General features: G+C 35.0%; 2 protein-coding genes and 1 long non-coding RNA gene across 8 annotated transcripts in view; 2 read left to right on the forward strand and 1 right to left on the reverse strand.

The window, feature by feature from the left end:
* The window catches only part of LOC113328895, a 6,417-nt gene extending 1,304 nt beyond the window's left edge, over positions 1-5,113 (forward strand). Inside the window, exons 6-17 of the mRNA XM_026575886.1 lie at positions 4-51; positions 192-239; positions 820-855; positions 971-1,048; positions 1,151-1,195; positions 1,322-1,369; positions 2,120-2,146; positions 2,332-2,406; positions 2,501-2,548; positions 3,513-3,574; positions 3,700-3,738; positions 4,061-5,113. Of these exons, the coding sequence (XP_026431671.1) occupies positions 4-51; positions 192-239; positions 820-855; positions 971-1,048; positions 1,151-1,195; positions 1,322-1,369; positions 2,120-2,146; positions 2,332-2,406; positions 2,501-2,548; positions 3,513-3,574; positions 3,700-3,738; positions 4,061-4,805 (1,299 nt within the window). The 3' untranslated portion in view covers positions 4,806-5,113. The remainder of the gene's footprint in view (positions 1-3; positions 52-191; positions 240-819; positions 856-970; positions 1,049-1,150; positions 1,196-1,321; positions 1,370-2,119; positions 2,147-2,331; positions 2,407-2,500; positions 2,549-3,512; positions 3,575-3,699; positions 3,739-4,060) is intronic.
* A 33,744-nt stretch (positions 5,114-38,857) lies between these two features.
* On the reverse strand, positions 38,858-40,903 carry LOC113328665. Of its 2 annotated transcripts, XR_003349515.1 has the most exons (6): positions 40,393-40,903; positions 40,171-40,289; positions 39,888-40,081; positions 39,516-39,775; positions 39,320-39,420; positions 38,858-39,242 (listed from the first exon to the last, which is right to left on the reverse strand). It is a non-coding gene; the product is annotated as an uncharacterized LOC113328665 (long non-coding RNA). The 2 variants fall into 2 exon arrangements; XR_003349514.1 differs by having other exon boundaries at positions 40,171-40,903.
* A 12,244-nt stretch (positions 40,904-53,147) lies between these two features.
* Positions 53,148-59,546, forward strand: LOC113328902. Of its 5 annotated transcripts, none has more exons than XM_026575892.1 (13): positions 53,148-53,289; positions 53,405-53,486; positions 53,689-53,736; positions 54,317-54,352; positions 54,462-54,533; positions 54,636-54,680; positions 54,807-54,854; positions 56,554-56,580; positions 56,766-56,840; positions 56,935-56,982; positions 57,947-58,008; positions 58,133-58,171; positions 58,494-59,546. In XM_026575892.1, exons 2-13 carry the CDS (start codon positions 53,466-53,468, stop codon positions 59,236-59,238), a joined length of 1,266 nt encoding a protein of 421 aa, XP_026431677.1. In that variant the 5' UTR covers positions 53,148-53,289; positions 53,405-53,465; the 3' UTR covers positions 59,239-59,546. The 5 variants fall into 5 exon arrangements, with proteins under 5 accessions (XP_026431677.1, XP_026431675.1, XP_026431676.1 ...); XM_026575895.1 differs by having other exon boundaries at positions 53,233-53,289; positions 53,405-53,494; XM_026575890.1 differs by having other exon boundaries at positions 53,215-53,289; positions 53,405-53,736.
* The last annotated feature ends 8,600 nt before the right edge of the window (positions 59,547-68,146 follow it).

Genomic DNA, 68,146 nt, shown 5'->3' on the forward strand with positions numbered 1-68,146 from the left:
CAGAAACAAGAAGAGATAACCTCAACAACAATCCACAAGGATACTCATCCAGTAAGCTACTGTTTTTGCTCCTGATATGATCTTCCCAGTTATTTCGTATAGGAGCTATTGCTGTCTTTTAATTCATGTCGAGTGATCATCAATTTCAGCTGCTATTTTTGATTCTTTTACCTGGCTTCAAACTTTGCCAGGAACAACCAGAGGTTACCTCCACAACAGTCGATGCTGGAACAAATTCAGTAAGTCACAATTAATCACCTATTTTGCTTTTGTTGTTATGAGTTCCTCAATTTGATGCCTGGTCTTGGTGTGCACTTCACAAACTTCATGCTTTCTGTTGGTTTTTTAACCCTACTCTTCAGAACATGCATGAGATGGACGAATTGCGCTTTGCCTCATATGCATTATTTCTGGTCATCTAGAAGGATACTTATTGAAATATTATTACCCTTATAATTCCTTTTCCACTGTTGCCAAACCAGTAGTATCTCCTGGGGTTTCTGACCATCAAGTGTATTACTGATGGCTTGATATTTTGTGTCATTCAGAAATATGGTAGTATACTGCTCAACTGGTTTATAATCAGAGTTGTCTGAATGATGAAGTAATTTGGAAGTAGGCACGTCGCAGAATCACAGCGATTCTATGTGTTCTTGTTTGATTTCTCCATTGTCTTTTATTGTTTCTGATACAAAAGTCTTGGGGTTTTTGTGAAGTACCTAATCATAAGCACAACGTCATCAAAGCGATGTTGCAGCATGCTCAATTTTGTAATTGCCTTTGATTTTCGAACACCAACACTTCAAACATCTTTTGCAGGAAAAATCTGTCGCGGGACAGCATAGAAAGGCTAGTGTAAGTTTCTATCTATCATCTGTTTCTGTTTCTGTTTTATGTTAAGATTGTGAAAAATTAGATTTTACAGGTTTTGTATTTTTATTCTTATATGTACCTTGGAACCACCTTTCAGAAACGTAGACAGAAGAGGAAGAAGAAGAAGAAGAGTCTGGAAAGTACCATGAGTACGGATCATTCCCAAGCTCATCCAGTAAGCTCCTGTTCTATCTTTTGATTTAGTTTTATGTGTATGGTGAGCACTCGTAAGATCTGTTTCTGTTTTTGTTTCTTATATGTCTGAACAAATTTGCAGGAACAACAAGAGTCTACAATAATAATTAAGAAAACAGATCACCCTGTAAGCTACTACCTATCTTCTGTTTTTTCTATCATTTAGTAAGCTACTATTTATTATCTGTTTTGCTTCTAATTATCAATTTCAGGTTCTTTTTCTTATTCTTTTACTTCGGTTCAAACATTGCAGAAACAAGAAGAGCTAACCTCAACAACAGTCGCTGGCGGAACTAATTCAGTAAGCTGCAATTAACCATCTATTTTGCTTTTAATTTGTTATTGTGAGTTCCTCGATTTGATGCTTGGTTTTGGTTTACTCTTCACAACATGCATGAGATGATGGGATTATTCCGCCTTGCCTCATATTCAATATAACCTGGTCATATCTTTAAATATTCCTCCAAAGGAGGCGTTTTATTTTTTGGAAATGGAATGAGAAGCTGTCTAGGGCGATAGTTATTGTTCTTGCAAGTTGAGGTCTAGGCCCCAAGGCTTAACCCATAGTTTTTTTATTCTTTTACTGCGCGGTTATTTAGCAGGAACAACAAAAACCAACAGAAACAATCTTGCGCACTGTTTCTGTAAGTTTATCCTTTAGATGTTGGCTCGGTTTTAGGAAACATCAAACTGATTCCCTAAATCAATTTCTGACACCAGCTCAAGTTCGTTTAGGAATCTTATTTCTAGCAATTTCTAGCTGTATTAGGAATCTTGTTTCCAGTTCTATTCCTAGGCGGATTCTTGTAATCATCTAAGCCTATAAAAAGGAGTCATGACCCTTAAGCTTTAGCATCGTGTGAATTCTTTGAGGTCTGAGAGGAACTTTAAAGTTGTGTACTTCTTCTTGTTAAATTTCCTCATTGTTTTTCTTGTTTCTGATACAATTGTAAGCCTCTGTGTTTGTTATCTGGTTTTGTTTCTTCAAAACAAGAGCACAAGAGGAATCAATTTCTGTTTTTGACTCAATACAATGGCAACAAATTTGCAGGAACAGCAGCAGCAGCAAAAGCCTCATGTAAGCCTCTATATTTGTTATCCGGTTTTGTTTTGAAGATAGGGTTGTGAAAAATTAATTTCAACCGGTTATGTTTTTTGATTCCTCTTATGCTTTTGTTTGAGCCTTCTGTATTTACCCTTTCATTTGTTTTAATACTTTTGTATGACCTTATTTGATTTCTATGCTTGCAACCACTTTTACAGAACCGTGAGGAGCTTGGGAATACTTATTCTGAGAAAGTGATTCGGGCAGAAACACAAAGGCTCTTAACTGAATTTGTAAGCTTTTTTTTGTTTGTTTTTAATTTAGCTCGAGCAATCATCGATTTCAGTTCCTAATTTTGATTCTTTTAATCTGCTTCAAACTTCGTAGGAACAACTAGATCTAACCTCAACAACAGTCGATGGAGAAACTCATTCCGTAAGTTACAACTATCATCTAATTTATATTTTAGAGTAGTGTTGTGAGTTTCTCAATTTGACGCCTTACTTTGGTTTACACTTCACAAACTTCATGATCGGTTTTGGATTTTCAACCCTAGCTACTAGTTTTGGATTTTCAACCCTAGCTACTAGATTTGGATTTTCAACCCTGTAGTTTACAACATGCATGAGATGGACGGACTGCTGTTTAACCTTATAATTCCTTCTCTAGTGTTGTGAAACCAGTAAACTTTTTTGGGGTTTCTGACCATCCAAACCTAAAGGGCATTAACGATGGATTGATATTCTGTGTTATACAGAAATATTATAGTAGAGTAGACTTGTTTGGTAGACGAAGTAATTTAGTCGTTTCTACATATATATCATCTATCTTGCTTTTAGTTTATGTTGTGAGTTCCGCAATTTGATGCTTGGTTTTCGGTGCACACTTCACAACTTTCATGCTTGGTTTTAAATTTTCAACCCCGTACTTCAGAACCACGTATGAGGCAGAATGAAAAAGTTTGCTCTTTGGATCAGGGTGTTAGCATCAGTTGTACTGACAGGCCGTACTTTGTCAATCATATCCAGTCCCCTGTTTTACCTTACAGATTTAACTAGTTTTTAGGTTTTGGACTGTTGTAGTCTCTTTTTTTGTTATTTCTCTGTACTTATGGTTCCGTCTTAATACAATTTTGACTTGTCAAAAAGTCCTTCTCAACTGTTACAAATCCAGTACAAATTTTGGGCTTTCTGACCATCAAAACCTAAGTGCATTAGTGATGGCTTGATATTTCGTGTCATTTAGAAACACGATATGATACTGCTCGACTGCTTAATTAGTAGACCTGTTTGGACTATGAAAGATCACCCTGTAGGCTACTACATATTATCTGTTTATTTTTAGACTTGATGCTGTAAGAATTTCAATTTTGTTGTCTAATTCCATTACTTTACCTCAGAAGGAAGTCTCAACTGTAGAACCAAGGAAAACAAGGGAGCAACGGGAGGCTATATACAAAAGGTAGCTCTCTCATCATTCTCATTATTTAAGAATCTATATTTAATTTGACCTGTTCATAGTAAGTTTTTCTATCAGTTTCCCACTCTTTATCATTGGCATCCCTGTCATGTTTTTTTTTTCAACAGGGAGTTTTCTCAAAATTGTGTCAAGGCTGCCAGATTGAGGTATTGTCTCCAAACATGTTACAAACCTTTCTTATCCTTTTAATTTCTTCCAAAGATAACCTAGTGTGCCATGTCATCTGAGATTTGTGGAACATACCAGACAACGTATAATTTACAAAATTGTTTTATTGCCAAGTTTATGCATATCATGTTGAAATTGAAGTTATTGAACTAAGATAATCTTTTATGCATATCACGTGTCTCTGTTATCTGTTCATATACAGTATGCAATATAACTTATATTCTTGTATTGTATGAGTTTCTCGATAAACCTGATATAAACTGAAGTTGATATTGCTTATAACTAATTTATCTTTAACAGTGAACGTGGTACTGTAATCTACCGTTATATACCAACGCGGTCTTTTTGGATGAGAATGTGTCGTGAGGAATGGGGAGTAACACTTGAAGAAACTACAACTTTAATTAAAGATAATCGTTCTCATCATTTTTATATTGACATCTGCGGTTCATATATGGGATATGGGGTTATTCTACGTGATAGTATGAAGAACCCAATAGTTGCTCTTTCTAGCATTTTGGATCATCATATTTCACAGTTTTATTCTGATTTGCAAGGGGTATCCGAGGGTTTGAAACTTGCAATAAAGTATAACATTCGTCACTTTGTTATGGTTTGTAGTTCTCACTATATTCCTCAATATGTTATGCGAAGTTGGGGAAAAAAAGATGAATGTTCTTGTCCAGCAAGAGATGATCCTGACAATCCCGAAAAGAAAAAAAGTTATTGCGTTGATTGTTCAAGGAGTTTGTTACATGAGATTGGTGAAAAGGGGAACGCAGGCAAAATATTACCACTCATTGATGAAATTTTTTACGATGCTTTGGAGTTTAAAGGCTTTATATATTTTAATATGCATACTGATGAATTGTCAAGACTTAAAGCTGTTTGTCATCTAGCAAATTCGGGAATGGAGCAGGAGCTGAGATTACCTGAAATTGAAGAGGATGAAAAACTAGCAGAGATTCTATATAAGGATGTTTACCGTCACATATCTGAGGAGGAGGTGGTGCAGTATCAACAGCTGATGTTGCAGAAACATTGACAAAAGGATGAAAAAATGGTACTCTCTATGAGGATGATTACAGTCACTTATCTGAGGAGGAGGTGTTGCAGTATCAACAGCTGATGTTGCAGAAACATTGACAAAAGATGAAAAAATGGTACTCTCTAAAGATGTTTAGCTCTTAGTATTGTTAATTCGATAATTTCTTGTTATTAGTCATACTGACATATGCTTATGAATGCATTGCTTAAGTTAAACCTGCATTCTCCTAACATTCTAGATTGAGTTTTGAATGCTCTTATAGTACATCTTGAGCATCTTTCTTGAAATTACTTCTCTTTTGTCCATATTCAGTATTCTCTTTGACTGTTTCTTGTAAGGCAAAGGCACTCACAATATTTTGCTTCGTTAGAATGGTTGCATCTGGTTCTGCATCGTTACCAGCAACCAATTAGGGAAAAACCGTTCCACACATTGAACACTTTAGAGCAGTTTTTAGGACAGTTGTCTATTCCTTTTTAAATTAGTTTCCTCAGATCTGTTTGGCGTTAGGATATATACTATATTTGTCTGGATCCCTTTCAAGCAGAAATGGATTTGGAATTTTGGACCAACTTCCATTGGTTGTTAGAGACTCCACCACATCATTCGCTCCCTTGATAAAGTTAGTTGCTATTCTGTATATGGTTCTTCATGCTTGAATGTTACCTTCAGTCCAGTTATGCAGTTCAGTTTGTCTTTAAGATGAGTGGATTTTGAGTGGATTGCTGAAGCAGTTGTTAAAGAAACATTTGTTTACCAAGTGTAGCTCAAGGATATCACAAATTTATCTGATTTGAGGATCATTATTCTTGGCCCTGATCCTCAAGCTTTTGTGATCTATTAGCAGTCTCTCATTTTTGTAAGCTACCCTGAAGTACAAATCTGCGGTGCAGCTTTCCGTGTTTGTACTGAGCATATTGTTTCTTCTTCGCAGAAGAATTTTCCATTGGGATAGGTTTATGGTTCTAAGGATGTAAAGCATTTAAACTGAATAATTAGACCCCAGCAAAATTCTCAATCCATGGTATTTAAACTTAATTATTGTCCAGTTACCCAATCCATCAAATGTCATTCCCACTATCAATCTGATTAAGATGTTATCAGTTCTTGTGTATATATATATCTAGTTGTATCAATATATGGTATTGGAGATACTGAAAAAAATGATATTTATATAAATTGGATTACCAATTCAAAAAGGTGGAAAACATATGAAGTGCTTCCCATCAAAGAAATATAACCAAGGAAATTCACTGAAGAAATAACCGGGTGAAGAAAACATTTTTTTCTCGTCTTTATTATATTAATCTAAATCTAGTATGTAACCCGTGCAACACACTGGGTACGATACGAATTGGTTCTCATTTGGTGAGGTGAGGCTTCAAAAGAGATTCCAATTAACCACTGCAGTGCATAATAACACTTGAAACTAAATTTACCTGTTATATATTGCTTAAAGTTTTGGAGATTAAGGAATCCTATTAAAATTATACTTCCTGATAATCGGAAATCAGTTCATGACATTGCCAACATCAGTTGAGGTCTAAAAATAATAATTGTTGAGGCTAGATTTGAAGTCTCTATTCAAAGTAGCACTACAACTACCCCTATACATGGTTATACTCGAAGGTTTCAGAAGCACTAATAAGTTAATGAATCGAACCAGAAGAAACTCATCTGCAAAATCATCAAGACAAAATGAAAAAAACATTAGAAAAAAACTACTCCCAAAAATATAAAAAACAAACCTAAAATTAAGTAAAAATTAAAATAAACAATTTAGTTGCTTCAGAATATTAACGAACTCGTATCACGTGAAAATCAACACGCACGTGACAAAAATTAAGTAACTTTATGGATAAACTTTATAACAAGAGACAGATTCCTCAAACCTTGAAATTGTAAAACATTGTGCTTCAGTTAAATATACAGTAAAATTAACATAAAGAATAGGGCTTACACACCAAAATTAAAGAAGAAATGAAGGATATTTCTCCTCCACTATCCTTCTTGTATTCTTCATTAAAAAATTAGAACTAGGTATGATCCAGGGGTTGATGCTATATCAAATTTCATTGAGGACCTATTGGAATGTGTTAGATTTGTAGAATTTTATGGAAAATAAGAAGGATTTCAAGATTTTTTTCACCGTTAAGAAAATAAGGAGAGATTAAAAATGCGATAAGGAAGAGAGGCGGGGATGAGAATTAAAATTAGGACTTTTTCTCTCTCTTATTTTTTCTTTATATAATACATATATTTTAGGGAATCATCTAAACGATATTTGGGACCAGTCCATGTACTACGTAATAAAATAAGAGAGAAAAAATGACATAATTCTAATCCTAATCTCCACCTCTCTTTCTCCTCTCATTTTGTAACACCCGTACTTTTACTATCACGTATGCTTAAAGGCGCGTCATGGCCTTGGATAAACCTTCATCTAAAGCTTTTGTTGCATGTTTTTCCTAAGACCAAAATGGCTCAATGCGTAGGTATATTGCTCAAGGGCTAATATTGCACCAAGTGGGTACAAGTTTCAATTGTCCTAGATCCAATATTGCGCCATCATGTCGCATTTCGTAGGCTATATTGGCTAAGAGACAATGTCGCAGTGCATCACGCCATTTAGGTAGCTGGCCTAGAGAGAAGTATTGCCACCATGGTACATCACATAAGGTAAATTGTCCAGGTGCCAATATCATGCCACTATGGGAATTATTAAGGATACATTGGCCAAGGGACAATATTGCACCACTACGGTGCACCAGGCCAGAGCATGGTTGCCAAGGGAACGTGGTGCCATCATGGGGCAATATTCGAGTTGGCTTACAGGCCAAAAACGGAAATACACTCGTCATGGCGCTTTATTTAGAGATACATGATAACAATCGTGAATGATGAAGTGAGCACGTCAAAATATCCCCCAATATTGATTTGTAGAAATGTTTATAAAACATATGTAGGGAGGGCTAGCTTCATAACTTAGCGTATATGATTCTGAAACATCATTCTGGCACGTGGCTTGGTCAAGAGAAATTTATGATTCTTAAGCATAAATTTATGATTCTTAAGCATCTAATTTTTGCAGTGTTGTGTATTATCGATGCACCACCAGGATGCGACAAATGAATAATGATGCATTATGCTTCGGATGCAAAGGACACCATGACTTATACAGAGTAGACCTATTGCTTGACTTTACCCTTGCAATTCGAGTTGGATTTAGTTATCTGTCCTTTTGAGATAAACTACGATCTATGCTTGATCCATTCTCCATAGGGTACGTAGACATCGGCAATGACTTGCAGTATTGAAAATCCAGCATTTTGACGTTCATACCATTTAATTGCCTGCTGATATCGACTGCGACACTATGGTAACTTATATCATCTGGCTCGATAAGAAGATGCTAGAGATAATTGTTATCGTACTTGATAAGGCAAGTTTTATTTTATTTGCAAAATAAGAATAATTTGGAACGGTAAGGAAACTAAGTTCAAGAAAACATGCTTGCTAATCATGCTTATAAAATAAAATGGACTTGCATTTGCGCGGCGCAATGGGAAGATCGAAATTCATGTAAGTAGCGTCAATCGAAATTCATGTAAGTAGCGTCAGAGTGATGCAATGGGTAGTTGTGAAGCGGGTCCTGACGCGTTAGGCATAACTTTACGATCCTTCACAGATTTTCTACCTTTCCTAAAAATTCTTAAGTTAAAATCTTTCTCATTTTCCTCAAAACTATACAGATCTAACATACATCTTTAAGTCATCATCAATGAAATTTGCTGTAGCAGCAACCTAGATAATAAAGATAAGAAAGATATGAAAGAGTATCTACTTGTAATCTCAAGTATCATCATTTAATAAATGGTTTCATTGCTTCAATATACCAGAATCATTCTCATATGGAAACCTAGAATCTAAAGATTGATGGATTATCTCGAGGTGAACCTGTATTCCAATAGTGCATGCAACAACAAATAATGCATATCAGTAATTCCACTGTACATGGATACATTAAATTAACCCACAATTCTATTGTACCGTAGCTGTTAGACTTCCTATTAATCTCAAAAACTATACATAAATTATTTCGTTTACAACGAATCTTGCGAAATTGTGCATTAAATCGGACTCTCCCTTTAAACTTTACAAAATTTCTACCAAACTAGTTACAAAATTTCTATCAAACTAGAATCCCCGTTTTAAACTATAAGACTACCTCCCTATGATTCTCTCCCTTTAAACTTTACAAAAATTCTACCAAACTAGTTACAAAATTTCTACCAAATTAGAATCCCCGTTTTAAAGTGTAAGACTACTTCCCTATGATTCTGCCTTCGCAGAATGCATCTTATATTCAAAATTAAAACCGAACTAGTTTTATGTAAAAACCACCATCTTAAAATTTATTTATCATGAATGAGGCAAAATTAGGAAGATAATCATACGAACCCAAAAAGATCACAAGTACTGGAAATTTTCATCCTAATTCTGAAATAATATTGAACTCAAGAACCCAATTACGAAATAAGACTGAACCCAAAAACATATCTCCTTGACTAGTTTTTTACGGGGCTATGATTTCATGGCGACCAACATGCCGAAAACTGTTTGCATTTATTTATCATTCTTGGTCCAATTTTTATCCTACCAAAACTTTTGGCAATCACGACCAATATGCTGAAAACTGTTTGCATTTATTTATCATCCATGGTCCAACTTTTATCCTACCAATTTTTTTTGGTAAAGTCACGAGATAATATAAAATTGGATGACCATCATCTAAGGAAGAGTGTTGTGTTGCTTGTTGGTTAACTCAAGTGTGGCTGACCCACCGTTATTTGACTAAGTCGAGTAATTGTGAGCCATCCACACTTTAATTAGCTTACTACTTACACAACATTTACGAAGAATGACATCTTGATTAAAAGTTCAATTGTGGCTGACCCACCATTATTTGACTAACTCGAGTAATTGTGAGTCATCCACATTTAGTTAGCTTACTAATTATACAACATTTATGAAGAATCACATCTTCATTGAATGTTTAGTTTAAAACCTCTCCCTTTTCAAGGGCCGGAATTAAGATTTTATTTTAACTAACTCCTTCATAGGCTGGTCCTTTCTTTATAAGATGTGATCGAAAGACCTCATGTTGATCGGATATCGTCTTTTCATATCGGCCTTCAACAACACATGACATACACATTAAAGAATTAATATCTATTTTATGCATAAATATTTCAAAATATATGTCATGTAACAGTGGCACCTGATATTAAAAGTTGATAGTCTTTATAATAAAAATATTTAACTTATCAGGTTGTATCTTATTCTTCTTTCTTAATCCATAATGATATTAATCTTTTTGAAGAGAATTAAAAGCATAATTTTTTATGTGGGGAGTTTTCTTCATCATGTAGATTGTCCTCGTATAATAATAAAATTATTTTAATTCTTTACTTTCGGTCAGGATGATCTACATGACGAGTAAAACACCCTTACTAACAATTAGATATGCTTCATAACTCTTCAAAGAAACTCAGTTTATTACGCCACTGAGCCAAGCAGTAAATTTTTATGCAAGATTGACCTAGAGATTTTTCGAGAAAAATATTGAGTGGGAGAATTTGGGACCCACTTTACCCATTACTTATCCCAATAACAAATGAGAAATTTTGCAAGCCACTATTAAATTTCAGGAACTGCTTGAGAGAACATCCTAAAAAAATACTCATGGGAAAATTTTAATGATAGCATGCGATGCAGTTCATCATTGAGATAGGTGCTGGATAAAGTAAAACCCAACCACTCTGACATAAAATTTACTGTGGGATTTCCCCTAGGCTGATCTAACGTACTTGTTAAATTTTCACTCAGAATATCATTTTACTCATACTAGAAGGGGGCTATATTAAAGAAGTAAATTTGCAACTTAGTACTCCATGACTACGAGATATATAAGCGGAGGGAGTCAATTTTTTAAGATTACGAAAATTACTTGTAGCTTATAATTTTTTTCTCCCTTCATACTTATTTTATAGGAGGAATTTTAAATGTTGGTTATTCCATTAGATAAGTGGAATACTATTTCCAAAAAGAACATTTTTAGACGTAACTAATTTGTGTTATATAGATAATTATGTTATCAATAGGAAAAACATGAATTAACATTAAAATTAAAAATTCAATGTACTTTTATTAATCTAAGAGAATTAAGAGAATTTATCCCCTCCGCCAATATATATGATAGGAAAGGAGCATTTTTTTTCCCTCTTGTTTTACCCTTTTTCTTATTCCCAAGACAATTATCCATGCACTATTAATAAGGGTACTGCAAGAAAATTTATCTTGGTAACAGGATTCCACCTATATAATGGGACAAATGAAATCCAAAATTCCGCCTATATAATATATAGGGAGTAAACATATACATAGATACTGCAACCAATTTGTAAGCTGACATGGTTAGGGATGAAAATCGTCTACCCAAAAACTTGGGTATACCCTCTGTACATTGTATCCACCAATATAATTGTGACATTTGTAATATCAAATAATCTTAATTAGTTTTTATATGGATTGTGAAAATGATTTATATCACGCACGTTGAATCCCACAGATTATCCTGATATAAATAACGAGTTGAGCCTCACACTAAGGCTTAGTTTAGTAATGATGCGGCTTTTGTAAAAGCGGTTTTCTACTGCGTTGTACTGTGTGAAAAAAAACAGTTAAGTGTTTGGTAAACTATACATTAAAAGCTAAAGTTGATTAAGAAAATGATCAAATTGCTTCTGGAAAAATATAAATTCACTTATTGCAGGTGTAATAAATGACAAAAACATACATAATAATTTAATGGGATTTATACATATTTTGACTATTTCTCATTATAGATATAGTTTGAAATAATAAAACCAAACATTTATTTAATATTGACTCTTTATTTTTTTTAATTTTTAAAATGGTATATAAAATATAATTCGAAATTAAAAACTAATACCGACTCTTATTTTTTATTTATTTATTATTAAAATATTATGTAAAATATATTTGAAATTAAAAATAATAATATTTAAGGAATGTGATATAAGGAGATTGGATAATAAGAAATTTATTATCAAATATTTAAGGACAATTTTAATCATTTATAAAATAAATGGGATATAAAAGAAAAATCATGTATTAAATTAAGGTGGGACCAAAACTTCTGTTTTTATAGTTTTCAGAAGCTCTTCTCCCTATTTTGAAAATATTTTACCAAACACTAATATGAAAAATAATTACCATACATACATTTTGAAAGTGTGTTTTTGGAAAAATAAAAACATCACCAAATGAGGCCTAAGTCAACCTTCTATTTATCTAACGGGTTGGAGGGATCTCACCGATAACCCGCGGGATTCAACCCGCAGGAGGTCTAGGCTTATGTGTTTACTATTTTTTACTCTGACTCAAAAAGAATGAAAGATCTTCCGTGTTTTTCTTTTATATCAAAACCTTCGAAATTTATGATTTAAGTCACTTATTATACCAGACTTGCATCTGCGTACGCTGAATTCTGATCTTGTAATTAAGACGAACTTTAAGATCTCATCCAAATAATAAACAAGAAATGAGTGAATCTTGTGATTGATTTCCAATTTGATCTTAGCTTGATTTTCATTTTTGTTAAAGGATCCAACTTACTAGCAGCAGATCGTAAATGGTAAGAATACAAGTGGCTTCTCATTTTCAATCTATTTTTGAATTTGATAACGATGAAAAGATAAAATTAGTATGTAGAGTTAATATAAGAAGTCAGAACTCACATTTACATCCGCAGATAGAGAGGGCGCATCCAAGTTTTGGCATAGGTGATCTTCCCCGCCTGAAAAGTACTAAAATATAAACCACCACCAAATTTTATTTTCCTATATGATCAAGCCAGAACTAAAACCCGCAGCTTTTAATGAATAAAACTATATCAGGCAAGTATCATGCGGCCATAAATCAAACCACAACAGGAAGTTCTGCTTCTCCAAAGAGACATAAGAAAAACATCCCACAATGTTTTACGGTAGCAACCAATAATATGAGATACCAATTTCAACAACGAACGTAAAAATAGGTACCTAAGTATTTAACAAGGGAACAAGAAGGGAGACGCATCTCTCTAAAGCTGGCTCATTTTCCCTTCGCAAACTCCCAAGAGATAATTAACTTCAATGCAAACAACATCTCTACTACGGAGTTCGACTTTTACTGAATGTTTCTCTCTCTTGCGAAAAGTCAAACACCTAGTCAAAATTAGTCAACCCAAATTCGTTCTCAATTATTTTGATCTGATCTGTTTTTAATTTGTTCAATCATCAGCCTTTAATTCTTGTCTGAATCTTTCTGTATGATATCTCGTTTTGGTTTTTGAATTTATTGTAAAATTCTCTCTGTTTTTGATACCCTAGTTTTTATTTTTCTTTTTCTCCCTTTCTTCGTGTCGATCTCTGGTTCTAATTGATATGTTTTTCCCTTTAGTGGCAGATTAATCTTCTCCTTTATCTGTTGCCACGCATGGTGTTGCAGTATTGTCCCATCAATTATCTGGGTTTCTCAATGGTTGGCAGTATCAAAGTTGGCATCTTCAAAAGTTGGCCTTATCTAACAGTGGTGTGTACCTTATTCATCTTTATCTTGTCGATCCATCGTTATCTGTTTGGGAATCATTGTTTTGGTGTTAACAAGCTGCTACCTTTATCGACCTCCGCTTCTGATGTTATCTTAATTTTTTTAGAAGCTTTGATTCCTACAACTTTTTATCTGTTCTTCCAATTTCTTAAACCTTTAACCCATACTTATCCCTTTTACCTCTTGCCACCTCCTTCATGTTTTGTTTATAAAGCCCACCTCACAACCTTCTTCTTTCTTCATACCCTCTTCTGTTTTGTTATCATCTTCTTTCTCTTTATTTTCATGGCTCGTCCTTTTTTGAATAATATTGCTCACCAAATGGAAAATGTTTCTATCAGTGAAGAGCCTATTAGGAGAAGAGTGATTATGCATTCTAACACTACTATCTTAGCTGGAATTAGGGATTGGCAGTTTAGTCTTGCTGGTAAGCTTTATGCTCCGGGAGTTATGTCTTGGCAGGATGCTGAACGTGCAGCTAAATTTATTTTGCCTCATCTTCGAAGACACAATCAATGGTTTGTCCAGGTGCGTGGTTTAGAACCAAATATTTTTGTTATCAAGTTTAAAATTTCAGAAGATAAAGATGCAATTTTATTTGGTGGAGCTTGGAACCTTGATGGTCATTTGATTGTTTTAAAGGATTGGAATCCCACTATGGATTATCATCTACTGGATTTTACGGTTTCTCCTTTTTGGTTAGAGTATAAATATCTTTTACCTGAATTCACCTATGCTGATATTCTTCGAATGTTTGGTAATATTGTTGGGGAAGTTAGAGTTATAGAACCAGATGGTGTGAACCCTCCTACATCCTCTAAGTATAGAGCTCTTGTTCTCATTAATGTTAACACTCCCCTTATTACTGGTATACTACTGCTAATGCTGCTGGTGTAACTAGGTGGATTGTTTTTTTTTATGAGAAACAACCATATCATCTTTGTCCTGAATGTAAAGTTCCTAATCATGAAGAGATTGATTGTGCTAATACGACTCATACCCGTCATGAGATGGAAGAAATTGTTCGTGGTTTTGGTTTTGTAGAGCCCATTTTGCCTCCTCAAAGGAATCCTGAGCAAGAAGCACAACTCTTTCTACAACATGGATCTCATAGGCGTGATAGACTACGACAACCTATTGAACAACAGCCTAAACCCTTTGATGGTATGCGCCTTTCAATCTTCTCGGCCACTGATTCAGGTTCTGGTGCTTCCTCTTCATATCACAATCAAGCTCAGCCCTCTTCTTCTTTGAGACCATCTTATACTATGACTAGTGACGGTGCTAGTACTAGTGGTGTTAAGAAAATATATCGTCGTACACCTATTTTGGTTATAACTTCTGAGCCACATATTCCTGATGCTGATTTGGATGACAATGTGGTTACTTCTAAAGTGGATGATACTGTCTCTGTTGAAGATGATACCACTGCTTCAGCCATAGATAATGTTTGGGACATTGCTGCAGCCTCTGCTTATAATGCACAGAATCATACTGATGCATGGCAACAGGTGATTGTCAAAACTTATCCTTCTTTATTCATTTTTGCTTTGTTTTTTCTTTTGTTGTTTTCTTGCAGTCTTTTTTTGAATTTCTCTGTTATTACCGTCATGAAAATTCTTTCCTGGAACTGTCAAGGTATAGGTAACCCTCATACCCGTGATTATCTTCATTTCTGTTTGACCAACAATGACCCAGATATTTTTTTCTTGTGTGAAACCAAAGCTCAGTCTAATAATATGAGATTTTATCTTTCTAAAACTAATTATCCTCATTACTGGTTTCATCCCTCTTTGGGTCTCTCTGGAGGTATCTATCTTGGCTGGAAAAATGGAATTGATATTGAAATCATACATACAACCTCTAAAACTATCCATGCTATTGTCCATACTCATGATAATAATATGGATTTCTTGATAACCTTCATGTATGGTGCTCATGATGATACAGAAAATGCTAACCAGTGGCAATATCTTATTAATATGCATTTTTTTGTTGATCTTCCTTGGGTTCTTCTAGGTGATTTAAACTTCACCATGCATGACCCCGAAACACATAGCTCTAGTGTCACTCATCCTCATCATGCTAGACATGTTAGAAATTTTGTTCAGCAACTAGGTCTCATTGACTTAGGTTACTCAGGAGCTGACACCACTTGGTCAAATCATCATAGTGGAGATGATCATGTCTCTGCTCGTCTAGATAGAGCTTTAGTGAATAATCGCTGGATCAACCACTACACAAATGCACATCTTCAACATTTAGTACCTGTTGCTTCGGATCACATCCGGATTTTGCTACATACAGTTCCTTATGCTACAAAACATTCTCCTTTTAAACTCTACAAGTGTTGGTTTAAAATGGATTCTTGTACTGATACTATTGTACGCAGCTGGCAGCAACGATTTTCGGGGTCTCCTTCGTTTCAGTTTTCTAGTAAATTAGAACTAACCAGAACTCAGCTGCAGATATGGAAACAACTTTCTTTTGGCAACATCGAGAATAACCTTCAAAATATTTAGAAGCAGCTACAATTTTGCTATGACCGCAATTTGCCTTCTTCTCATCCTCAAGTTAAGCATCTAAGCTCTTCCTTGCAACAATGGCTTTTGATTCAAAAAGAGTTCTTCATGCAAAAAACAGGTGATAAATTTCCTGAAGCAGAGAGAAACACTTCTTATTTTCACTCGATAGTCAATTACAATAAGAGAAGGTCAACTATCAATTCTATCCAGGGTCCCTTGGGCATTTGGTTTGATAGCAGAAGTGATATTGAAGCTATATTTACTAACCATTTTAAGAATATTGCTACTTCTTCTAAGCCTCAGATTAATAACAAGATTCTGCAGCTTTTTCAACCTTGTGTTTCAGAAATACAGAACAATTGCCTTATCCAGGTGTCTCATGCTCAAGAAATAAAGGATGTGGTATTTCAAATCAAGCCTTGGGCTTCTCCGGGTAATGATGGGTTGCAAGCTGGATTTTATCAACATTGTTGGGATGTTGTTGGCACTGAGGTAATCTCCATGGTTCAATACTTTTTCACTCATAAACATATGATCAAAGCCATCAATCATACATATCAGGTTTTAATCCCTAAAATTTCAAACCCAAAAACACCTGCTGATTATTTCTAAAATTTTAGCTAACCGTCTTAAACCCTTTCTTCCTGATATTATCTCCCCTACTCAAACTGCCTTTGTTGCAGAAAGACATATCCATGAAAATATCATTATTGCTCATGAGATTTTGTTTAGTATGAAACGTAAAAATATTAAGAAGGCTTTGGTTGGTTTCAAATTAGACATGTCGAAAGCTTTCGACAGGGTTGAATGGTCATTTCTGCTTTCCATCTTTCGGCAATTGGGTTTTCATAATGATTGGATTAGATTAATAGAGCAGTGTATTTCTACTTCAAATATTTCCATTCTTATCAATGGCAGTCCTTCTTCAACTTTTTCTCCGACTCTGGGTATTCGTCAAGGAGACCTGGTGTCTCCTTTTTTACTTCTTTTTGTCATGGAAGCTTTTTCTAGACTTTTGCAGCTTAATGTGGACTCTGGTTGTCTTTCAGGGATTAGAATTAATCATCACTGCCCTTTAATCAATCATCTGTTCTTCGCGGATGATTGTTTGTTATTTTTTGAAGCTGATTCTACTCAAATGCAGCAGCTTCAACACTTGTTTCATATATTTGGACAAGCTTCAGGTCAGGTGATAAATATGCAGAAATCAACCTTATTTTTTTGCAAGCACACTTCTAATGCTCATAAGTCTAATATCACTGGTATTCTTGCTATGAAAGTTATGGGACTTGGCGAAAAATACTTGAGTATACCTCTTCTGTTGCATAGTTCCAGACATAAGAACTGTCAGGGTGTTATTGATAACATGAATAATAGATTGCAGGGATGCAGAGCAAAATTGTGAATCAAGCAGGAAGAACTACTCAGGTTAATTCTGTTCTAAGCTCTATGGGTATGTATCAAATGCAGGTTTTCAAACTACCTGAAGCAACTCTTCAACAAATGGAAAGAATTCAGAGAAGCTATTGGTGGAACAGTTACATCAAGCCACGTTCTCAAAAGTACATTTCTTGGAGAAAGGTATGTTTACCTAAAAGGCTAGGTGGTTTAGGACTTAAAAATTTATGCAACTATAACTTAGATTTTCTTGCGAAACTAGCTTGGCAATTGTTACATAACCAAGATGCTTTATGGGCGAAGTTGTTGAAAGGTAAACATTTTCCTCATCATGACCTGCGTTTCTTCCCTCCACCGGTTAACTTAAATTCAAGTTGGATTTGGCAAAGTATCTCTATTGGGCTCGATATTGTGTTGAAAAATGCTAAATGGAAAGTTGGTAATGGAGCTCATATCAACATCTGGACTTCTAACTGGATTCCTTCTCTGAATTTTGCTTTACAGGACTGGGTGATTTGAATACTTCTAACTATCAGTTGGTTTCTGATCTTATAGATACTGATACTAAACAGTGGAATGTGTCGCTTCTTCGCCTTCTCTTTACAGCTGATCAGGTGAACTCCATTTTAACCATTCCCATTCAGTTAGATCAAGAGGATAAATTAATCTGGCCCTTTATAACCACTGGTATTTTTACTACTGCCTCAACTTATAAGATGTTGTGTGATAAAGATATCCTAACAGATAACTCCATGGGTTTATCTCAACATTTTTGGTTATCTTTTTGGAAGTTGAAAGTACCTTACAAGTTTCAGATTTTCCTGTGGATAGCTATTCACAATGCTGTTCCAGTCAAAGCAAGAATTTTCACCCATGTGCATAATGCTGATTTACACAGTGTACTTTGCAACCACAATCAAATGGAAGATCTGGACCATCTATTACTTCATTTCCCTTTCTCTAGGGCAATATGGCAGGATTTTTTACCTCATCAGTTTCACTTTATTTTGCAGCACTCTTCTATCTTATCTTGGATTCAGACTTGGCAACTCAAAGACTCCATCATCAACATCCAGAAGTCCCCTGAGATTGTTCACTTAGCTATGTGCATCATGCATTTCATATGGAAGCTTCGATGTAGTGTTGTTTTTAACAATACCACTCCCAACCATAACTCTGTAGTCCATCAGGTCACTTCATACATTCTCCAGCATCATCTAGGAAACACTCCTGCTAACTACAATCATCCTAATGTTCATAATAAGCTTTTACATCATAAATGGGAACATCCTCCTTTGCAGTACCTAAAAATTAATATCGATGCTTCTTATAATTCTAGTTCTTTGTTAGCTGGTATTGGAATTATAATTCGGAACTCTACAGGGGCATATGTCATGGGAAGGGGAGACTTGAGAAGAGCTAGTAATGCTCAACAGGCCGAAGCATGGGCAATGTTGGAGGCTATGCAACTGGCAGATTCAAATGGTTGGTCTCATGTGATTTTTGAATCTGATAATCTGGGAATTTGTTCTTTTCTTCAACAACAATCTTCTCTTTGTCACTGGCAGAGTATGCCTCTTCTGCGAAAATGTGTAAACATTGGAATCAAATCATTTCCAACGCGTACAAAAAATATTTTTTTTCGAGGTATGAGAATCACTTTGAGACTCAACCCATGTGAAGCAAGAAAACAAAAGTTCGTAAAAGAATGAAAATAAAACGCAAAGCTTTCCTCGCTGACATGCTGCTTGCTATCCCACAGCTGTTGTCGTCCCTCAATTATTTTATCAATGATATTTGTTGGACCGGAAATTTAATTCACTTTTAATGGTTAAAACCCAAGCTTGCACTAGCTAATGGAAATTTGTATTCGCGGTCTGGAAATTGGACTCTGATCACGGCTTAATCTCGAGGACCAGTCTTGAGAACAGGTCCACGAAAGTTGACTTAGGGACATACGAACAAGGAGCAGTAGAATTAGTTGTTTTTTGTTGTTCTTTTTTGTCTAGGGTGGTTTTGTGTTAAAAGCAAAATTAAAGGATTAAATCATGATTACAAATGTAAAGAAGACATATTCTTAAAAAATCTAAGGCATATTAGGCATATTGTAAATATTTAGCACTTTAATGTTTAGTGCTAAATATATAAAAAGATCCATTTATATCCTGGCTTGATTACGGTATAGCCAAATTAACTGGGGTATAAATGAGATAAAATAAGGTCATTTTGAAATAAAACCATTTAGCACTTTAATGGTGTAGAGATGGATATCTAGCCGATCCTGTAACTGCTAATTTCAGAGATAAAAAATCGGCATGGTATTCAACCTTATACCTTGATTAGTCGGCAAGGTCGACGAAAAATACCCTGTCGACTTTTGGTTCGTTTTGATTCTTCGTGTTTTTTTTTTCTTTTTTTGTATGATTTCGTATGTATATTTAGAGTGTAGAAGAAAGATTTTGATTTTTTTTTAATATAGACTACAATAAAATATGGTTTTTCCAATGAACAATATCGTTACAAATATTTGATTTTACGTCATAAATATATTTTTTTGACGTTTTTCTACTGTCAGTCAATGCGTTATAAAAAGAGGTGTTGCAAATAATCCGACCGACGCTAAAAACGTCACTTATGTTGAGAGGATTTTTTAGCACATTGTTTTATCGCAATTAAATTTTTTTCGTTGCAAATAATTTATGCGCCACATCATATTATTTTAATTAGTATTTTCCATTTTGGTATAAATTATTTATTTATTTAATTATTAATAAAATTTGAATGAAAATTATTTATATATAATATTTATTGCTTTTTTATTGCTGCTAGGATAAATAAATTTGTGTAATCAATAACAGACAATAGGCCATTGAACACAATTAAGTAACAATTATCTTATTTCCAATAATTCAAAATTACAATAATCAAAATTATGTAGAGAGGTAAAAGCGGCTGATTCATGTCGCTGGGGTTTAGAATTAGGAAAGAGAGAAAAGATATTTTTTTTGAAGGAAGAGAGAAGAAGATGGTGATGGGATTTTTTTTTTTAGGTTTACCATGATAGCTGAAATATTTATCACAACATAATATATACTACAATATATATTTTTTTCTTTAAAGCATTAACCATATATGGAAACAAGACTTTTATAGGTGGTTATTTTTATTTTACGAAAATATTTATCTCAACATAATATATACAGTATATATTTTTCTTTAAAGAATTAACCATATATATGCAAATAACACTTTTACAGGCGGTTATTTTTATTTAATCAATTATGTATATTTGTACTTCTCTCCTTCCCACGATAAACTTGGTGGTGGCCTGGTATATTTGTTGACCAAGATTTTAGGAAACCATAAACGGAAAGAGAAGTTGTTATTTATAAGAAATAACTACAAAATTGAGTTTCATATTTGTTTGGAAAATGCTTTCCTCACGTTGGAAAAATGTTGAAAAAATGATTTATTTATTTTTTAATTTTATTTAATTCGAAATTTATTTATGATGCTTACACAAGTGTTATAAATTAATACGCCGACACAATTTTTGTACTAGCTAACGCAATATATTTGTGACGTACAATGCGTCACAGATGCATGTCTTTTTTGACGCTTTTTCTAACATTGCAAACATAATGTTACAAATGCACCTATTTGTTGTAGTGATATTTTGGTCGGCATGGATTTTTAGTATGGGAAATTTGGTCTTTTAACACCTTTTAGACATCCCTTAGCACACTAATTTGGATAGGAATAAAATGGGTATACCCCAATTAATCTGGGTATACCCCAATCTTGCCAGGATTTTTATCTTAGAGACCCACCTTCTTTTCTTCAATTCTCTAGAAAATTCGTCCCCTTCTTCCTACTCACTTTTCAGTTTCTTAACCGACACATTTGACTTGAACAACCATTCCCACGGTAAGTAAAATTAAACCCTAAGTCAATCATAAGAATAGATTATCGTTTATATTCTATGATTGATTTTGAATCCAATCTTTTAATTTTTATTTAGTATTACTTAATTGGATTTTTAGGACAAAAAGTCTTGAGCCCGCAATTCAATCATAAGAACATATTATCATGTGTATGATTGATTTTGAGTCTGATTTTTTGATTTTAGTTAGTATCATTTAAAATTAATGTTTGATTTTTATTGTATATTTGGGCATATGATTTGTAGGATTGAAAGCCAGGGAAGGGAATTCTACAACCACATTAACTATTAGTAGAATTTGAAACAAGAATAACATGAAGCACAAGAAGCTGCCAATAGTGTATTTGGTGATTTTTTACGATATGCTTAGGTGAAGTTTTGATGATTAACGGTGGGTGGAACGATTCATTGGAGCTTTGAGTTATTGATTTTGGTTATACCATGTTCAATTTATAAGAAACGATTGTTTTACCTTCATGGATTGCACTTGACGTCCATCCAAGGCCTGTTTTTTAGGAATACATAGGCGTCAATGTGCACGAGTTAAACCTTTAGCTTAGTTACCATTTTATTAAAAAAAATTACCTAAAAATTCCTAATCCAAATACGACAAACATCGCTTTTCTAAAAAATGTTCCTTCGATCCTAACTTCTATAACTAATATCAAGATGACATACTATGGTTTTGAGAAGATATCCTCTGCGTTAACCTTTAGCTTAGTTATCATGTTATTAAATATAATTAAATAACCTAAAAAGATATAAAATATCAATTAATAGATGACTAATACATAAATATAAAAAAATCACAAAAACCTAGGTTGGAGTTTGAAATTTTATACTCCACCTAAGGGTAGGAGTTTGAAATTTTATACTCCTTGTGTTTGGGAATTTTCTCCCCTAATAAATATCAAGAGGATATTTTGAAGGTGGTGTTGCCTTTGAAACAGACGCACTTACCATTGGGGAAGCTCTCGTAACTATAAAAATTGTGTCTGCTTGATTCAAAAGAAAATTAAGTGTCTTTAGACCAAATTTCCAATTGTCAACAACAACAACCTGGTTCACCTAGTCAAGTATAAAACTACAGCGTTAAAAATAATAATGTAAAACTATTTTCCTAAGATTCAAATCTAAAACCGAACAAGGTTAAAGTTCACTTTTCTGAAACAAGGTTAGATTTGGAAGATAATCAATTGACCTCATATCATGAATACTGTAAATTCCCATTATTCTAATTCCGAAATCAGACTTCAGATCACAAGTATTGAAAATATCCATTATTCAAATTCTGAAATCAGGTTGAACCCAAGAGCTTAGCTCCTTAACTAGTTTTTAATGGGCTATGATTTTATGACGACCAACATCCTGAGAATCTATGTATACTGTATTGATTCTCCTTGGTCCAATTTTTATCACGACGAACCTTTTTAGGAAAGTCAAAAAACAATATACAATTAGATGGTGTGGTGTTGGTTGTTGGCTAAATCAAGTATGACTGGTCCACCTTTATTTGACTAAGTCGATTAGTGGTGAGTCATCCATACTTTAGTTAACCGACTACCTATAAAATAGTTATCAAGAATGGGATTTTAATTAAAAGCTCATTTTAAAACCTCTTCCTTTTAACAATGACGGAACTAGGATTTCATATTAGCTAGATCCTTCATAGGCTCGTACCACCTTTTAGGATGCGATCGACAAACCTTATTTTGAATGGTTATCGTCTTTTTAATGCATTATTTTTTTTAAAATGAATGTCTTGTACTAGTGGTACCCGATTTTAAGAATTGATACTCATTATAATAACAATATAAAACAATTTAATTTACCATGTCATATCATGTTCTTCTTAATTCATAATAATAATAATATTTAATTTCTTAAAGAGAATTAAGAGCATAATTTATATGCGGAGGAGTTCTCTTCGTCAGGTAGATTTTACTCATAGAATATTGGAAGTTACTTCAAATATTATTTTCAATAAGGATGATTTACATGATGAATAAAACACCCTTGCAAATGATTTAGACGTGCTTCACATCTTTTAAAAAAAATACCCAAACTATACCATTATGCTAAGTAGTGAACATTAATGCTAGATTGGTCAAGATTTTCCGGAGGAAAATCCCGAGTCAGAGAATTTAAACCCATTTACTCATCCTAATACTAAAAAAAAGACTTTCCAAGCGACTATTAAATTCTCGGAGCTGTTAGGCTAACTGAGACAACTTCATAGTAAAATTTCTTGGAAAGATCCAACGATAGCCTGGACATCCTCTGTCATTAAGACGATAACCTGGGCCGTCATTTATCATTATGATAGGTGCGAGTAAAGTGAAGCCTAACCAATTTATCATACAAAATTTACTGCCCCTGATCTTCTAGGAAGTTTTATTTTGCTCTGATTATGCAGTAAATTTGAAACTTATCATATATATATATGTGTATATATATATATATATATACAAATATTGCAACCATGTTTGTTTAAGATTTGGTTGGTGGTGTAGATCGTATGTCTAAAAACTTGGATATGGCCCACGTACCCGCCAATATAATTATGACATATGTATTGAATAATCTTAATTAATTTTCATTTTCATTGTTACTCGGTTTAGACGAAAAAGTTTAAAATCTCTTTACATCGCTTTACTCTCAACGAGAAAGAATAATCTTTTATTTTTTCGTTAAAACCAAAACTGAATGAAACTTTTATAGTTTCTTATTAGACCACAGCTGGCTAAGGGCTCATGGAGTGATAACTCACCTGGCCAAAGTCTAAGAAGCCGTATGAAATCTTCTAGGGGAGCTGGCGTTGGCTGGCTTAGGAGGACTGGGCATAGCATGTGAGCTACGGTCTTGGCCAAATTTTGACCAACTTATAAGAGCGTGGAGCTGAAATTAGTATAACAGTATGTGCTACATACTTTCCCAAGGTCAGGCCATGTTGTCTTTGGGGTGGAAAGCTATGCTACAAAGCTGGCCAATGGCTAGGCTAATCTAAGGTTTGCATCATGTCCCCAATTCGCGACTTGTAAGCGCGGTATTGGTTATGCCACAATTCCTGGTCGTAGTTTTCCAAGTTGTAATTAGTTATCCCATGGACTTGGACGATTGCTTTGGGATGATTCCATCTAAGCATTAGTCCATTCTCCTCTCAACCGGAGCGTTATGAGTTGCAGTTGTATATTATGGCCTTAGTTATATCTAGATAACATGTCATGGGATATGTAGCATATGTTACAGGCTTGGATATCCCTAGACAATGTGCCGAATTGTTATTCCATTAGTAATGATTTAATCATCATATTTCTATAATTTAGGTTTTGAGTACATCAACTTGCCATGCCTAGATTTAATGTATAATGTTACTCTACTACCAATTTAAATAAATTAGCGTCGGTATATCATGTTCAACGAACTCGGACGTGGGAATTTGCAACTTGAGATGATACTCGATACAACAATATATTAAATATAATACTTTCAGTAGCAAATTAATTCAAGAACATCATCAAATTCTATTATGAATATAAATAATGCCATAAAAGGTGCATATATTGGCGCACCCAAAATAGTGAGGTTTCTGCTGGGGAATGCCCTGAAATTTAGAATCCTCATATACATTTATAATAGATACAAGACTGATGTATCCTTTAATTGAATGTGCATCACTGATTCTCTTGCGGAATAAAAAATTGTTTACTACACACTCTTTAATCCTGATTCATCTTCATGTTTTTAGGTTTATTTGTTTAAATGCTGAAAAATTGTTTGGAAGATGTTATTTGAAGTATTAATCTTTATGGTTTCATATATTGCAATTTTTATGAGATTTATGTGTCTACGTTCGAGAACTTGATTATCCCATACCTTGTCAAAAGTAAAGTCGTTCATGAGTTGGTATGCATGTATTGATGAGAGAATGAATAGACTTTTGACGAATACAAAAGTTAAGCTTATTATGTCAATTATTAATAAAAGATAGGTTAAAATCTTTTGTTTGCAAGGATTATGTCTATTGTATGTCGTTATGCAAATAGTGATGAAAAATAGAATGAATCCTTGTGTATTCCGCAATATTGATCTTCCATGATCCATGTTTTATGTATTACTGTGAGGCTCCGTAACGTGTCTTATGTTGAGCACTAAAACGACCAATTTGATTGTTTTTATGATTAGCTATGTTGTTGTTCCGTAAGGTACTTTATGTCGAGCATAATCAACTAAATTAATCAACTTGTTTGGTTATTTAGTTATGACTCCAAATGTTTTCTTATGTTTGAGCATTCTTGACAAAGTTGATTGTTTCCTATGATCAACTTAGTCATTGCTCCATAAATTCTCTTATGTTGAGTATGACCAATTAAATTAATTACTTTTTGTGGTTAATTTGGTTGTGTATTCTGATTAGATTAATTACGGGTTCTCTTGTGATTAATCTAATTGAGTATTTTGGGTCCCCATAATTTCACTTATGTTGAGCATTTACGATTAAATTAATCATGGGTTCTCTTGTGGTTAATTTAATTGAGTATTTTTGGATTCAAAGTCATATTTGTATGTGATTTGTAATATCCAAAGAAATCCTTATTTTCTTTTGAAATAAAGGTCGCTCTTGTTGTTCTTTCCGGAATCACATTTTATGGGGGAGAGTTCTTAATTGAACTTGTGGTTAATTGTCGTATCTTTGTGGGGAGTGCGGCTCTGGAATATTGTAGGGGTTATCTTGTATCTTTAAACTCCTTGATGAATGCATTTAGCTTCGGCTTTATGATTGCATCTAAAGAACAAGTTGATATATGATTTCTTTTGGTCATGAAATGTCTCTTTTGGAAATTCATTAGGATCCCATTCTTGTACCTTTGCCAATTTTATCGACAAAAAGAGGGAGAATTAATATGTAGTTCACACTACAAATACATATGGTTTTCCGATCATTATGTAAGGGGGAGTGGTTTCCATGTGAGATTGAGTATTGACTAAGGGGGAGTGATACATATCACTATAGTATTGTTGTCAAAGTTGTGACACAATTGAACTTTGATACTGTGTAATGATACTATGCCACTATATAACAATGATCGAGAACTATGTTTTCTCATTGTTATAGCTATGTATTTTCAACAACGATGATGCTAAACTTACAACCTTTTGGATCATTGGAATACTTGGAAGTGACGAAGTTTAAGTAATCAAAACTATAAGTCTTGATTTCTAGTCTACTATAGCTAAGGTCTCGAACCAGGATAAAAAGTGTAGTTTAGCTCAAGAACTCCATGGCAATCATCATATAAGATGAAGGAATACTCAAGGAACGGGTGGATCTTCATCAACTAAAAGATATGTGGAGACTTGAATTATCTATCACTCAAAAGTCTATCTATTCTATCTTCTATCTTAAGACAAAATTCGTTTTGCTATATAGACTTAGATTTTACATATTTGGTATTTCGAGCCGAGTTTATCTCGCCTATCTATTTCTCCAAATATGTGGTGGTAAGCTTTCTCTTTAACCAAATTCATGTTTACCTAGTAATGAAAGTCGTGATAAGTTTCAATCACTTTTGAAAATTGCTCCGAGGAAAAATGGTTTGTGAATAACAATTATTTAACGTCCTCTGAGAATGTTTCAATGATTGAAATGAGAGTTTAGACAATATAACCATTGGTGGATATAAGCATTATTGTGGAAATACATATATGTATAGGTCATATTCCTTGAACCAAAGTTTGCGAACTTTGTTGATCAAGAGAACCGAAAATTGGTTTGCGCAGTTTGTGAACCCAGTCCGTGAACTCAGTCTGCGAACTGGTGGAAGTTCTCGTCCGAGAATATCTGTTGTAGTTTGTAAACTCACTCAACAAGCTCAGTCCGCGAACTGGCGAAGTTCTCAAACCCGAGAATTTCTGTTGTAGTGTATGAACTCCATCCGGGAACTTAAGTCTGCGAACTTGAGTAGGTTATGTCTAAAAATGATTGTTCTTGAACTCATCTTTATATTGATTAAGGAATGTTTTTGCAAAACGTGGTTATAAAGTTCATGAACCGATTCAACTGAATAAAATCGTTCATTTAAGCAATTGATTGTTTCTTGTGAAGTAACATAAGATTTAAGCAATTGATCAACTCTCTAACTAGTTCATTTGAACTAGTTATGGTGAAGAAGAATATGGTTAATATGAAATGCTCATATGGCTAACCATTTTGTTAACTATTGTTGAACCAACTAATGTACAAGTTTGGGTACGGTCACACGAACTTAGAAAGTGCATTTCATGTGTGTATAACAAGCTATGTTTTCGATCTAATGGTTCATAAATATTAGCTTGAATCTAATCAGGCTTTCATCTAACGGTGAATAGTGAATGCTTTGTTACCAAGCTAACATTGATTGCAAACCCTGATTTGGAAGACTATATAAAGGATAACTCTTGCAACTGGGAAAACTAATCCCCACATTTTACGTGTGATACTAGTTGTAGATACAGTCGATTCTCCTTTAACCCTCTGGTTTTATTTTCTCAAACCGGGTTAACGACTTAAAGACTTCATCGGGATTGTGAAGCCAGACTGATACTACTTTCTCGTAGTTGTGTGATCTGATTTTGTTGTTTCTATAATACGAGTACAAATGAAATAATTGGCTTGAGATTTCTATCTCCGATAGGCAAGATAAAAAGTAATCAAAAGACGGAATAAAACTCATAGGGTTAAAGGAGAATAATTGGCTTGAGATTTCTTCGGGAATATAAGTCTGGGTTATCAATTGGTTCCTATTCACCTTGATTTTATCAAAAGACGGAATAAAACTCATAGGTATATTCGTGGGAGACGGATTTATCTATATCAATAGACTTTTCTATGTGAGACATATTTGTTTGTTAAAGTCTTCGATTTTGGGTTGAATCAACTCTTAGTTGTGGGTGAGATCAGCTAAGGGAATCAAGTGCGTAGTATCCTGCTGCGATCAGAGATGTAAGGAGCATAATTGTACCTTGAATCAGTGTGAGATTGATTGAAATAATATAGGTTGTGCGTTAAAGATCAATCAATTAGAATATCCAACCTTTAGTTGTTGATTTACACCGATTGACACTTGGATATTGGTCTTTGGTACCATCCAAGTTATTCCTTGTATTTGATTAAAGACTCGCTGATTTCTATTAGATTGAGTAAATCAAATCAAGAGAGAGATATTAACTCCTTTGATATACTTTTGTCTAGGTTGAGTCTGACTGTCTAGTTGATTCTCTAGCAAAGTATATTGGAGTTTGCCCATACAGATTGCTAAGCGAAGTATTGGGTGGTGTTATTAGACCCCTGCTTTTTCAAAGTCAAGGTTTGAAAGTCATCTTTCTTTTTCTAAAAAAAACACCCGTTAAAACGGTCACACCCATCCGTTGCCATGAGGGTCCCCGAACCTTAAGCCTATATAATGCCGATAAATAGGAAATAACAACAATTTTTTAGGACCGTTTTCATACACGTTATAACCGTTTTTTCTAAAATTGTATTTTACAGTTTTTTCCATCTGAATTTTTGCAGTGGAATAATAGGGGAAAAGAAGAGGTAGAGAAAGAGAAGGATTTCATTGATAAGAGGATTCTCTAGTTACATAGGTACAATATACTTTATATACATGGAAAAGGGGAAACCCAAATGACATCTGTTTTGGGCCGCACACCTATGGGATGTAAGCCCTACAACACTCCCCCTTGTGCGGTCCAATAGAACTCCACATGCAGTACTTCAGATACAATGCTTCGGATGTAGGTCTTCAAATGTAGTTCTCTCCTTGATGACTATTGTGTCTAAATCAATTTCCTTACTAAAACTTTGACAAGGAAAAACCCAGTGGGATAAAACCTTGGTATAACTCTTCACATGTAGTACTTCACATGTTGTCTCTTAATTTACATGTAGTTCATCACATGCAATATGATCTTCACAGATCGATGAGTCCAAGTTAATTGCCTCGTTAAAACTTCGCTAGGAAAACCCAGAGGGACAAAAATGAATTAAAGAAAAAGAGTACAATATTAAGAAAACTTAGAACATAGTTGGACTCTAATATGTTGCCTCATTAAAACCTTGACAAGGAAACCCGTTGGGACAAAACCTTGACGAAGGGGAAAGAGTACAACGTGACAGATGCAAGTAAAGGTGATCCATTGCAGATGATCACTTTTCTTCGTTGAAGTTGAATAGTTGCTTCCCAACTTCTAAGGCAGAAAATCCTTGTGGAAAAGACAATAGCCTTAATTGAGATGTTAATTCGCGGTGTTTGTTGTTGTCTAATAAAAAAAACCTTACCGAGCAACAAAAACCTGTGGGAAAAAGTAACCTCGGTGAACGAAAATATTTCAACACACCATCAGATGCTTCCCCTAAGGTCAGACAATATTCATTAGTATAATGTAGTCAAAGGGAGTTTATCTTGTTACTTTGGTGAATTGAATGTTTATAAGACTCCGTTGTTGATTCTGTAAGTTACGTTTCTTAACAGACTATCTCCATTCATTTCTTTCATTCAGATATTTTTAGTAATATCAACGCGATTTTTATGTCTTCAACGTTCAACATACATGATGTGTTTAGTGTTGTCTTGCTAAAAACCTTGTCGAGTAACAAAACCCTTTGGGAAAACTATTTTCGATCGAAGGGAAAAAGAGTACAACACATCTTCAATTTTGAAGTAAAATATGTCGGCATCATATCCTTGGATCCCCTCCTGATGTCGGCATCTTCCCCTGATCACTTTCAGAGTTGTATCTCCATCTGATTACTTTCGTTGGAGAAAAGATTATTGTTCCTTCATAATCAACAACTTTTGGATTGCACTTTCATTAGCATTCCTTTTAATGTCTTTGTAGGGACAAAACAAATTTATGTCAATGGTTACTTTTAAGTACATGATTACATTCACTATACCATTCCAATGACGTTGTGTTGGCGAGGAGCTATATCTAGATAACAAGTTCCCTGAGGATGTAAAATTTAATCGAGTACATTATTATATTAAGTACGACAATGCGTCTATTATACTTAGATATGGGAATTTCATCTCCCAACACATCTTCATCGTATTCCTTTAGACTAAATGGTTACTTACTTATGTTTGAACCTCGACTAATCATGGGAGTGCTATCAGGATGCATGTATTTGTTAAATTTCCTGACAACTTTAGACATATGCAAACTGGTGGAATAATATACCACAAGCTCAATATTCGATCGAGCTTTCCCTAGATTTTTCATCTCAAATTCGGATTTTAAATAGCTTTTAAGGTCTCTTATTACATCAAGAGTACACATCATGTTTGTACCATTAACATAAATAGCTACAATTCCAAATCAGGAACTTTCTTATGAATACGCAAGTAAAAATAACATACTTTTCTATCCCCTCCAAATCAAATAGCCACTTAGACAGGTATACCACATCCGCCTGATTGCTTGAATCTATAAGTGAGCGTTCTATCTAACTGTAAACTCGCTCTATGGTTTAGAGTCATTTGATTTGGGAAACAAAAGTCTATCGATTACTTTTGTAAATATCTTTTATCTCTTGATTCTTTCAGAGATTCGTAACAACCACATATATATGGTGCATTTCAAGTCCTTTTGAAATTACCAAGCTAACTAAGTAGAGGAACTCTATAACGTTCATTACAAGAGAACAATTCCAGGGCTTTGTGAGAAACCTCTCTCCACAAGGCGAGTATTTGTACTTTAAGACTACTTTAGTCTCACTATGCTTTATGACAAATTAATTATGTATGTCCAATAGGCTTTACACTTGGTTGGTTAGCACTTGCACACCGAATACCCGTATATTTACCAAAGAATTATAGTTGTACCTGGATTGTGTAGGCCAAATATGCTATTTATTTGAAACTAATCAAACTAAAGCATGGTTCGATCTCATTTTTCTCTACTTGTAGAGCAACTATTTGTGGATTATATCATCATTGTGCACGCATGATCCTTCCATTGACTCATGTGCATTCTCATAATCCGTCAGGATTTCATTGTTCTCTAGAATCATTTAAAACTTCGGAGCGTCCTTCAGTATTGATTCATGGACATAGTCAGAGACAATCAAATGAGATGATTTCATTAATGATATAAATTAGGTTGTGTCTAACTCATCTACTTATTTTCTATGTGAGCATTGATCGAACCTGGTGGTCGGTGGTCTCTCCATCTTCCTTTATGGAGCCACGACCTCAACTACACTTCCACCAAGTTTAGTTGCAACACCTTAGTCTATGGTGTACCCCATACTGAGGATTCTAACCTTGCAGGTATATTTGCAGCTGGTATGTGTGATCTTGTCACTTTAGCGACATCAGTGTACATTCTGAATATTGATTATTCTTTGTCACTTCACAGTTACATTTATGGAGTACAATAATCAATGTGAGACACAGTGGGAACACACCACGAAAATTTATGTCGTTCCCTTAGAAAATACTTTTTCTTATCTCCTCTTAACGACGGGAAGACTGTATCATTAAAGTGATAACCTGCAAATCTAGCATTAAAAGACCTCCTTCCAGAGGTTTTAAAATGCGGATAATTGTTGAGAGTGATATCCAACAAAATTACTTAATCATTTTCATGACCCATCATAGTACGATGTGGACTCGTAATGGCACATATATAGTGCAACCAAAAATGCGTAAGAACACAAATATCAGGCTTAAATTTAGTTAACAACTGGTACGCATAAAAGGTTGACTAATATTGGGTTCTAAAACGAATTAAGTAAATATGCGCGTAATATTGCATATATCCCCAAAGCAATAAAAGATAGGTTGGCACGCATAACCTATTTATTAAGCACCATCTGTAACCTTTGATGGTTGCCTTTGCAATACCATTGGGTATAAGATGCTCTATATTGATCTTATTAAACGTGCAATATTCATCAAGTCGTTTTGATGTAAATGCTCCAGCATTAACAAGGGTGGTTAGCCTTTGCACTTCGCATTGTGTAATATGTGTTAGGAGTTTTCAAACGCAAATTTCTTGGAAACCACGACTAGTCCAAAATGTCAAAAGAATTCACAAGATCCATCAGTCACTTTAATGGTCCGCATTCTGCATGAATATTTTTCTAAATTTCACATTGTTTTCTTTGTAATATGGAATTTTTACCATTTGCATCTCAGGATGGTCTCGATCTTGTTTTATTGAACACTTTGTAAAAATGAGTGATATGCTTTCTTACCTAAAAGCATAGTGGGAAGGGGGGTTATGCATTAGTACTTTATAGAACACTTATTGAGAGATATATCGTTACTTCGCATTCTGTCAATGTTTTTCTCATTGTCTTGTCCGCTCAAATACAGTGATTTACGTATGAGTCCTTTCAAAACGAAACATCATGTCACAACCAAAGTTCCTTTATGGCTATGTCAAAGTCTGTATGAGTCAATTTCCAATATTTCATCGTTGGAGTCAATATGGATTCAATAATCCAAATTAATAATATAGTGATTTACATTTCACTAAATAGACTCATTAGTTTTTTAAGAATATGCTTCCTTCCACATTCATTAGAAATAATTTACAGATGCAATAAAATTCATTCTCACTGTAAGGGCAGACATATGATCTAGTTCAATTAAATAGTCAATTGGCCAAGCAAAGTTCTTGTTGCCATTAAAGTTGATGTGAAAATTGGTTGCTACTATGATACACATTACATTGTATATATGAACACCTATGACCAGGTGCATTTCCAACTATTTCATTTATGATGGGAGCTAGAATTACATCTTAGCTTTATCCCATATTCAGCTGATACCGGTACTTTGGTGTCATTACTACTGGGAAAAAATACATTTCCGTCTCATGATATATATGTCCCTTTTCACATGCTTTATATGAGTCATTACGTCTAACTCTTATCACTTTGGGGTTCTTTCCATTTTCAATTTGTTATATTTAACTTAATTTGAGAAATTTTCTTTATCTCAACGGGCCAAGAGAATCTCAGTACACATGTCAACCACTTACTTTAGGTTGAGTATATTACTAAAGATAGTTCTCTTGTTGTCATACTTCAACATTTACTGTTCGTTAGTATCATGGATGGAGTAGAGAAATGGAAATTTTCTGACTCATATCATATTTTGTGAACAAAATTTGGAATACATGTGATTTTGTTTGCAACAATTTTTTTTTTTTTGAAACTACTGACTCTTTAATAATTGAGCAAATGGAGTACATCCCTCGGAACATTCAAATAAATACATTGGAATTAAGTTGGTACAACCAATTGAACAAAAAAAAAACATCATTCAACCATAGCCAATATCATATTCAATAAAACAAAATAACATTAAGACCAAAATTCTTAGTGACCGAGATAAGCAATCATATTTTAAATTAACCTTTTATATGCCGTGAAATTATTTTAAGACAAAAATAAATAAAACTAGACATGCTCTAAATAAAATAAAATAAGCCTAACCAGTTTTCAATGTAAAAATCCAAGTTATAGTTATATACCTCATACTTTGTTTCTCACTATATATAGACGGAACCAGAACAGCTTTAGCCGCACACAGCCCAAAACCGGGCATGAACAGGACACACCAGAACCAAAGCTGGAACAGGCTCGGTCGGATTGGAACGATTCAGCTGGGTAAGATCGGGTAGATCGGTTCGACCGGGTCGGGTAGGTTGGGTTAGACCGGTTGAAAAGATACGAACACACAGGAGAGAAGAACAAAAAAAAAACTGATTCTCTTCCTCGCCAGAGAAGAGAAGAAAACAATACCTTCCCCACATATATGGATCGCCCACAACGTACCAAAGCACCCACCACAACAGTACAAATGTCTGTTTTTCACGGATTGAACAAACGCATCAAGATTTCCATTCCCAAATCCCTAATAACAGATGCCTAAATTTTGGAAATCCCTAATTACAATTTCCGAAGCCTAAACTTCCTATAATATTTTGCTTTGCGATAACAAAACCTTTTCGGCAACTGTGAGATTCTCAGCTGATTTCAACACTATCTTGACGTTAATTGTGTAACCCGTGTTGATGTGAACCAATCCGTCCTATTTTTCCACGTTCTTTTGATCGAAAAAATAAAATAAAAAATTCAATGATTCCAGACCTTAGCTTTTCGGTAGAGCTCGTGGTGGTGATAATGTGTTGCAGTGGAATAATAGGGGAAAAGAAGTGGCAGAGAAAGAGAAGGATTTTATTGATAAGAGGATTCTCTAGTTACATGGGTACAACATACTTTATATACATGGAAAAGGGGAAACCAAAAAGACATATGTTGGGCCGCACACCTATGGGTTGTAAGCCCTATAACATGAACAACATTTTAACGTAAGTTTTTTAGACAATTTTCCTGTTTTCTCGTCAGTTATAACCGTTTTTAATATAAAAAAAAATGAAAGTATTTTCTCACAATTCTTTATATTTTGAATTAAAGATTAAAAAATTACAACTAATATTTTAAAAATAAAAGAGTAAATGTATATAGAAAACTTTATAACAACGTTATTAGAACCTAATATACCAACAAAAGCAAACAACTTCGGAAGAAATACTTGCATGGGCACAAAAACTGCAACAAGAATTCTATGGAGCATTACACTCTTTAACACCAATCATACTAGGAGATGCACCATTATTTAACCACCCAACGAGAGACAAAATGATATCAATAATATCGGTAGGACGGTCCAACCCGCATATCAGTTGGATTAAAATTAACACAAATGGAGCAGCAAGAGGTCACCTAGGATTTGCAGGAGCAGGATCCATATGCAGAGATTCTGACGAACAAACTTTAATGGCTCTATCTCAACCACTAGGAATCACGAGTGCCTTAACTGCATAAACCTGGGCTCTACTATTGGCATCAAGAACAACAGCGGAAAGACAATGGCAAAGAGTTCTCTTTGAAACCGATTCAGAAAACCTTATGCGATTCATCACCTCCTATGCCCCACCACCTTGGCATATATCGGGAATAATAGATGAAGTAAAAATCATGTTTCGACAAATCCCACAGGTTGCCATTCAACACAACTACATGGAAGGAAATCAAGCCGCGGACGGGCTAGCCAATCATGCAGCAGATGGAAGTTAAACGGGGAATTTATCAACTAAAATATGGGATCATGCAGTCCCATCTTTTATTAGTCAAATTTTATTTTATGATTCTGTGGGTACCACATACCTAAGACAAATTGTAATCTAACTTCTTTCTATAATATCATGCTTCAGAAAAAGAAAAACAACGTTATTAAACCTAGGGATGTCAATTGTCCCGGGTCCTCCCGGGTATCACTGGATCCGGACCCGGACCCTATTTATAAAAGTCGGGTCCGGTTGCTAGCGGTTTCGAGTCCAGTTCCTAAATTAGTGGACCCAGAACCGGACCCGCTTAAAACCCCGGGTACCCATCGGTTCCGGGTACCCGTTGGGTATTAAGAAAGGGTATATTAATTATATGTCCCTAGTTTTAACATCCTACAAATATATCCTTATACAACAATAAATATATCCTTACTTTTTAATAACCTTATCCATTTAAAATTATATTACCTAAATACCCTCAATAATATAATATTTTCTTGTATTTCAAAATGGAACAAATTTGACTAGGTATTCCACTACCACTCCACCACCATTGCACCACCATGATGTATTTTCAAAAGTTGTAATGATAGTGGTAAAAACTTTGGTTCTTTTCGAACTTGTGAAGGGAATAATTTTTTTTTTAGATTTAAATAAATTTTAGAAGTAAAGAAAACTTATTGCAAAATTGATTTCAAGATATGATAAAATAATCAAGACTTTGATTTCGCTATTACGCATGAATGATGATGATAATTATCCAAAACTATAATTATCTTTTAAGTCCCTTATTTCTTAGTCCACATATAATCAGGCAAATTCTCAAAAATTAATTGTATCCCCTACGCATAGATTATGTAATCAAAGTATAACCTATCTAATTGAATCACAACTAATGACGAAAATTATGTAAACAATTGAGAACTCTGCAAAAACAGTGATTGAGTGAATTATAAATTATAAATTAGAGAAAATAAAATGGTTACCACTCATTCATGCGTAAATAGCTTCCTCATTGCCTTGGTTGTGGGAGAATTAGCTCATCATCATGTTGGAAAAATACTCAAAAGATTTTATTAATGCTCAAAAGTTGATTACAAATGATGAAATAAGAAGAAAATCGTTTTAAGACCGTTCTTTGCGACCAACAGAAAGCGTCAGGGAAGAACGACACTTTAGAAGTGTTGTAAGCACAACACCGAAGTCACAGGAAAGGAACTGAGAATTGTTGCAAATATGCGACACTAATCAACGACTTTCCTGGACTGTACAATGTTCTTCGTGTTCTTGGCTGAGCAACAGCAGAACTTCTTTTGTTGTCGACCTCTTCTTTCGATTCTCTCGGCTCTAACTCTCTCCCAATCACTTGCTAACCTTTCCCCCTTCAATTGTACGAGTATTTATAGTGAATTGGGGCCAAAAATCCGACCATTGATTGCGTATATCCTCTCATTAATCTTATTATTCTTGGCTGCCAAAAATGAAGAATAATTCCTTTTTTAAGCCCATGCACGCGTTAACCTTGGTCCAGCATGCTCCCAATTGTCTTCTCCACGCCTCAGCACTCTTCCAACGCTAATAGAACTCCTCCATGCATACAAGAACTTCAATTTTGCTCGTGTTACAGTACACGTGCTCTGTTTTGGGTGTGTGAATCAGACCGAGAATTCCAGCCAAAATTGATCGATCTTGTCACCCACACTATGTTCCTTAAGTTATATCACATCTTCCTACCAAGTTTGAGCCATTGAATCGCACCACAACACCTTCATTTTGCCAATTGAAATTCTGCCAGTTGAAAACTTCATTTCCCGCCAAAAACACAAATTCAAATTGTTGAAGAAGGTGCCCCTTATCCAGAGTGCTAGGGTGCGAATATCAATTGGGGTGGAAATAGTAATTTTTGGGTAGAAATGGTAATTTTTATGGGTTCATCCGGTACATTTCTGGGACGTTTCCGGTGCATTTCTGGGGTGCCTTTCATAATTTTCTCCGGGGTGTAAAACACTACTTTTCGAGCTGATTTCGCCGCAAGGGCTTATTTCCAAAAAAATACCTAAAACACACACAAAACACCATCATAAGTACAAAATCGAGTGCCAACAATATATAGTATTGAGATCAAATTAGACACAAAAATGTGTCTATCACACCACCACCAGTCCGTCACCACCACTGGCGCCACCATCACCGGCGCCACCACTAGTCCGCCACCACCACCACCACTGATGCAATCACCGCCAGTTCGCCGCCGCCGTCGCCGCCATCTACCCACCGCCACTAACAATCACCGTCGCCTCCTCCGCCACCACCACTGATGCAATCACCACCTCCGCCGCCACCGTTGGTTCAGATACTTTTGTATCAACAAAAGTAGTTTATTCATTTCAGTTGGATCAACAATGGATGTTTATCCATTTCAGTTGGATCAACAGTAGAAGTTTACCAATTGCATTTGGATCAACAATGAATGTTTATCCATGCTGATGGAAAAAATGATACCATTTCATTATCTGCAGTTTCAGATCCACCAACAAAACCATCAACCACCATTATTAATCCATAACAGAAACCACCGCCACCACCACCATTCCACTGCCACTGCCACCACTACTGATGCAATCACCGTCAGTCCGCCACCACCACTGGTTTAGGTATTTTGTATCAACAACGGTAGTTGATCCAAAAAAAAAAGATCAAAAACATATGTTGATCCAATTTAGGGATCAACAACAGTAGTTGATCCAAAAAAAAAGGATCAACAGTATATGTTGATCCAAAAAAAAGGATCAATAATAGAAGTTGATCCATGTAAATGGAGTCGACAAGCAAATTTTACAGAAAAAATTGACATACGAACGAGTGAACTTGGCGTGAATCGAACACGCATCATCTGACATGGAGTCAGTCATGCTACCATTGCACCACAAATTCAAAATTTGGAGAATTTACATCTACAAAATGCAAACATTTAAACTACAAGCATAATGATACAAATCCAAAGAAATAAGGTCAAAAATAGTAGTTGATCCCATATTATATTGGATCAACACCTATTGTTGATCCATAAAGGATGGATCCACAGTCACAGTTGATCAAAATATATGTGTAAACAATCACAGTTGATCCAACAGTCATGAATTTCAATGCAAATCCATTTTACATGGATAAACAGTGGAAGTTGATCCATTTTAGTTGGATAAACAATCACAGTCGATCCAATAAAATCTGTGTAAGCAATCATAGTTTTGGATAAACAGTCACAGTTGATCCAATAAGAGGTAGTTAAAATCAAGTATTTCAATGCAAACACAAAAAAGCAGTCTAAACTAACCTAAGCATAATCTGAAACACCTAATGTTTGTCATCATTGTGTTTGCTAAGCACTAAAGTAAATGCTTATACTTTATACAATCAACAAATTCAATCTTTTCATTCTTAACATCAATTGAAACAAAATCTCAATGAGAACCAGTAAACATAGTGAATCTACTATCCCCGCATCTAAACTTAACAAAGAAACCAATTCAGAAAAATCTATAGGTCTAAACCAAGTAATGGGGTTAGTAGTATACCATGTAGGTCGTTCACTACTTGATAAGATGTTTCGATAATGGTGAAGCATACAAATCCAAACCCCTTAGTTATTCCTTTTTCATCAAGCATTATCATTGCAGAGGTGATTGTGCCACACTTACTGAATATACTGCTCAGCTCGTCATCATTAACACTATCATCAATGTTCTTAACATACACATTTGAACCCTGAATGGAAACAAACGGTTAAGCAAACAAGCTACTTGCACAGAAATAGAAATGAGAAAGACCATTGCATTTAATACCTTAATTTTCTGGAGTTCCTTTCGGCGTTCAAACTGATCATGCAATATTTTTTCACGCTCTGCTTTCTTTTGGGCCCTCCCGACATACAAAACCTTGGACCCTATTATTTAGCAAAGGGTACAGTTAAAACAACCAGACCCAGGCACAGTTGGACCTATAATGTACTTCAGAAAAACGAAATGAAATAAATTTTACCAATTTACATCCCTTTAGTGGCCTCCATTGCCTTTTTCGCTTCATCAGGACTATCAAAGTTCACAAAACAAAATCCTTTGGATTTTTAATTGCCGTCTTTCATGATAACCAAGTGGGTAATTTTTCCATATTTGGAGAACTTCTCTGTAATAAGCTCTTCGGTAACATCCAAGTCCAGATTTTTTACGTGCAAATTGGTAAAGCTAGAATCAGAGTTTCTAGAGGGTCACTCACTCTTTTTCACGAAAGGACCAACATATCTACAACAAACATTATTCACAGAACAATAAATGGACAAACAAAAAAAACTACGAGTATGTATCGACAAAGCATGGTAAGGGAATAAAGCAACAACAAAATAGAAGTGCATACATTTGCTTGCCCTCAGCAGTAGATCCATTAACACTGTTAGTAGCCGCCGTCGCAGATTCCTCAGTTTCATACTGAACAAATCCATATCCTTTGCTCTTTCCTTCTTCAGTCATTGCAACTTTACAAGACAAAATATTCTCATACTTGAAAAACATCTCATGAAGCTTTGCATTATCAATTGAAACACTCAGATTCTGCAATAATATACAGCAAATCCAAACATAGGTAAATGTAAACAAGGAAAACAGACAATAAAACATAATCAAAATACAGTATATTCTACCTTAACAAATAGATTTGCAATTCCACTTTTCCTTGCATCTGAATCACGACGTGACCACATAACCCGTATCATTTGGCCTCTCAATGGAGAGTGATTAAGCTTCTCTATTGCAAGATTTGCTACCAAAAGAAAACAAATAGAACAATCAAATTACAAGAAACATCAAAGCAATCTTTGTAACCTACATACAACAGAACAAGAATTTAAGAAATAAGGAAAAACCTAGAAAGATTTTGCTCGGAATTGAACCCTAAAATACGAGAATCAACAAGAAGCTACTTGAAGAAATGAATCTAAACCAACAATCAAACACATTGCAGGAACAAAATCACCAAAACTAAACTCAAAAATCAATTTGTTTCTCGGCAGTGAAGGTGGTTGTGCGGGCGAAGTGGTGGTAGTTGCAGAGGTGGTGGTAGTGATGTTGAGAGGATGAAAGAGAATAGAGAGATCTCGCTGAAGAAGAAGCAGCGAAACCAAATACTCAAATTCTGATACCCTAATTTTAACTATAGCTCAACTATAGAAAATCGATTGTTTTGGAGGTGGTGGTGGTGCTGCTAGTGTATTTGGTAGTATTAGTGTAGGAGGAGGTGGTACTGGAACTGGTTGGTTTGATTGGTTTTTCATGGTGATGGATATGATGGTGATGGATATGGAAACGGTGTCAACGAAGATGGTGGTGGCGCGGAGGTGGTGGTGGTGATGTCGAAGGTGGAGTTGAGAGAAGAGAGTTTTCTTTTCAGATGTGAAGTTAAAAAGCAAAGCAAAAGATTATAATACAGTGAGGGTATTCATGGGATTATAAAAAAAATTGGTTTCCTTGTTTTTTGATAGGGGTATAAATATAGTGTGCATGGATATTTGTGAAGGCCCATCAAAAGGAGGGACAATAGTTTAATTTCCACATTAAGAAAACACACATAAAAGTTCAAAATTTTGACGTCTTTCCCTTTTTTTTTGCTTGAATCAAAATTATTTCTATGAAAATATTGGTATTATTTATTTATTACTGTACTAAATAAAGATTAAATGTAAGAAGAAATAAAAAATGAGAAAAAAATTCAAAACCAAACTATCAAAATACTTGTAATTTTGCTAAAAGGAGGGATAAAATAATTAATAAACGGATACCCGTTACCCGCGGGTACCCATCGGGTATTACCCGTTCGGACCCGTTTAGATTCGTCTCCAATCGGGTAATTACCCGTCAGGTCCTAACTTGTTAATGGGTCCAATTTGGGACCCGGAACCAGACCCTATTCGCTCGGATCCGGTTCCGGTTCCGGGTAATGGGTACCCATTGACAGCCCTAACCCGTTATAATTGTTTGCACGCATGTTTTAACGAGCATTTTTATCCTGGATAAGACTTCACCACATAGTATAGGCATCACTCATTCTGGATGCGTACCGGTGATCTATCGTGTTAAGGACAACTTGATGATCAAGTGACTCTTCCCTCTGTTTGTTGATTGAGTGCTTATTGCTTTCCAGAAATTTATTTCTAGAATCTTCTTTCAGTATTTTAGTGTTACAGTTGCAATTAACACCTTTGAGGGTTCCAAACGTTTATGAATCTTTATAGTCAAACATTGTCCAATTCTGATTCGAAACCTAAAGATTATTCAAGTTACTAGTTTTGGAACAACTTAAACAATCTCTTCGGTTGCCTCCATTGACGAAATGGAGAAATAGAGGATTTATTTTCTTCTTCTAAATAATAATTTTTTTTCTTCCGTGCTGGTTAGATAACATGTTTGGATGGATGATTTTTCGCGATGATGGTGCATGGAAGAGTTAGTGTCTTAACAGGAGCTGCGCAACCCTCTTTTAATCTCGCATTTTCCCTATACCAGATATCATTGCAGATTAAATTACACTTCGCATTATCATCTGGGCTGCTCAGGTAACACAATACCATTTTCAGCCATTATGATACTAATTACGCAAAAGATATAAATATATCTGGAAAAACTTTTGATGTAACATCAGTCATTTGGAGTTTTATATTAGAAAAAAAAAAAGGAAAATGTAGAAACAGTCCTAGTATTAGGACCCGATTCAAAAAAGCGTCCTAATGTTACAAACTATTAACAAAATGATCATACTTCCGTTAAAAAGAGAGTTAAGTGGTTACTCACAGTTAAATATGTTAATGAAATTACCTATGTGTCCTTCATATTTATCCCTCCATACACAATTTTAAATTTTGCTTTTATTATAATTTTCTGACGGCGGTGCTATTTATAGGTGGTGGGTGGTGCCGCTTACATATCGTTACATCGCAAAGGGTTCACCGTTTCCCCTGCGGGGTTTAGCAGAGATTCTTAAGCTCCACCATCACCAACGCTTCATCACCACCACTTCAACCAATTAGTTAACTAGGAAGGGTATTTTGAAGAGGATATTTTCGGAAAAGATAACACCGTTTTATTCAGAAGTGTTAAATCGGATGGAAAACGACCGCTTTGTAAATGAATTACAAAAATATGATTATTTTGTGACCGAATTACAAAAAATATGGCCATTCTGTAATTCGCCCAAAAAAATACCATGTAAAAAATAAATAATTAGATTAATAATTCGTAATGATTGATTAGTTGACAAATCATAAGCTGCTTAATTAATTACAATACCAGTCTCGAATGGATCATCAAGAAACTATTTGTTAATTAAAAGAGTCAAACTTAGTCAACCTATAAACAATGACATTAAGAAGAAAAAAAGAAGACGAAAATGCTGCTGTAGAAACTTCTAATAAATACTAAAAAAAAACACGTGGCTGTGAGGCGTCCACATATGATTTTTCTCACTCCTTAGAGCGACTGCAATGGTACGACTAAACTCAAAGATCAAAGACAAAAAAAAAGACTAAATATGAGTTTAATCTGTATTGTGACGTTATGGGAAGAAGACCAAATTTGGTCGCTATGAAGAAGGGCGGAAGTATTAGTTACGTTTCATTTCTGCGCGGAATTATAAATTACGTTTCAAACGGGCGAAAATATAAATCACGTCTGTTATCGAGCGTAAATATAAATTACGTTTCGTATGGGGCGGAATCTTAAATTCCTCCCGTTGATCAGACGGATTCCAAATGACCGCTCGAAGAAACGTAAAAATAAATTCCGCCCGAGTTAAACACGGTCACACAGCACGTGTGAGATCAGACGGGCGAACATCTGGTGTCCGCGTGATGAATTGTACGGACGGACATCTGATGTCCGCGTGATGAATTTGTCAGGCGTAAAATATTTTTACGCCTGAGACGGGCGTATCCAAAATTTCCGCCCATTAGGTTTTCATTAGGGCGTACTCTTCCTGTCCGTCTGATGAAATCGGGAGTACTCTTAAGCAACCGCCCCTTCCACAAATACCGCCTCTCCTTCCCAACCACAACCCATCTCTTCTACACGAGCCTTCTTCTTCTCAGTTCATATTCTTCCACAGTTCATATTCTTCTTCTCTTCACCGCCCCTCTTCAGTTCATATTCTTCTTCTCCATTCCCATCTACCAACCGCACAAAAACCCAAAAAACTCCACAAAAACCCTAAAAACTCCATTATAAGGTATGTATTTTCTACTTTCTTTATTCAATTTGTGTAATAATAATATCATGTATTGTATTTTTTGTTCGAATTTATTTAGGGTTTTTACGTTGAAAATTGAATCAGACTTTATTACTAATTGGATATTCATATTGGGTTAATCAAATCTTATTAAAATTGGTTAATCACATCTTAATCCAATAGTATGTTAATGTTAATGTTATTACTTTTGTTACTGTTTCGGAATTTAATTTAATTTTTTGTTTTATTTAATAGTTATAAATATTAATAATTGGATAATTATTTTTTGTTAATTTAGTTACGTGATTTAATTTAATATATTTTTTTGTTAATTTAATTTCGTAATTTAATTTATTTTTTTGTTAATTATAAATAGTTATAAATATAGTTAATTGGATAATTATTTTTTGTTAATTTAGTTACGTGATTTAATTTAATTTATCTTTTTGTTAATTTAGTTTCGTAATTTAATTGAATTTTTTGTTAATTATAAATAGTTATAAATATAGTTAATTGGATAATTATTTTTTTGGTTAAATTTATGTTTATGGAATTTTATGATGTTGAAATTTTGTTCGGTTAAATTTATGTCTATTATGGTTCGTGGATTTGTCTTTTAATTATGAAATTGTATTTAACATGTTTGTGCGTAGAATGAACAAGTTTATATCGAGGTTTAGTGGTCGCCAAAAGACCAACAAGAGACAAAAATCTACCGAAGCTGATTACAACTTAATCTCTACCGGTCAAATTGAGGAGGTCGACGTCCCCGGGTTAGGGAGGTTTCCTATAGTGGAAGATGATAAGCCGCACGCTACTGAAGACATTACATTTTCAGACGCACCAACATTTAAGTTTAAACATCGTGGATGTCTCTCGCCCGGTTTTCTTCAGTCGTTTAGCTGCTTTTTTTCCCATCTGACGAAGGTATGTATTCTCTATGTCTCCTTTATCTGTGTCGTTACCGGACTCGACTTGAGTGCCATCTTCCTCGGTATTCACGCTACTATCCAAATCGTGCGTCGTATCAAAAACAAAAGTCGATCGACGATTATATTTTATATTTTCTATGACAATTGGGTAGCACTCTTCGTGCCTAAATTTTCTTCCATGATTGCATTCCTTAAACCGTTTGTTTACTTCTTCGAGCTGTTAATGTTTTTAAAAACAATTAGGTTCATGGGCATCTCAATATTAGAAAATAATTGTTTCAAAACAGAGAGAATACTCACGGTCATTTCCGGACCCCATCCCGTATGATATTCACCTTCCACTTCCGCCTGTTTTGCCGAAAACAACGCCACTTCTTTACTTATTCCCTGAAATCGTTTTTGCCAGGAACTCCAAGACCGCTCTGGTTTATCCGGTAAATGAGCTTCAATATCATCCTTGATACGAGTCCACAACGCAATCTCTGATTGATCGGCTCCAACACCGGGATCTTGAGATATTGATAAATGAATTTTACACATCGTGACATCTTCGATTGTCGTAAAATTTGGACCTCTTGCTATTCGTGGTGGTGCCATTAAAAACGATTCGATGAAAATTTTCAAAATGATTTGAAATATGGAAAACTATTTTTTCTTCCTGATACTATTTTTTTCTTGCCGAATACAACGAATGATATGAAAATGTTAAAGGAATTCATCTGGTATATATAGGTATAAAATAAACCCGTTATTAACATTCAATTTCAAACGTTCGAAAAAGATAAATATCTTACCAACGGTCAAAAATCTGCTACGCAATCTCCAACGCCAACGTTCGAAAAATTTATCATTCTAACGTTCGAAAATTTTCATTTCATGTTTCATAATTTTTCTGATAACAGTTACTGGGCGTAAAAAAAAAGTCCGTTTGAGAGGGGCGGAATTTTGGTGTCCGCCCCAGAGAGGCGGAATTTTGGTGTCCGCCCCAGAGAGGCGGAATTTTGGTGTCCGCCTGGCAACGCGCGGAATTCTGCTGTCCGTCTCATCAGGCGTAAATTTATGTTACGCCCGCAACAAACGTAAATTTAAATTCCGCCCCACCAACATACGTAAATTTGGTTTACGCCCGTTAACAAACGCAATTTAAGTTTACGCCTGACAACAAACGGATTTTAAATTTACGCCCGACTATATTAGGATTTGGGATTTGGTCGCGACTAAATATGGTCTGGGTTTTGATCTTTGGTCCAAATTTGATCTTTACTCCGTCCCACTGTGTTAGGATCTCATCCCATAAATTTGGTTATACTCGCCCACTGTGGATGCTCTTAGAGCGACTGCAATGGTACGACTAAACTCAAAGATCAAAGACCAAAAAAAAAAGACTAAATATGAGTTTAATCTGTATTGTGACGTTATGGGGAGAAGACCAAATTTGGTCGCGCGTAAAACAATTTTACGCATGAAGACGGGCGGAAGTATTAGTTACGTTTCATTTCTGCGCGGAATTATAAATTACGTTTCAAACGGGCGTAAATATAAATCACGTCTGTTATCGAGCGTAAATATAAATTACGTTTCGTATGGGGCGGAATCTTAAATTCCGCCCGATTATCAGACGGATTCCAAATGACCGCTCGAAGAAACGTAAAAATAAATTCCGCCCGAGTTAAACACGGTCACACAGCACGTGTGAGATCAGACGGGCGAACATCTGGTGTCCGCGTGATGAATTGTACGGACGGACATCTGCTGTCCGCGTGATGAATTTGTCAGGCGTAAAATATTTTTACGCCTGAGACGGGCGTATCCAAAATTTCCGCCCATTAGGTTTTCATTAGGGCGTACTCTTCCTGTCCGTCTGATGAAATCGGGCGTACTCTTAAGCAACCGCCCCTTCCACAAATACCGCCTCTCCTTCCCAACCACAACCCATCTCTTCTACACGAGCCTTCTTCTTCTCAGTTCATATTCTTCCACAGTTCATATTCTTCTTCTCTTCACCGCCCCTCTTCAGTTCATATTCTTCTTCTCCATTCCCATCTACCAACCGCACAAAAACCCTAAAAACTCCACAAAAACCCTAAAAACTCCATTATAAGGTATGTATTTTCTACTTTCTTTATTCAATTTGTGTAATAATAATATCATGTATTGTATTTTTTGTTCGAATTTATTAGGGTTTTTACGTTGAAAATTGAATCAGACTTTATTACTAATTGGATATTCATATTGGGTTAATCAAATCTTATTAAAATTGGGTTAATCACGTCTTAATCCAATAGTATGTTAATGTTAATGTTATTACTTTTGTTACTGTTTCGGAATTTAATTTTTTGTTTTATTTAATAGTTATAAATATTAATAATTGGATAATTATTTTTTGTTAATTTAGTTACGTGATTTAATTTAATATATTTTTTTGTTAATTTAATTTCGTAATTTAATTTATTTTTTTGTTAATTATAAATAGTTATAAATATAGTTAATTGGATAATTATTTTTTGTTAATTTAGTTACGTGATTTAATTTAATTTATCTTTTTGTTAATTTAGTTTCGTATTTTAATTTAATTTTTTGTTAATTATAAATAGTTATAAATATAGTTAATTGGATAATTATTTTTTTGGTTAAATTTATGTTTATGGAATTTTATGATGTTGAAATTTTGTTCGGTTAAATTTATGTCTATTATGGTTCGTGGATTGGTCTTTTAATTATGAAATTGTATTTAACATGTTTGTGCGTAGAATGAACAAGTTTATATCGAGGTTTAGTGGTCGCCAAAAGACCAACAAGAGACAAAAATCTACCGAAGCTGATTACAACTTAATCTCTACCGGTCAAATTGAGGAGGTCGATGTTCCCGGGTTAGGGAGGTTTCCTATAGTGGAAGATGATAAGCCGCACGCTACTGAAGACATTACATTTTCAGACGCACCAACATTTAAGTTTAAACATCGTGGATGTCTGGCATCGGTAATTCATTATTATAAATTTATTTCAATACATTGTCCTAGAGTTAAATATTTGATTGAAAAAGCGGGGTGGGAAAAATTGTTGAACATAGAGTGTAGCGCTACCCAACATGCCGTCGTTGATTATATTGTTGAGAGGTTTTGGGATACAACCAACACGTTCCATTTTCCATTTGGTGAGATGGGGTTCACGCCATTAGATTGGGTCATGTTAACTGGACTGAGTATCGGTGATGGTTATGTAGTTCCGTATGATTCGAGCCTATACCAACTTGACTATGTCCGTGAGAAGATTTTTCCGGATATCACACAGGGAACAAGAGGCGCGTCGTGGGTATCAAACTCAATTACAATTACATATTTAAGCTCATACTTCAAAGAAGATAAGTTGGTGGCGGCTAATGAAGATTCTCTCCTCGCCCATAGAATAGCAATTGCCTTTTTTATGTATGTTTTGGGTCAATTTTTCTTTTCTAATGCAAAGAACTATATTGATGCTGGATGGTTAGCTGCTTTCGAAGAAATTGATAAAATACCCGACCTTGACTGGGGCGGTAGTGCCTTTTCGAGATTGTATGCAGGTCTCCGACAAGCTTGTAGGAAACAACAAAAGGCACTAAGCGGGCCCTTCCAAATATTAGAGGTATTTTGGTAATCGATTTTATTTTAATTTTCAACGTAAAGTATATTTTCATTAAAGTTTATTTCCTTGGATATATTAATTTGATTCATTAATTTTATGGACTAGTTTTGGGGGTATGAATACCTAGGCATATGTCGACCAGACATCTCAATAACCGGTAATGAACAGAAATGGCCTGTAATTTCTAGATGGAATGGAAGGAGGTGTCAGAATGATATTATTCGTTGTAGGATTTTACTGAATCAGCTGACGATTGACCAAGTGACATGGCACCCATGGGAATCATACACCGACGTCCTCAGTTCTGAGATGGGAAAGGCTGCTAGGAAGCTGTCGGACTCGAGATGGATATTTTCTTGGAATGGCGTTGTGAGTTAGACATGATTTTTTATATTATATCATTAATATTAATCGTCAATAACATAGTTTTTTATTTTTCGTTATTTATCTAATTAATAACGTACTCATTACAATTATATTCCCTTTTTGGTTATACAACATAATGTTTACATGGGAGAAAGATGTTGGAGGCAAAACCATCCCTCGTTTGCTGTTCCCATCAAACTACATGTAATTATTGGGCATTTGGGTGATGACCAAGCAAAACTCCTGCTAGCGGACGGTTTTTTTGATGCAACCGAGGTGGTGCAAGTTGTGCAGTATGAAGTATATTTAGAGTATTGGAAAAAGGTTACTAATTTCAGAAAATATGTGACACATCCTGATTGGGAGGTCCAAACATTTGGGTACGCCGGTGACTTCTATTCCACCGAACTTGGAAAACCAGATGAACATGTTCTTATTCCACCGCAACAACAATTATCGCCCGTAAGTGTTCGTTCAACTTTACATTGCTAATTCCAAAAAAAAAAAAAATCTCATCTATCTCATTTTTTCATGACAGGGCGATAGTTTTGCATTATTCCAAGAATATGCTGATTTTACTAAACAATTTCGAGATTTTACATTACGAGAAACGAAAGATAGGATGGAGTGTCTATTAGCGAAAGATGAACTTATAGGAAACCAGAATAATAAGATCACGGAATTGGAGTATCAACTGTCTCTTTTCCGAACGCCACACACCATCCAACCTTCCATTGGATTCGGCGCCTTTTCCCAAACATTGCCACCACAAGTGTGGAGTTCTATGAGTCAAGGATCATCTTCAACGTCCTCGGTCAGGCCCATTCCGAGAATGGATTTTATCCCACCGCGATCGGCGCCTCCGGATACGGGAAATGTTTAGCCTGTGATGACTATTTATATGGTTTAGCTTTGAATTTATTATGTTATTTATCTTTGTTATGTGTAGTCATACTAGACATTTATTATGTTATTTATCTTTGTTATGTGTAGTCAGCGAGTAGTCATTTCAATACTCTATCAAATTTCTATCAAATTTCAGCGAGTGGTTATTTGAATCCTTTATCAAATTTCAGCAAGTAGTCATTTCAATACTTTATCAAATTTCAGCGAGTAGTCATTTCAATACGACAAACAGCTCACTGACAAACAGTTTACAAAATTTGTCAAATACTTTATCTTATTTTATTTATTAATCCTGATGGAAAATGGAAGCATGTGATCTCCCTCACTCACTCTATAAATACCAACACACCTCTTTTTACAATCACACACTTATTCTGATTCGGATAGAATATGGAAGCATATGAGAATACCGCTCACTATTGTTCTTCTGTTTCATCTTCTTCTTCTTCTTCTTCTAATAGTAGTTTTTATTCATCGGATGATGATTCAATAGCAATTATGCAAAATAACATGGCCGTTAGTATGGGAGTCCTTGTTACCAATTCTAAATGGCCTCAAACTCGTATCAAAATACCAAGAGATCGTGAGACTGGTGCTGAACTTCTGTGGAACGACTATTTTTCTCCGTATCCAAACCAGCCACCTAATGTTTTTCGCAGAAGATTCAGGATGCGTCGACAATTGTTTAACAGAATAGTGGAAGGTGTTACAGCCGAAGACAGATATTTTGTGCAAAGGCCCGATGCGTGTGGAGTTTTAGGATTAAACCCTCATCAAAAAGTAACTGCAGCGGTGCGAATGTTAGCTTATGGATGTGCGGCAGATGCAATAGACGAGTACTTACGCATAGGCGAAACCACGGTGTTGGAAGCAACTCGGAGGTTCTGCAAGTCGATTGTCAATGTGTATGGGAAAGAATATTTGCGTGAACCTACGGCTGGTGATGTTGAGTTGTTGCTCAACCAAAACAAAGATAGAGGATTTCCAGGGATGATAGGTAGCCTAGATTGCATGCATTGGAAGTGGGATAAATGTCCATCTGCCGAATCAGGGGCTTACACCGCGTATAAAGGGAGCGAAAGTATCGTGTTGGAGGCGGTGGTGTTGTATGATCTATGGTTTTGGCATGCATTTTTTGGTATGCCAGGCTCTAACAACGATATTAATGTGATGAACCGTTCATATGTTTTTCGAAGTCTGGTCACGGGAAAAGCACCACCGGTGAACTATGTGGTAAACGGTCATTCTTATGACATGCCGTATTATCTAGGTGATGGAATATATCCAGAAATTGCTACTATTATTATGGCGTTTAAACATCCGCTTGGTAGGAAAAAAGAGATATTTTCAGCGATGCAAGAGGGTGCAAGAAAAGACGTAGAGCGGGGATTTGATGTACTTCAACAACAGTTTGGAATCATCAAACAACCTGCTAGAATGTGGAATCCAGATGTGCTTGCCTATATCATGAAAACTTGTATTATCTTACATAATATGATAGTCGAGGATGAGCGTCTACCCGGTGAATGGCCACATGTTTATGATCATCGTAGCAACCCGACACCGGTTAATATATTAAGAGGCAACAGTGAGGAGTTTTCCCAAATTAGAGCTGAGCAACGCCGACGTCATATGCGCAGCAAAGATAGGCATATTCGCTTGCGCGATGACTTAATCGAACATATATGGGCAGAATATGGGAATTAAAAGGTTGGAGACGAGGACAAAATATTGGAATTAAATGTTGTTTCCCATATGAAAAAATTATGTGATTTTATTTTAACGAATAATTTTATTGAAATGTATTAACTCTATTTCATATACTCATCACTTGGTAAATTAAAGTAAGATGTTACAAAATAAGTTAAAGTTGATTAAATTAAATGAAGATAAAATTAAATCCCAAATATTACATAATAATACGACTAATGACAAAATTAATACATATTAAAACGTAAATAAACTACTAAAACTATTATCACTTATTATTAGACTTAATACTTAAGGTTCGAACTATCCCGTTTTGACGATTATAATTGGCTCCTTTTGTCCCGTACTATTAAAGCCTTTCGAAGTTCGAAGTACTCCTTTTGTACATGATCCAATTTGGAAAGATCCATCATCATGATGCGAAATTCATCGTCTGCGACCTCCTTGGCTATTTTAGCCGCATGCTCAGCTTGTTTTTGTGCAAACTCGGCCGTTTTTTGTTCCATCTTGAATCTTGATTGTTCCCGGTATTGAGAATTGAAATTTTCTTGTTGTGTAATAATTATTCCCATCAATTCCTCTTGGCGGTTGGATTTCTCTCGCCCGGTTTTCTTCAGTCGTTTAGCTGCTTTTTTTCCCATCTGACGAAGGTATGTATTCTCTATGTCTCCTTTATCTGTGTCGTTACCGGACTCGACTTGAGTGCCATCTTCCTCGGTATTCACGCTACTATCCAAATCGTGCGTCGTATCAAAAACAAAAGTCGATCGACGATTATATTTTATATTTTCTATGACAATTGGGTAGCACTCTTCGTGCCTAAATTTTCTTCCATGATTGCATTCCTTAAACCGTTTGTTTACTTCTTCGAGCTGTTAATGTTTTTAAAAACAATTAGGTTCATGGGCATCTCAATATTAGAAAATAATTGTTTCAAAACAGAGAGAATACTCACGGTCATTTCCGGACCCCATCCCGTATGATATTCACCTTCCACTTCCGCCTGTTTTGCCGAAAACAACGCAACTTCTTTACTTATTCCCTGAAATCGTTTTTGCCAGGAACTCCAAGACCGTTCTGGTTTATCCGGTAAATGAGCTTCAATATCATCCTTGATACGAGTCCAACACGGGATCTTGAGATATTGATAAATGAATTTTACACATCGTGACATCTTCGATTGTCGTAAAATTTGGACCTCTTGCTATTCGTGGTGGTGCCATTAAAAACGATTCGATGAAAATTTTCAAAATGATTTGAAATATGGAAAACTATTTTTTCTTCCTGATACTATTTTTTTCTTGCCGAATACAACGAATGATATGAAAATGTTAAAGGAATTCATCTGGTATATATAGGTATAAAATAAACCCGTTATTAACATTCAATTTCAAACGTTCGAAAAAGATAAATATCTTACCAACGGTCAAAAATCTGCTACGCAATCTCCAACGCCAACGTTCGAAAAATTTATCATTCTAACGTTCGAAAATTTTCATTTCATGTTTCATAATTTTTCTGATAACAGTTACTGGGCGTAAAAAAAAAGTCCGTTTGAGAGGGGCGGAATTTTGGTGTCCCCCCCAGAGAGGCGGAATTTTGGTGTCCACCCCAGAGAGGCGGAATTTTGGTGTCCGCCTGGCAACGCGCGGAATTCTGCTGTCCGTCTCACCAGGCGTAAATTTATGTTACGCCCGCAACAAACGTAAATTTAAATTCCGCCCCACCAACATACGTAAATTTGGTTTACGCCCGTTAACAAACGCAATTTAAGTTTACGCCTGACAACAAACGGATTTTAAATTTACGCCCGTCTATATTAGGATTTGTGATTTGGTCGCGACTAAATATGGTCTGGGTTTTGATCGTGGGATGGGTTTTGATCTTTACTCCGTCCCGCTGCGTTAGAAAATCATCCCAAATTTTTAGATACCATACCAATCTGCCTCCAGGCAGTTTAGATCCAGTTTTCATTCCGTCCGGCAGGAAGGCTGTTGGGATCATCAGAGAGAGTGAGTTGTAATTCTTCAGTTGGAGTAGTATTTTACAAGCTTGAGATCCATTTTGCATATTGTTATTTGTAGATCTGCTGGTGTTTCATTAATAATCTGTTCGTTTTCATTTTAGGTTTTCTTCTGTCCAATACTTACTGCTACTGGTTTGTTTTAGAGGAGGATTAGTTGGCATCATGTATCGATCATGTAATAAGGTTGTATTGTAAGGTTCCTTTGATTATCTGTTTTTTGTTTTGTTTTGTTTTGTAAGGTTCCAGTAAGCTACTGTTTTTGCTCCTGATATGATCTTCCCAGTTATTTCGTATAGGAGCTATTGCTGTCTTTTAATTCATGTCGAGTGATCATCAATTTCAGCTGCTATTTTTGATTCTTTTACCTGGCTTCAAACTTTGCCAGGAACAACCAGAGGTTACCTCCACAACAGTCGATGCTGGAACAAATTCAGTAAGTCACAATTAATCACCTATTTTGCTTTTGTTGTTATGAGTTCCTCAATTTGATGCCTGGTCTTGGTGTGCACTTCACAAACTTCATGCTTTCTGTTGGTTTTTTAACCCTACTCTTCAGAACATGCATGAGATGGACGAATTGCGCTTTGCCTCATATGCATTATTTCTGGTCATCTAGAAGGATACTTATTGAAATATTATTACCCTTATAATTCCTTTTCCACTGTTGCCAAACCAGTAATATCTCCTGGGGTTTCTGACCATCAAGTGTATTACTGATGGCTTGATATTTTGTGTCATTCAGAAATATGGTAGTATACTGCTCAACTGGTTTATAATCAAAGTTGTCTGAATGATGAAGTAATTTGGAAGTAGGCACGTCGCAGAATCACAGCGATTCTATGTGTTCTTGTTTGATTTCCCCATTGTCTTTTATTGTTTATGATACAAAAGTCTTGGGGTTTTTGTGAAGTACCTAATCATAAGCACAACGTCATCAAAGCGATGTTGCAGCATGCTCAATTTTGTAATTGCCTTTGATTTTCGAACACCAACACTTCAAACATCTTTTGCAGGAAAAATCTGTCGCGGGACAGCATAGAAAGGCTAGTGTAAGTTTCTATCTATCATCTGTTTCTGTTTTATGTTAAGATTGTGAAAAATTAGATTTTACAGGTTTTGTATTTTTATTCTTATATGTACCTTGGAACTACCTTTCAGAAACGTAGACAGAAGAAGAAGAAGAAGAGTCTGGAAAGTACCATGAGTACGGATCATTCCCAAGCTCATCCAGTAAGCTCCTGTTCTATCTTTTGATTTAGTTTTATGTGTATGGTGAACACTCGTAAGATCTGTTTCTGTTTTCGTTTCTTATATGTCTGAACAAATTTGCAGGAACAACAAGAGTCTACAATAATAATTAAGAAAACAGATCAACCTGTAAGCTACTACCTATCTTCTGTTTTTTCTATCATTTAGTAAGCTACTATTTATTATCTGTTTTGTTTCTAATTATCAATTTCAGGTTCTTTTTCTTATTCTTTTACTTCGGTTCAAAAATTGCAGAAACAAGAAGAGCTAACCTCAACAACAGTCGCTGGCGGAACTAATTCAGTAAGCTGCAATTAACCATCTATTTTGCTTTTAATTTGTTATTGTGAGTTCCTCGATTTGATGCTTGGTTTTGGTTTACTCTTCACAACATGCATGAGATGATGGGATTATTCCGCCTTGCCTCATATTCAATATAACCTGGTCATATCTTTAAATATTCCTCCAAAGGAGGCGTTTTATTTTTTGGAAATGGAATGAGAAGCTGTCTAGGGCGATACTTATTGAATTACCCTTAAAATTCCTTCTCTAGTTTTGCCAAACCAGTAAAAACTTTTGGGGTTTCCGACAATCAAAACCTAAGTGCATTAGTGATGGCTGATATCTTGTGTCATTTAGAAACATGATAGGACTGCTTAATTAGTGGGCTTGTTCAGATTATGAAGTAATTTGTTCGTTTCACAGATTTAGCTGTTTCTTTGCTCTTGCAAGTTTCGGTGCAGGCTTTTGTGACACAACCCATAGTTTTTTATTCTTTTACCATGCAGTTAATTTAGCAGGAACACCAATCAATAGTTTTTTATCCTTAATTTGATGCTTGGTTTTGGTGTAAGCTCCACAGACTTCACAACATGCATGAGATGACCTCTAGGGCTTTGCCTTGCCTCATATGCATTATATTCTGATCATCTCTTAAAATTTTCCTCTATACTTGTTGAAGCACCCTTAAAGTTCCCTCTCTAGTGTTGCCAAGCCAGTGAGATCTCCTGGGGTTTCTGACCATCAAAACTTAAGTGTATTACTGATGGCTTGATATTTTGTGTCATTCAGAAACATGATAGGATACTGCTCAACTGCTTTATTAGTAGAAGACTTGTTTGGATGAGGAAGTAATTTGGTCGTTTATACAATTTGATGCTTGGTTTTGGATTTTCAACCCTGTACTTCAGAACATGTATGAGATGGACCAATTGTGCATTGCCTCACCATGAGGGTAGTGAAATAGCTTGCTTATGATTTCTTATCCAGTGTTACAAAACCATTACAAACTTTTGGGGTTTCTGACCACCAAAACCTAAGTGTGTACTAATGATGGCTTGATATTCTGTGTCTTTCTTTGATATTTTGTGTCTTTTAGAAACATGATAGGATACTTTTGTGTCCACTTGTTAATTAGTAGACCTGTTTAGATTATGAAGTACTTTGTGCATTTCTTCAGACTTAGCTGTTTCTTTGTTCTTGCAAGTCGAGGTCTAGGCCCCAAGGCTTAACCCATAGTTTTTTTATTCTTTTACTGCGCGGTTATTTAGCAGGAACAACAAAAACCAACAGAAACAATCTTGCGCACTGTTTCTGTAAGTTTATCCTTTAGATGTTGGCTCGGTTTTAGGAAACATCAAACTGATTCCCTAAATCAATTTCTGACACCAGCTCAAGTTCGTTTAGGAATCTTATTTCTAGCAATTTCTAGCTGTATTAGGAATCTTGTTTCCAGTTCTATTCCTAGGCAGATTCTTGTAATCATCTAAGCCTATAAAAAGGAGTCATGACCCTTAAGCTTTAGCATCGTGTGAATTCTTAGAGGTCTGAGAGGAACTTTAAAGTTGTGTACTTCTTCTTGTTAAATTTCCTCATTGTTTTTCTTGTTTCTGATACAATTGGAAGCCTCTGTGTTTGTTATCTGGTTTTGTTTCTTCAAAACAAAAGCACAAGAGGAATCAATTTCTGTTTTTGACTCAATACAATGGCAACAAATTTGCAGGAACAGCAGCAGCAGCAAAAGCCTCATGTAAGCCTCTATATTTGTTATCCGGTTTTGTTTTGAAGATAGGGTTGTGAAAAATTAATTTCAACCGGTTATGTTTTTTGATTCCTCTTATGCTTTTGTTTGAGCCTTCTGTATTTACCCTTTCATTTGTTTTAATACTTTTGTATGACCTTATTTGATTTCTATGCTTGCAACCACTTTTACAGAACCGTGAGGAGCTTGGGAATACTTATTCTGAGAAAGTGATTCGGGCAGAAACACAAAGGCTCTTAACTGAATTTGTAAGCTTTTTTTTGTTTGTTTTTAATTTAGCTCGAGCAATCATCGATTTCAGTTCCTAATTTTGATTCTTTTAATCTGCTTCAAACTTCGTAGGAACAACTAGATCTAACCTCAACAACAGTCGATGGAGAAACTCATTCCGTAAGTTACAACTATCATCTAATTTATATTTTAGAGTAGTGTTGTGAGTTTCTCAATTTGACGCCTTACTTTGGTTTACACTTCACAAACTTCATGATCGGTTTTGGATTTTCAACCCTAGCTACTAGTTTTGGATTTTCAACCCTAGCTACTAGATTTGGATTTTCAACCCTGTAGTTTACAACATGCATGAGATGGACGGACTGCTGTTTAACCTTATAATTCCTTCTCTAGTGTTGTGAAACCAGTAAACTTTTTTGGGGTTTCTGACCATCCAAACCTAAAGGGCATTAACGATGGATTGATATTCTGTGTTATACAGAAATATTATAGTAGAGTAGACTTGTTTGGTAGACGTAGTAATTTAGTCGTTTCTACATATATATCATCTATCTTGCTTTTAGTTTATGTTGTGAGTTCCGCAATTTGATGCTTGGTTTTCGGTGCACACTTCACAACTTTCATGCTTGGTTTTAAATTTTCAACCCCGTACTTCAGAACCACGTATGAGGCAGAATGAAAAAGTTTGCTCTTTGGATCAGGGTGTTAGCATCAGTTGTACTGACAGGCCGTACTTTGTCAATCATATCCAGTCCCCTGTTTTACCTTACAGATTTAACTAGTTTTTAGGTTTTGGACTGTTGTAGTCTCTTTTTTTGTTATTTCTCTGTACTTATGGTTCCGTCTTAATACAATTTTGACTTGTCAAAAAGTCCTTCTCAACTGTTACAAATCCAGTACAAATTTTGGGCTTTCTGACCATCAAAACCTAAGTGCATTAGTGATGGCTTGATATTTCGTGTCATTTAGAAACACGATATGATACTGCTCGACTGCTTAATTAGTAGACCTGTTTGGACCATGAAAGATCACCCTGTAGGCTACTACATATTATCTGTTTATTTTTAGACTTGATGCTGTAAGAATTTCAATTTTGTTGTCTAATTCCATTACTTTACCTCAGAAGGAAGTCTCAACTGTAGAACCAAGGAAAACAAGGGAGCAACGGGAGGCTATATACAAAAGGTAGCTCTCTCATCATTCTCATTATTTAAGAATCTATATTTAATTTGACCTGTTCATAGTAAGTTTTTCTATCAGTTTCCCACTCTTATCATTGGCATCCCTGTCATGTTTTTTTTTTCAACAGGGAGTTTTCTCAAAATTGTGTCAAGGCTGCCAGATTGAGGTATTGTCTCCAAACATGTTACAAACCTTTCTTATCCTTTTAATTTCTTCCAAAGATAACCTAGTGTGCCATGTCATCTGAGATTTGTGGAACATACCAGACAACGTATAATTTACAAAATTGTTTTATTGCCAAGTTTATGCATATCATGCTGAAATTGAAGTTATTGAACTAAGATAATCTTTTATGCATATCACGTGTCTCTGTTATCTGTTCATATACAGTATGCAATATAACTTATATTCTTGTATTGTATGAGTTTCTCGATAAACCTGATATAAACTGAAGTTGATATTGCTTATAACTAATTTATCTTTAACAGTGAACGTGGTACTGTAATCTACCGTTATATACCAACGCGGTCTTTTTGGATGAGAATGTGTCGTGAGGAATGGGGAGTAACACTTGAAGAAACTACAACTTTAATTAAAGATAATCGTTCTCATCATTTTTATATTGACATCTGCGGTTCATATATGGGATATGGGGTTATTCTACGTGATAGTATGAAGAACCCAATAGTTGCTCTTTCTAGCATTTTGGATCATCATATTTCACAGTTTTATTCTGATTTGCAAGGGGTATCCGAGGGTTTGAAACTTGCAATAAAGTATAACATTCGTCACTTTGTTATGGTTTGTAGTTCTGACTATATTCCTCAATATGTTATGCTAAGTTGGGCAAAAAAAGATGAATGTTCTTGTCCAGCAAGAGATGATCCTGACAATCCCGAAAAGAAAAAAAGTTATTGCGTTGATTGTTCAAGGAGTTTGTTACATGAGATTGGTGAAAAGGGGAACGCAGGCAAAATATTACCACTCATTGATGAAATTTTTTACGATGCTTTGGAGTTTAAAGGCTTTATATATTTTAATATGCATACTGATGAATTGTCAAGACTTAAAGCTGTTTGTCATCTAGCAAATTCGGGAATGGAGCAGGAGCTGAGATTACCTGAAATTGAAGAGGATGAAAAACTAGCAGAGATTCTATATAAGGATGTTTACCGTCACATATCTGAGGAGGAGGTGGTGCAGTATCAACAGCTGATGTTGCAGAAACATTGACAAAAGGATGAAAAAATGGTACTCTCTATGAGGATGATTACAGTCACTTATCTGAGGAGGAGGTGTTGCAGTATCAACAGCTGATGTTGCAGAAACATTGACAAAAGATGAAAAAATGGTACTCTCTAAAGATGTTTAGCTCTTAGTATTGTTAATTCGATAATTTCTTGTTATTAGTCATACTGACATATGCTTATGAATGCATTGCTTAAGTTAAACCTGCATTCTCCTAACATTCTAGATTGAGTTTTGAATGCTCTTATGGTACATCTTGAGCATCTTTCTTGAAATTACTTCTCTTTTGTCCATATTCAGTATTCTCTTTGACTGTTTCTTGTAAGGCAAAGGCACTCACAATATTTTGCTTCGTTAGAATGGTTGCATCTGGTTCTGCATCGTTACCAGCAACCAATTAGGGAAAAACCGTTCCACACATTGAACACTTTAGAGCAGTTTTTAGGACAGTTGTCTATTCCTTTTTAAATTAGTTTCCTCAGATCTGTTTGGCGTTAGGTTATATACTATATTTGTCTGGATCCCTTTCAAGCAGAAATGGATTTGGAATTTTGGACCAACTTCCATTGATTGTTAGAGACTCCACCACATCATTCGCTCCCTTGATAAAGTTAGTTGCTATTCTGTATATGGTTCTTCATGCTTGAATGTTACCTGCAGTCCAGTTATGCTTGAATCTTTTGTGGTATCCAGTGGGGGAGTTTCAAGAAAATACGTGCTTCTGAAACAATAACAATAGTGTGGAAAGCAGTGGTGCAATCCATCACCTTGGCAGTGATGGTACTTACTAGTAGGCTAGAGTCATCTCTTACACATACATATTTTCATAAATCCAGTTTGATATATCAAAAAAAAATCAAAACCCTAGTTTCCCTCCGAAAATCAAATCTTGTAACGCCTGAAACTTCAATAACCACCATCACTATGTACACAATAGTTACTCCATACACCATCCTTTTCCTTTCATAAATACTTCCAAAAATAACAAAAAACTCGCGCGAGAAAATATTTTCAAAAGAAGAAACTGAAATCAAGCCTTGATTGAGTATTATTTCCATATCAATAAGAATTACCAAAAAAAGCATATCCAATATTCTCATTAACTTTTCAAAGATTTAATGCTTTATTCGAGTAATTATTTTTCACTAGTTTGAAACCCGTGCTACTCACCGGGATTGCTGAAAGTTCTTACAACGTTCGTCCATGTCCACAGATGCGGGGCTTCGCCCAGCACCCGTTCCGATGTGAGTTATATTATAAACATGCTATATATATCCAACAAATTGACAATTAAAAAGTAAAACTATGTAATTAAAAAATTATAATAATCACATGTACAATATCATTGTAATCTAAAGATCTCACACGGTTTTGAAAACTAATTTGAAAGAATCTAATAACTACAACTCCCAATAGTTAAATGAAAAATCACACTCACTATATATATCTAGTTGTATCAATATATGGTATTGGAGATACTGAAAAAATGATATTTATATAAATTGGATTACCAATTCAAAAAGGTGGAAAACATCTGAAGTGCTTCCCGTCAAAGAAATATAACCAAGGAAATTCACTGAAGAAATAACCGGGTGAAGAAAACATTTTTTTCTCGTCTTTATTATATTAATCTAAATCTAGTATGTAACCCGTGCAACACACTGGGTACGATACAAATTGGTTCTCATTTGGTGAGGCGAGGCTTCAAAAGGGATTCCAATTAACCACTGCGGTGCATAATAACACTTGAAACTAAATTTACCTGTTATATATTGCTTAAAGTTTTGGAGATTAAGGAATCCTATTAAAATTATACTTCATGATAATCGGAAATCAGTTCATGACATTGCCAACATCAGTTGAGGTCTAAAAATAATAATTGTTGAGGCTAGATTTGAAGTCTCTATTCAAAGTAGCACTACAACTACCCCTATATATGGTTATACTCGAAGGTTTCAGAAGCACTAATAAGTTAATGAATCGAACCAGAAGAAACTCATCTGCAAAATCATCAAGACAAAATGAAAAAAAACATTAAAAAAAAACTACTCCCAAGAATATAAAAAACAAACCTAAAATTAAGTAAAAATTAAAATAAACAATTTAGTTGCTTCAGAATATTAATGAACTCGTATCACTTGAAAATCAACACGCACGTGACAAAAATTAAGTAACTTTATGGATAAACTTTATAAGAAGAGTCAGATTCCTCGAACCTTGAAATTGTAAAACACTGTGCTTCAGTTAAATATACAGTAAAATTAACATAAAGAATAGGGCTTACACACCAAAATTAAAGAAGAAATGAAGGTTATTTCTCCTCCACCATCCTTCTTGTATTCTTCATTAAAAAATTAGAGCTAGGTATGATCCAGGGGTTGATGCTATATCAAATTTCATTGAGGACCTATTGGAATGTGTTAGATTTGTAGAATTTTATGGAAAATAAGAAGGATTTCAAGATTTTTTTCACCGTTAAGAAAATAAGGAGAGATTAAAAATGCGATAAGGAAGAGAGGCGCGGATGAGAATTAAAATTAGGACTTTTTCTCTCTCTTATTTTTTCTTTATATAATACATATATTTTAGGGAATCATCTAAACGATATTTGGGACCAGTCCATGTACTACGTAATAAAATAAGAGAGAAAAAAATGACATAATTCTAATCCTAATCTCCACCTCTCTTTCTCCTCTCATTTTGTAACACCCGTACTTTTACTATCACGTATGCTTAAAGATGCGTCATGGCCTTGGATAAACCTTCATCTAAAGCTTTTGTTGCATGTTTTTCCTAAGGCCAAAATGGCGCAATGCGTAGGTATATTGGTCAAGGGCCAATATTGCACCAAGTGGGTACAAGTTTCAATTTTCCTAGAGCCAACATTGCGCCATTATGTCGCATTTCGTAGGCTATATTGGCCAAGAGACAATGTCGCAGTGCATCACGCCATTTAGGTAGCTGGCCTAGAGCGAAGTATTGCCACCATGGTACATCACATAAGGTAAATTGTCCAGGTGCCAATATCATGCCACTATGGGAGTTATTAAGGATACATTGGCCAAAGGACAATATTGCACCACTACGGTGCACCAGGCCAGAGCATGGTTGCCAAGGGAATGTGGTGCCATTATGGGGCAATATTCGAGTTGGCATACAGGCCAAAAACGGAAATACACTCATCATGGCGCTTTATTTAGAGATACATGATAACAATCGTGAATGATGAAGTGAGCACGTCAAAATATCCCCCAATTTTGATTTGTAGAAATGTTTATAAAACATATGTAGGGAGGGCTAGCTTCATAACTTAGCGTATATGATTCTGAAACATCATTTTGGCACGTGGCTTGGTCAAGAGAAATTTATGATTCTTAAACATAAATTTATGATTCTTAAGCATCTAATTTTTGAAGTGTTGTGTATTATTGATGCACCACCAGGGTGCAACAAATGAATAATGATGCACTATGCTTCGGATGCAAAGGACACCATGATTTATACAGAGTAGACCTATTGCTTGACTTTACCCTTGCAATTCGAGTTGGATTTAGTTATCTGTCCTTTTGAGATAAACTACGATCTATGCTTGATCCATTCTCCATAGGGTACGTAGACATCGGCAATGATTTGTAGTATTGACAGTCCAGCATTTTGACGTTCATACCATTTAATTTCCTTCTGATATCGACTGCGACACTACGGTAACTTATATCATCTGGCTCGATAAGAAGATGCTAGAGATAATTGTTATCGTACTTGATAAGGCAAGTTTTATTTTATTTGCAAAATAAGAATAATTTGGAACAGTAAGGAAACTAAGTTCAAGAAAACATGCTTGCCAATCATGCTTATAAAATAAAATGGACTTGCATTTGCACGGCGCAATGGGAAGATCGAAATTCATGTAAGTAGCGTCAATCGAAATTCATGTAAGTAGCGTCAGAGTGATGCAATGGGTAGTTGTGAAGCGGGTCCTGACGCGTTAGGCATAACTTTACGATCCTTCACAGATTTTCTACCTTTCCTAAAAATTCTTAAGTTGAAATCTTTCTCATTTTCTTCAAAACTATACAGATCTAACATACATCTTTTAAGTCATCATCAATGAAATTTGTTGTAGCAGCAACCTAGATAATAAAGATAATAAAGAGTAATCTCAGGTATCATCATTTAATAAATGGTTTCATTGCTTCAATATACCAAAATCATTCTCACATGGAAACCTAGAATCTAAAGATTGATGGATTATCTCGAGGTGAACCTGTATTCCAGTAGTGCATGCAACAACAAATAATGCATATCAGTAATTCCACTGTACATGGATACATTAAATTAACCCACAATTCTATTGTACCGTAGCTGTTAGACTTCCTATTAATCTCAAAAACTATACATAAATTATTTCGTTTAGTAAATAACGAGCTGAGCCTCACACTAAGACTTAGTTTAGTAATGATGCGGCTTTTGTAAAAGCGATTTTCTACTGCGTTGTACTGTGTGAAAAAAACAGTTAAGTGTTTGGTAAACTATACATTAAAAGCTAAACTTGATTAAGAAAATGATCAAATTGCTTTTGGCAAAATATAAATTCACTTATTACAGGTGTAATAAGTGACAAAAATAGACATAATAATTTAATGGGACTTATACATATTTTGACTATTTCTCATTATAGATATAGTTTGAAATAATAAAACCAAACATTTATTTAATATTGACTCTTTATTTTTTTTAATTTTTAAAATGGTATATAAAATATAATTTGAAATTAAAAACTAATATCGACTCTTATTTTTTATTTATTTATTATTAAAATATTATATAAAATATATTTGAAATTAAAAATAAGGAGATTGGATAATAAGAAATTTAGTACCAAATATTAAGGACAATTTTAATCATTTATAAAATAAATGGGATATAAAAGAAAAATCATGTATTAAATTAAGGTGGGACCAAAACTTATGTTTTTATAGTTTTCAGAAGCTCTTCTCCCTATTTTGAAAATATTTTACCAAACACTAATATGAAAAATAATTACCATACATACATTTTGAAAGTGTGTTTTTGGAAAAATAAAAACATCACCAAATGAGGCCTAAGTCAACCTTCTATTTATCTAACGGGTTGGAGGGATCTCACCGATAACCCGCGGGATTCAACCCGCAGGAGGTCTAGGCTTATGTGTTTACTATTTTTTACTCTGACTCAAAAAGAATGAAAGATCTTCCGTGTTTTTCTTTTATATCAAAACCTTCGAAATTTATGATTTAAGTCACTTATTATACCAGACTTGCATCTGCGTACGCTGATTTCTGATCTTGTAATTAAGACGAACTTTAAGATCTCATCCAAATAATAAACAAGAAATGAGTGAATCTTATGATTGATTTCCAATTTTTATCTTAGCTTGATTTTCATTTTTGTTAAAGGAGCCAACTTACTAGCAGCAGATCGTAAATGGTAGAATACAAGTGGCTTCCCATTTTCAATTTATTTTTGAATTTGATAACGATGAAAAGATAAAATTAGTATGTAGAGTTAAAATTAGTCCAAATAACATCTCTACTTCTTATGATGTTGGAAAACATATTATATTCAGCAGATTCAAAATTTGCTCTCGTTGAACCCCACGTACTGCAACTAGACTAACATCTATCGAAGCATCGGCATTGGAGATCCAGATCATTTTTAACACGTACACAAACTAAACTTAGTTCTAGGTATGAGAAAGGCAAAGCTTTTCTCGCAGACACATTCCTCGATACCGGCCGCACCCCACATCTCTTGTCGGCCCTTAATTATCTTAGACGGCTGATGTTCACAGGGCCTTTTTATGCTATTTACAGGGCCAGAAATTGTCAACAACAAGATGATCAAAAAAGTCGATATGGTTCGAAAAAGCAAAATAAGTTCCGACCACCGACTGTCATCTTCTCCGATCACCTTCTTACTCAACTTTTGCATCTTCATCTTAATTGTTAGTAAGAAGTAACAGAAAGGAAACCTGAATTTGGTAAATAGATTAACAAGAAGGTTCAGGAATTATTGATTTGAGTTCATAAGATATATAAGCAAAAAGTGTATCAGCAGGCTGCAACATTAGTCTTGGGCTCTTAGCTATCTAAAGGATTTCCGTGGAACTAATTATCATAAGAAATCTAATGGCTATCTCAGATTAAGTAACAAATTTTGAACCCTTACTAACGGGTATTCTTTTTCTTTTGTGTTCTTCGTGAGTTTGAGGGGGATGTTGAGGTCATGATGTAAATCCTCAAATCTGTCCCGAAATGGTTATTTTTGAGTTATCTAACATCGTGATTTTTAAAAAGGGGTTAGTGCATCAAAACCTCTTTAATTCTTTATTTTAATTCGTATCTCTGTATTTTAATCTTGTTTTGATTGAGAGTGATGTTGTTGAATCGATTATCGAAATTAGATTTCGCAGAAAATGTATATCGAAGGTCAAGTTTACGGTTTCTGTTTTGATTGATTCTTTTTTATTAATCTCAACGGTTTGTTGGAATTAAAGTGGGTTTGTTCTGATTTTGAAGTACAGATGGTAGTATGAAGTTTAATTTTAATTTCGTAGAGAATTACGGTTTATGTTCTTCCCTAAATTAGGAAACTAGGGTTCTTCTTTTTGATATTGATTTATCTACAAAATTTAGGGAGAGGGTTTTGATTAAGAAAGATCTGATTTAGAAAAGGATGTTGATGAATTTGAATCTCTGATGAGTTAAAAAGAGGGATCTGATTTTAAGTTGAAATAGTGGGAGAGATTGTTATGTTTCTTAACAAATTAGAAGATTGAGTTGCTGCTGCTGTTTGGTAAATGGGTTTTCGACCTAGAAAGATATTTTACTGAGATGTAGTATATCAATTCATAGAATTATAGATGTTCTTGAAACTGATGTTGATAGTTTTGATTATTAGTTTAGGTCATGATGAGTTACAGGGATTATGAAGCTACAAATGTGATGAAGGTGATGGCTTGAGATGTTATGGAGTGAACTGATGATGAGTTATGTTAATGGATATGAGATAGACATTTAAGTTGTTGATAGAAATGAGTATAAGTATGAAAATTCAAAAAATGGATGTTGCGATCATGGTAGAGCAAGGAAGTTTACTGTATGCAGTTGAGATAGGGATTCAAAAGAATGAGTTAGATTTGAATTCTGCTAGTTTCATAATCGTTACAGATGGAGATAATTAGTTCCATAGTCGTTTGCAACGACAAGACTGGAGTTTTGGTTCACTCCTTGGTTTTCTCCTTCACATCCTTTCAAACGGTAAGGCGGTGGTGGGTTTACATAAGTTAGGTATGTCCTGTCATATAATTTTAAGGTGGTTCTTATTCAGTAATCGTCAATTTACAGCTATTCTCATGGAAACTTGGTGTTTATTTCTTCAATTTCTGCAGATATGTCGGAAAAATTCTCACAAACTTTACAAATCAGTGATCTCAATGATTACATCGCACCATCACAAGCTTGCATAGTCTCTCTAAATGGGACTACGACTGCTAAGAAGCAGGAGAAAACCCAGGTGGTGGTGAATTTAGTTTCAATAAGAATTCTATTGATTTCTAGTTGTTATATCAAATGATTTTTTTTGACTAATTCTTGTTTTTGTTTTTACAGAACCAAGTGGTGATTGCATCTTCTGTCAAACAATTGGACAAGGAACCAGTTAAAATTTCATTGAAGGACTACTTGGAGTGCAAGTACGGTGTCTATTTTATCCGTATAGCTTGTTTTTTTTAATCATTTGTGTATAGTCAGTAACATATGACTTGGTATGAAGTAAAGCAAATAGGCTAAGCACCATGGGCATGGGTACACAATTTACACTCACGATGGAGTGATGGAAAATAGCTAGTTACTTACTTAGAGTAATCCCGAAATAAAGAAAAATATAGAAAGATAATCTTATTATGTTAACCTAGGAGAGGGTGGTTCCACGGAGAAAGAGTTGTGTTTATGTCTCCTTTAGTTAAAATTAGCTCGTTAATTGCTAGACTTTGGTCGTAAAGAAGGAACATTTTTATTTTAGAAAGACATGGTGGAAGGTTGGTTGTTCTTGTTGGTGAATGAGTATGTTGCACCAGTCTAAGGAACAAAGTCAAGTTCATGTTTAAGATTTAGTTATGATGATTTAGGAGCTATATATGTAACATATTGATTTGTGATGTAGCATAGAGCATGGATCTATGTTGCTGTGTTGTTGCTATCTTGGATAGGGCTACAAGGATGAGAAGCAGATGATGCTGTTGTGGATAAACGGAGGATGAAAGTAGAGTTGTTTTTATGTAGAGCTGAGTTACAGGAGATGATGCTGTAAACTAGAGAAGAAATGAAGCTTAAATGAAGTGCAGCTACTGATGAATTCTGATGAAACCAATTATGGTTTCATCTTATTTATGATGAAACCATAATCGGTTTCATCGTACTTATGATGAAACCAAAATTGGTTTCATCTAATTTTTGGTCAGTGGTGGTGGTCGTCGTTGGCGGGTGTTGGCGATGTTGCTGGTTTTAGTCGGTGGTGGTCGGCGGTGGTCGACAATGGTGGTGCTGGCAGTTGATAATATGTGTTGTAGCATAGAGCATGGATCTGTGTTGTTGTGATGTTGTTGTATCCAAGACAACTGCAACATAAGATCCTTGTTGAATTTTTCTTGTAGTTGAATTCTGATGAAACCAATTAGGGTTTCATCTTATTTTATGATGAAACCAAAATCGGTTTCATCGGATTTATGATGAAACCAAAATCGGTTTCATCTAAATTTTGGTCAGTAGTGGTGGTGGTTAGTGGCGGTGGTGGTCGGAGGTGGCGGTGGTGGTCGGTGGCGGCGGTGGTGGCGGTGGCGGTCGGAGGCGGCGGC

Source organism: Papaver somniferum, unplaced genomic scaffold (genome assembly GCF_003573695.1).
Source record: "Papaver somniferum cultivar HN1 unplaced genomic scaffold, ASM357369v1 unplaced-scaffold_114, whole genome shotgun sequence".
In the NCBI taxonomy this organism is placed as follows: Eukaryota; Viridiplantae; Streptophyta; class Magnoliopsida; order Ranunculales; family Papaveraceae; genus Papaver; species Papaver somniferum.

Coding starts and splice junctions, on each gene's coding strand:
- LOC113328902 (XM_026575890.1), top strand. CDS start 53,623: ATGTCGAGTGATCATCAATTTCAGCTGCTATTTTTGATTCTTTTACCT. Junction 53,737..54,316: donor TCGATGCTGGAACAAATTCA/GTAAGTCACAAT, acceptor CATCTTTTGCAG/GAAAAATCTGTCGCGGGACA. Junction 54,681..54,806: donor TTAAGAAAACAGATCAACCT/GTAAGCTACTAC, acceptor CAAAAATTGCAG/AAACAAGAAGAGCTAACCTC.